Raw genomic sequence first — 60948 nt, 5'->3', positions numbered from 1 at the left:
TCTCCATCACACGAGGATATGTGAGCAGCCTGGCGTCGGCTCGGCTGTAATAAGAGACAAATGTGTTTAGAGTTCAGCATGAGAAAGGCTCTGAGGATGAGTGGGCAAAAGTCTATTTCCCATTTAAAGTTCACTCTTTTGGAGGAATTACAGCGGAATGAGGGGCCGAGGCAGAATGTGCTGAGTCTGTAAATGTGGCCAAACCACAGATTGAAGCACTGCTACACACATACGCACACACACACAGACACACACATCCTATTATTACTTTGAGGAGAAGGGTTTTTTTTTTTCTTTTCTGATTATACAGAGGCTGTCTGTTCATGAAATATAATCATTGAAGCTCAGAGTAAAATCTACAAAATGAAGCATCCTTATATTAGGAGCATACTTTGGAAAAAGTTGTGTTTTTATTCAGTTACCAGACGTCACGGCCTTTTTGTTTTAACCAGTTTAAAGGTTGAAATGTGCTTTTTTTTTTTTTGGAACAAAGTTTATTGATATTTCAAGCTTCACAATCTTCACTCATACACATTCTGTTTCAGTGTAAAAGAAAAAGCTTCAAGAACAGCTTCAATATAGTGCAAATAGTAAAATAAAAACAAATGTAACCAAAAATGAACAGTTCGGCAAAATAGTCATGAAAATGTGTTCACAAATAGCACTTTGATAAAGTAATACACATATGATACCCAGTTCAACCTAAATTCTCCTTACTAGAACTTATAACCCTCATCCTAAATTTAAGTGTTTTATCAGTGGATTCCATCTCTTTTTGAATAATTCAATGTTCAAATTCAACTGTGCAGTAATTTTTTCCATCAAATATACCTTTGTAATCCTCTCTTTCCATTGATTCACTGTAGGGGGAGATGGTTTGCACCACAAAACTGTTATCATTTTTTTTGCCACCAAAACCATTACATTTAGAAGGTAGTTTTCATCCTTATTTAACACCTTTACAGGGAGTACTCCAAACACAAAGATCAGCGGGTCGAACTCGATATAAATTTGAAATAATTTTGAAATTTCCCCCCTGATTCCCTCCCAAAATGTTTTCAGTTTTGGACAGTCCCAAAAAATGTGTGTATGATCCCCAATATGTCCACATTGCCTCCAGCACAAATTTGTTTTTGTCTTGTCAAATTTAGAAATTAAAAAAGGCGTTTTAAAGTATCTCACGTTCACTTTCCAATAAAACTCTTTCCAAGATGGACTGTTGGTTAGTTTGTGACCAATTTCCCAGACTTGTTCCCAATTTTGATCATCAATCAAAACGTTCATCTCTAATTCCCACTTTTCTTTTGCCTCCAGAGCGCTCCCCGAAATAGTAGATTGTAAACACTTATAAAGATATGATACAATCTTATCACTTTTCCTTTCTTTCATAACCTTGATAAAACACCTTTCCAGGTCTGTGGGTTGTGCTTGTAGTTGTGACCATTCTTTATGTGACATTAAGTAGCTTCTCAACTGTAGAAACCGATAGAAATCACTTGAAGTCAGTCCAAATTTCTCCTGTAATTGGTTGAATGATTTTAGAGTGTCCCCTTCAAATAAATCATCTATAAAGATAAGATTATTGTATTTCCATCCTTGAAATCTTAAATCCAGTTGGCCTGGTAAAAAATCTATAATATCGCAAATTTTTGTAGCTCTGGAAATTAATTGGGGTGCTTTTATCTTTTTCTTAATTGTTGCAAGAACTTTTTGAGTACACTTCATCCATGGATTCGAAATTTTGTGTTTATTCCATACTTCTTTAGAATAGAATATAAGAGCTTGCAGTGAGAGTCCAGCGCATGAAGTTTGCTCTAGACTTAACCATGTTGTTTCTTCACTTTGTTTTGCCCACTCCACTGCGCCTTGTAATTGAGCTGCCCAGTAGTATAGTTTTAAATTTGGTAAATTTAAGCCTCCATTTGCTTTACTTCCTGTCAACTGTACAAATTTCACTCTCGGTTTTCTTCGTTGCCAAATAAAAGTTGAAATCATTTTCTCTATCTTTTTGAAATTAACTGCTGGGATCCAAATAGGAAGGGACATAAACAAATAAAGAAATCTGGGGAGTATATTCATTCTAACAGTTTCAATCCGTCCAAAAAAGGAGAGTGGCAGTAATTCCCATCTTTCTAAATCCTTTCGCATTTGATCAATAAGTTTTTCATAATTTAACTTGTACAGTTGCGAAGCATCTTTGGTGATAAAAATTCCAAGATATCGAAAGCCGTTGAGGGGCCAATTAAATTTCACTTTTTCGGATAGTTCTGAGGGCCAGCTACCCTTGATCATCATAGCTTCAGATTTTGATTCATTTACCTTGTATCCTGAGACAATAGTAAAATCCTTTAAACATTTTAAAAGTGCGGGAATAGAGGTTTGAGGATCTCTAATGTACAATATGATATCATCCGCATACAATGATAACTTATGTGTCCTGAATTTATCTGTTATTCCTAATATTAATGGGTCATTTCTAATTAGTTCCGCTAAAGGTTCTATACTAATAGCGAACAAAATTGGTGACAAACAGCATCCTTGACGTGTGCCTCTTTTTAAAGGAAACTTTTCCGACATATGACCGTTAACACGTACTCTAGAGGTGGGTTCTGAGTACAGTACATCAAACCAATCGGTAAAACATTTGTCAAAGCCCATTTTTTCCAATACCTGTTTTAGAAACATCCAATCCACTCGGTCAAATGCCTTCTCAGCGTCCAGACTGAGAAGCATTGATGGGTGGATATCCTCTCGAGCTGTTGAAATTATGTTTAGGGTGCGTCTGATATTATTAATGCCTAGCCTTTTTGGAATGAATCCTGACTGATCGGGGTTAATTAATTTATTTATAACTCTTTGTAGCCTTTTGGCCAGAATGGCACTTAGTATTTTGACATCATTACACAATAAACTTATTGGCCTGTAGGAAGAACAATGTGTAGGGTCTTTTCCATCCTTATGGATCACCGAAATTATAGCTTCAGCCCATGTTTTTGGAGGTTCTTTAGCACTCAAAGCATGGTTAAAAACTCTGTGTAGGACAGGGATGAGTTCTGCTTGGAAGCATTTGTAAAATTCCCCGGGGAACCCATCCGCCCCTGGTGATTTATTATTCTTAAGCTTTCCAATGATTAATTTTATTTCCTCTTCTGAAATAGTTTCCACTAGATTTTTAGCCTCAGATTCATTCAATTTAGTAAGGTTAATTCGTTGAAGAAATTCTTTGATCTTATTCATTTTATCAGGAATGGGTTCTGATTCATATAACTTTTTATAATATTTAGAAAATGCGTTAGCTATAGCTTTGGGATGTAATACCAGCTTTTGGGACGTAGGGCATATAATTTTTTGAACTACTCGACTTGCTTGTGCCTTTCTTAATTGAAATGCTAGTAATCTACTTGCTCTATTTCCTTGTTCATAGTATTTTTGATTAGTGAAGCGTAATGCGCCTTCTGCCTTGTATGTCAACAAGTTGTTCAATTCTTCTCTACATTTTATCAGAGCCTTTAGGACATCCTCATTGTTTGTTCTTTTGTGTTCAGCTTCTAGTTGCTTAATTTGTTTTTCTAATTTGATTAGGTTATTCTCACGCTCTTTTTTAATTTTGGAGGATAATGAAATAATTTTGCCCCTAAGAACTACTTTCGCTGTGTCCCATAGAGTAGAAGGGGAGACAGCATCATTATCATTAGTATCTAGGAAAAATTTTAATTCATCCTTAATGTATTGAATCACCTCAGGATCATTCAGGAGGGAAACATTTAATCTCCAGAGTTTTAAGGGTTTGTGTTGGTCTATATTTATTGAAATTGATACTGGTCCGTGGTCAGACAAAGTTTGGGGTTCAATCTTGGAGTCCTCCACTCTGTGAACATCCTGCTTGGATAGACAAATGAAATCAATTCTAGAGTGGCTTTTGTGAACCCTTGAAAAATGTGTGTAATCTCTAGTTCTTGGGTTTTTCATACGCCATACATCTACGAGCCCCAATTCTCCCAGAATATTTTTCAATATTTTGGATTTGGATGATTGAAATTTGTGTTCAAACGGAAATTTATCCATGTGATTATCTAATACACAATTGAAATCCCCACCAAGTATTATTGTTCCTTTTGAATTCCCAGCCAAAATTTGAGCTATCTCCTTGAAAAAACTCGAATCATCCTCGTTAGGGGCATAAACATTCATAATTGTCAAACTAAGTTTCCCAATAGACCCTGTAACTAGTATCCAGCGTCCATTTTTGTCCTCGAGGACTTTTTCTGAAACAAACGAGAGAGATTTATGGAGAAGTATAGCTACCCCCCTTTTTTTATAATTTTCATATGAAGCGCTAAATACCTGTCCTATCCAATCTCTTTTTAATTTAGCATGCTCTGCCTTATTTAGGTGAGTTTCTTGTAGAAGTCCAATTGAACAATTTAACCTTTTTAGATGAGACAGAACCTTCTTTCTTTTAATTACATGATTCAGCCCATTAATGTTATAACTAACAATATTAAAATTAGTCATCACAATCAGTTAAGTAATTTTCCACTACCATCATGTTTAGGTTTCTTTGTGCTATTCTGGATGAAGCTGATTTCAAGAGTCAGTATGCCGAAGAACAGGGAACATAAAGAACACCAGAAGAACATTTGAAAACTTCCAATAATACAGTGCGTTGCCGTGGCAACCCACTCCCGATGTAAAATGGGCAGGGAGAGCTGACTCCCTGGACAAGGTACACATGTTGTGTTAGCAGCAGTCCACATAGTCTACAACTCTTTGCTGCTTAAAAAGCCCAGTGTAAACAATATTTGAGCTTTTCCTCCAACCAAAAATGAATTAAATGAAATTTACATATTTATAAGCCTATTGCAGTCTCATATCATAGTGTTTTCTCCACAAACCACCATAAATCCTCACCACTTCAATCAGTCCTCCTCTTACTGATCCACTGTGTGAACAAAGGCTCTGATTTCTTCAGGGGTCAGCGACTGTCCGTTCTTCTCCCGTCTTCTCTGGGGCTGCCATCGATCCTGCAGTAGCTCTCTCTCCAAAACATCCCGATCGTCCACCTCAATGTTTACCCCAAGTTCCCTCAAAGTAGGTTGAGCCTCGACCAGGGAAGGAAAAGTCTTGGTACCCGTATCCAAAAACACTTTAAGTTGAGCTGGATATGGAGACTGAGCCTTGATGTTAACATCCTTAAGTTTTTTAATCACCTCCCGCACTTGCTTCCTCTTTCTCTGTACATCAGGGGAGTAGTCCTGGTCAAAGAAAACTTTCTTTCCCCGAAACTGCACGTCTCGCTGCTTCCACGCTTGTTGCAGCACCACTTGCTTCACTCCAAAATCCAGAAAACGAACTATTATGGATCTTGGTGGTGCTGTCGGCTTTGGTTTCGGGACAGTAGCTCTGTGAGCCCTCTCAATGCGAATATCCAAGTCTTCTGGAAGCCTTAGGTTTGATTTGAGAAAGCCACAGAGGAATGGGATCATTTCTCTGCCCTCTGATTCCTCTTCTATGCCGTACAGTCTGATGTTTCTCCTCCGCATTCTGTTTTCCAAGTCGTCTTGTTTTGCTGTTAGCATAGCATCTCTTCTCAGCAGGTAAGCTAACGCTCTTTCTTGCCGTAGACTACGATCTTCGGAGTTGCTCACTCTGGTTTCAGCATCTGTCAGTCTCTCCTCCAGTGTGTCCATTCTTTTCTTAATGTCTCCAATCGAAGCTTCCATGCGCGTTTGAGACTCTATGATGTCTCGTTGTGCGTTTCCACATTCTTCTCGGAACTTTCGGAGCTCGGTTAGCATTAGCATATCGCCCCCGGTGTCTGATTGGGCTAAGCTAGTATCTAGCGTTAGCTGCTTTTGAGTGGACTTCATTTCGTCGTTTTTCCCTGATTTAGGATCTTTTCTGCTCGGCTTGTTATGAGAGCTCATTTTCGTGGTCGTCTCTTCTTCAGCTTTTCTTCTTTGGGTGGAGTTATATCATTAATAGGCCGTTTAAGATGAAAAATAGTCGGAGCGCAGGTATTTAACGAGCTCACTCGGGCATGCCGGAAACGGAAGTCTGAAATGTGCTTTTATAGATGGAAATTTGTTAAAGCTGACTGCCTTATATGAAATATATTTGTGAATCTGCATGCTGAACGGCGTCGATGCAGCTTTCAGAGCCAGTCGGAGCGACTTTGTCATTCCGGGTCAACGCAGCAATCTTCTTCCCACTGTGTAATTTCTGCCTTTGTCCTGATATACGGTAATGGTAGGTAATGTTTGGAAGTCGACGTCCGAAGAACGCCCACGACCACGTGGACGATCTGAAGAGCTCATGAATGTATGGCCTATAGCAGCACGCTGAACCGTGCTCAGAACTCTGGGAAGTGAACATTTCCAGCTCTAATGTTTGAAAAGATCAAATGTTTTTACATGTAAATGAGAAACATTTGATGGGAAACAGTTTATTTTCGTTCTCGCCTCTTTGTCTGCTTCCAACAATATGCTATAAAGTCGCTGGAAATAAAGCTGTCGGGTAGAAACGGGACAATGTTTGACTCCTGAAATGTGACAAATTGAAATTTCATGCCTTCACGAACGGCTGATTTGTTGCTCTGGGACATTTGTATTTGCCTCAGTGAGAGTGGTTCGCTCGTAAAGGTGCAGCAGGAAGTTAAGAAGTGGGCAGGAATTCAGACTTTTGCACCAACCATCTGCTCCGCCTCATAAAACGCGTCAGACGCCGATTGAATTTCCTTTTCTCATGAACTCAACGGCACCATTTTCAATCATCTGAGCAGATTTCCTCGCTGCATTTGTGTGACTGCACGGCGAAGGAGGTTTTCACCGCTTGCTATTTCCTGGGCTCTGTTATTGCGAAGCGCTCCAGGAGAACCATTAGCAGACGATCCCTTTCCCCGCTGCTCTAATTAATCACAGCTCAATCTCCATTTGTTGCCTGGATTGTGGCTTCTTGTGAGCAGTTTTACTGGTCTCTGCTTCTTCACGGTAGACCGCTGGTCACTGGAGCAGGCTGCGCAGCTTTGGCTCCAACGCTTGTATTTGCTGAAGAAAAGACGTTTGTGAGGTTGGAAAAGGAAAGTCTTGCGATTAAATGTTCCCAGATCTCCTCCAGCACCTTGCTCGCCCCCCCTGACCGCAGTCAGAGAACGACTGACGGCTTGTTTTTCATGGATGAACTGAACAGCTCAATGAGACCAATAAACCCACATATTTTTTTTTTATTTGCAGCTCAGCAGATTTCAGATCCCACAAAATAAAGGCAAATAGCAGTTTCTCAGTTTTGCATTGGATATGTAGAAAGTATCTTATTACAGTGTTATTTGGCATTTGAAATCTAATTTTGACAAACCTCAGAGCAGCCATGGCGTCAAGCCCCCCCCCCCCGAATCTCTGCTTCTTTGACCCCAGGTTTCCTTCAACCTCCACAGAGCTGCAGACTGATCGCAGACAGACCCAGTCATTGCTGCAAACAGATGCAAAACTGCTTCAGACATCAAATCGTGGCCACAAAGAGCCATTTTAAGAAGCTGGAGGAGATGCAGCATGACCACAAAGTGACAATAGAGAGAGCCAGGAGTTTATATCCAAGAACCAAGGCTTTGAATCCTTTTAGAAGTTGACATCTAAGACAAAGTACTTTCTGTGGTGGAAGATCAGGACAGATAAACCTCTTTCTGGAACTCTTGATTTGAGAAAACCTACTGGAAAGTTTGTGAAACACTAATAAAACAAAACAAAAGAAGCAAAGGGCGATGAAGCTTTTTCCTCTGGTTATGAGGTTAAAAGACTGTATTTTTTTGCAGGCTTTTCCATTTCTTGCTCAGTAATACCCTGTTAAGGAGGAAGGAGGGAGGGAGGACAGACAGGGAGGGGAGGAAGCTGCAGAGAGAAAAGCCAGAGTGAAGTTAATGCAAAGGATTTTAGAGGAAGCAGCAGCGACTGGAGAGGGACGAGAGAGGACCACAGGACTTTGGATTGTTTGTTTTTCTCAATATTTAAAGGAAAATCAGCTGATTTTGATGCCACGTTGGAGGTGATTGAGGCTGTGATGGGCCGATCGGTCCATGTCCAGCCCTCTTCCTCCTCCTCCTCCTCCTCTGTGGGCTGAGCCAAAAGTTCCTCAACTTGTTTTCTCGGCTGTCGGCCTCAGTCCGAGGCGCGCCCCCCTCCCGGACGGCGCGGTCCGGGCCCCCCCCCCCCCCCCTCCAGCATGCGGGATGGCATCGGCCGTGTTTGAGGGGACCTCCCTGGTCAACATGTTCGTGCGGGACTGCTGGGTGAACGGGATCCGCAGGCTGATCATCAGCCAGCGCGGGGAGGAGGAGGACTTCTTCGAGATCCGGACCGAGTGGTCCGACCGGAACATTCTCTACCTGCACCGGAGCTACTCGGACCTGGGGAGGCTGTTCAAGCGGCTGCTGGAGTCTTTTCCGGAGGACAGGAGGCTCCTGTCCAAGTGTCCCCTCATAGAAGGTTGGTCTGATCGAGAACTGTCATGGATCAATATCTTTATGATACTATTGACAGGTCTTTTAGTGTTGTATTATTAAATTATGGGATTATTATCCAGTTCTTATCATGTCAGTTTCAGTAATCTCACAAAAACCCATAAAATCCGCTTGTTGCTTATGACGTTATTTAGTTTGAGCCAGATGACATGATGAATATTAAAATCAGATGTCTTCCTTGGTTCAGGGCCACGCAGGCAATTTGATCTTCTGTAAAATGACAGCATCTGTTGACACAACCACAGAGCCAGTTATTTCTATTTTAGTGCAAGAAAAATGCATACATAAGGATTTTATTTTAGATCTTTATAAAAAAAAAACCTCAAAATATTTTAGCTTCTACTGCAAAACTTTGACACAATCCCATTTGTAGCAATCCCAAGTCTTTGTTCTGCATGTTTTTTTTGTCATATAAAGATCTTAAATTTCAATCACACCAACTGCCTGAAGCATTCAGGATTTTTTCACCCATGGGTTTGTTGGTGGATTTTTCAATGCAGTTACTTACTATTTAACCCCTGTGAACTTCCAAAGTCACAGATGCTATTTATACTATAGGATAGATTCAGCTGGAAAAGGAAAATTAGCCAAAATGACACATTCACTTGCTTAAAGTTTGAATTTTAGACTTGATCCCAGCTTCAGCATCCTTTGTGCCACAGGTAAATTTGGAGCAAATAATGTCATGAACTCATGATTCATTTTAAAGTAAGATACTATGCTGAAGATACTATTGAGACACTCGCCTGTTAAAGGGATTTATTCTACATTTTAAGGGTTAAATTCAGGCCAGGAACTGTGCTCATTATGCCGCCTCATGCACAGAATAATGTACATCCCCTCTTTCACCTTCTCTTCAACTCTATTTTATCACCTGATCGTGTTTCTAATCATTATTTTCTTGAATTAACAGCTCTGTTTCATAGCTTGTAGTTTCACATTTTACTCAGCAAAGACCTTCAGACATTCACTTTGCAAGTTTATAAAAGACGTTTTCAGTTTTCCCCATGAAGTTCTCCAAACTTTGTGGAACTTTAAGAAGTTCATCCAATTGAAAATCATGTTACTACCAACGATCATCCTTCCAATTTTAAAGTTAAGGTTTATTTTCTTAACTGGAGAAGACATCCAGTTGTGGATTCTCCCCAGAAAAGCTTCTGCCTGCACAGGAAGCCCCCCTCCGCCTCCACAGTGACGATCCTGTTTACATTCTGACTCACTTCACCACAGCTGCTGGTTCGTGGGTTTTTAAGGATTACAGACAGAAGCGAAGAGAACAGCTGTGTACAGTGAAAATATAAATCACCCTGACACAGCGATTTGAACTATTGGGCGTCAGAATTTCAGATATGGATGTTTTGTTCTAGCAGTTTTAATCCAAGGCAGCTCCAACAAAACAATCGATCGCAGTCAGTGTAAATCAGGAATGGTTCTGGACCGGTCTGAACTTTCCCAGCCTCGTGTTTGTTTGGACAGGACAGGTTAATAATGAACAGAATCCTCTTTCGGATGTCACTTCAGCAGACCTATCACGTAGCCTGCAGACCACAAGGCCAGTGTGCTGACAGCATGTTTCTAATCGCCGTCAGTATTTAGGAGCTGGAAGATGCCACATTGATCTGCGAGCTCTGCCCCGGCCTCTGTGTGGAGAGGAGCTGGAGTCCCCATGGGGGGAATAGCTCAAGTACTGACACAGGATTATTCCTGGAAACCTGCTTCACCCGAACAGGGAATAGTGAGTCTTAACGGGATGTTGGGGACATTTTTTATTTTTGGTGTTTGGTAAATAAACTCCACTGATGTAAAATTTACTGGATGAAACTGGGTGAATACGCAACTGACCCTCCTATCTCCATCCCATTTCTCTACTTTGATCATATTTACACCTGCAGTGACAAACTGGCCTCCAAAGTGTGTTTTTAGACTGGAGGAAGCATGAATGTCCTGAGAAAACACCCAGGGGAAATACGCAAAGATCATCATGAAAAGGCTCCTCAACCTCCTTAGATTTGGGGTTTAGAGAGGCTTCCTACATTTTGTTTAAATTACACTTTTCCCCCCTTTTTCTTGAATATTTTCAATATGAAAACTCCAACAATGAATGCTTTAGTTGTAAGAAATGCCAGTGAAGTGGCACCTATTTCAGTATTTTCTGATTTATTCTGACTGTCATCAGTTTAGTGTTAATTTCAGAGAAACAGGAAGTAACGGTTCTACTCACCAAAGATTATTCATGCCTTTGTTTGGTAACTGTCATTTTTCATTTAAAAAACGTAAAACTGAAACATTGCTCATTTATGGAACTGAAATTGACTTGCTTCTTACCAGACTTCCTAAGAAGTCACATGGCCGACTGAAGATTTTTTAGTTGGAAATACATTCCTTCACTAGCTGAAAGGCATTTCTATCACATGATATCAGTCAGTTTGAAGCCGCTGCTGTGAGCCGGCCGGGGTTTTGCCAGGTTGAGCCTATAGTGCTGGAGGTTTGGATCCCACGCCGACGTGCCTTGCCAGCGCCGTCGATCTGGCAGCGCTCCTCGCTCGTTTTGGTGTTTATGCTTTCCCCGCAGCCTCCTTGGCTCTTTCTCCTTTGTCTCTCCCCGCTGAGCCTACACAAATGTTTTGGAAACATCTCCTCGGTGGTAACTGGAAATCTGCGCTCCGGTGAGGACAGCGCTGCTTTTTTTTAGAAGAGATATTTCAGATCTCATGACTACGTTTTCCCTTCCTTATTCCGTCCGTCCCGATGACAGCTAGAGGGTGATATCAGAGCTGCAGCAGACGTCAGGACTTCTAAAGTGACTCCGGCTGCTCTGATGGACGGTGAACCGCAGGGTTAATAACACTCGCCTAATGGCTTTCCCCCTGATTTCTGCCTCTGTTCAATATTTCATTTGCATCCATTCTGATTGCCACTCAGATTGAAAGTCTAGCAGCCCGCAGCTCTGGCCTTTCTCGCTCCGCCCGGCCTCCCTCTCCGGGCTCGGCTCATGTTTTCCTGTTTCTGTGCTGCGTCCAGGCAACCAGCAAGGCGTGCGGGGCTCTGCAGACTGATGTCATGATGAGAGGGAGACGGCGTGGGCGAGAGGAGAGCGCTTCCCTTATTTAGCTCCGTTAAAGCCTCCTCGTAACGCTTACCTTCCACGTGACCCCGCGGCGAACGCAGACAGGAAGCCATTGCTCACATTCCATGCGAACCAGATATCATCGAGGAATGCCGACGCACGCCGCGTCCAAAAATCACTCCTACGTGCACTCCTTCACCCCTCCCTTTATTAAAAAGAGACCGCAGGATAAGTATTGTAAGAGTGTTTCTCATGTCAACATTATGCTTTGTATCTTCTGGAGATTATTCAGTTAAATTTATGGACCTTCCCAGAGCCGTTACTCACTCAGTATAACAAACTTCAGAGTTCAGCCGATGGTAAACACATTACATTTCAAACTCTTACAGATCAGCTTCACTGTTTGCTCGAGGCATTAGGTCTTATACACACAGTGTCTCTTGATCTCTGAATTTGTTCACTTCGTCTGTTTGACTTGACGACAAACTGATTAGATTTTGAAGGCCAAAGTTTAAACTTTGTGTCGGTGTGACCTGGTTTCTTCGTGAAGCCCGGCGGACGGACGAGGCACATCTGGAACAGAGTGGATCCGTTCATACATTCACGCTGAGGCGTGCATTAACCCTCGTCTCTGCACGGATGACACAGCAGTCTCTGCCCTGTGCAACTTAAACGAAAGCCTCTTCTGAACGTCTTCGCTCTCACGTCTGTTAAAGATGATTTCTGGCGTTCTGTGTTGACTGAGGCGTCTGGAAATAACATGCTGACCAGAGCCGGGTGAGTTAGAGGCAGCATGATTCAGTGTTCTGCTGACAAGAGCTTATCAGATCCCTGCAGAAGATAATTGAAATGCGGCGCTTCTTGCAACATCATGTGACTGTTGTAGAAGTGTGTTTGTGGGGGGTGAGGACATTACACAACTCTTGTTGTTGCACTCTGTTATTTAAGATAATACCGTCAGTAAAGTCTTTTGTCAACATGGCATGTTGATGGTGCAGGTAACCACTGAAGTAACCAAAAAAAACCCAAATATTTTCACAGAAGAAGATATTTTCTGCAGTGAGCTAAGATGAGTAAATTAAGTAACTTTTAAGGGAAGCCATCGTTGCATAATTAGTTCTGCACTAGGATTACTGTAGCCAGGAAATCCATGCAGGAAATAAACACTTCAACAGGAGATTTGGAGGAAACAGCCCCCCCTGCCTCCCTCTGCCCCTTCTGGGTCATTTGTTTAGCGGCGCAGTTAGTGTCTGAAGATTGAGGCATTAAGGTGTGGCACGGTAAACCTTATAAAGGCACTTCAAGTTTCTTTTATTCAAGATTCACTGAACGTGGAGATCATTGTGATTAAATCAGATACTGTTAGTGGAAATCGATCGCAGATAACATTTCAGTTGCCGAGAAACAGCAGCTGTACAAATATCGTCTTGTAAGTGTGTTGGAGAGATGTTATTTTTGCTGGACTTGTCTCCATGTGATGCTTCACGATCAATATTTTGAGAAAAATAACCAAATGACAACTGGTCGAGGAGATGACGGTGCTGACAAACAGATCAATGTCTTTTATGATCAGACTCTGTGCAGACTGTGCAAAGCATTATGGGAATGTTCGAATGCTCCACCGACTGTATTTTGATTGATTGAGCAGATTCAGTCAATGGGCCTGATTTTACCCTGTTCATGTGCTGAAGCGTCCTTTGACAAGACACTAAACCCCATGTCACACCCGAAGGAGTATGTGTGTATATGTGTGTGTGTGTGTGTGTGTGTGTGTGTGTGTGTGTTTGTGTGGGCTGTGTGTGTGAATGATGTGACTAACAGCCACTGATGCTTCCGAAGTTGAAAAAGTACATAAAGCGAGTGAATTTTGTTGACTGGTCGTCATTTCAAATCCTCAGAGCGACGCCTCCTGAACACAGTGGAGCCGTTGTTTCTGAGTCCTCTCTGTGTTCTGAGGCTCCCAGACTCCCACCCCGCCTCCACCTTAGGATTGATTCAAATCTTTAATGCACTACATGGTAGGAACTTAATGATGTCGTCCATGGAACAGCTGAGAGGACTGAGAGTGAGGTTAAGTCTCCGTGGTGATGTATTTTCTGTTTGGGTATGTTTACGGTTGCTAAATAGTGTTGAATTTTCATTATCAGATAAATATTATTAATGTTGCATTTTTCATGCAGGTGATAATCGTGATACTAAAACAAAAAGGAAGAGAAAACAGTAATCACATGATCGAAATCAAAAGAAAAAGACAACAACTATTAAAATTAGGTGCATGAATCTAAAAACAGTTCTTTAAGTAAACAAATACACTGACTACGATCATATTTAGGACCAAATGACCCAATAAGCACCTTTAACACGATGTATTTGATTCATATGTTGTTGTTTTTTTTTAATTTTTGTGACCAATGTTGTGTTTTTGGTTTGCTGTGAACTTCTGATATCTTTTAGGTTCTTGTCTGACAATCTCAATGTTTTCATTTGACAATTCATACGGTACTTATTTGTTAAGCATCAACCTTCCTGGAGGCAACAATAAGTATACTGTCACTGGCTTTAAAGAAATTAACCTTTGAACAAGTTAGCGTCATCTGGGTGTGTCCAGGATTTTCTGTTCTTTGTTAAAAAACAGTATGAAGCTTCAAAATGTGTATTTATTCGTCACAAACTGGTCCTTACGGTCCTCTCAGTTAAACAAAAGAAGCTTCTTTGGAGGCTCAGTGAGCTCCCAGAGTCTCCCGGGGAACCTGTGCTGATTTAACTGTCCAATCACCGCTGAGCCCCCTGAGTGTAACGCCCTCATTATGAATGGATGAGGCTGAGAGCGAGCATGGTGGCGCTTCAGGCCGCCTCCCCCTGGTTCCCCCACTTCAGTCTAACCGCCGTGCCACTGCGTTTTACCTGGACCACTCACGCCGGACGGTTCCACTCCCCTCACCACATCCAGGACGGCTGTAAATGATGCTCACTCCGACCCCGTGTGGCGAAATGTAGAGATTTTATACTCCGCCGTCTCTTAAATTCCACTCCCACTTTAACGCAGGATTAGCATGTTATCGCTGACATTCCTCTCTTTGCCTCGCTGTCCACCACTATTAATTTCCCCTGTTATAAACTCCAGTGATAACAAAGGCGGTATAACGGCGTCGGTTTATGCCGTATGTGTGCTGCGTTTTCTCACCTTCCCCTCCGTGAGGTAAATATCGAGAGGCATTGTTAAGAGAAAGGTTATTTTTAAGGACTGCCACAGTCGCTCCTGTGTTTGTATCAACCTTTCTCAAGACGTATTCAAACCTGTCCTGACCGATGTGAGGATAACGGCGTTCTGCCTCCAAAGGTCATCGGACACAAATAGTTACAGTGTGGCATTTTGTGCCATAGTTGTTTTATATATGAGACTCTATAGCTCGTTGTTGACACCATAGATCTTTAGTGATGGACTCAAAATAGTCAAGAGTAATACTGACTGTGCCTCAGCAGTATGGAGGGAGCATAAAATGGGTTTAACTAAAAAGAAAACTGAAAGAAAACAAACATCTTATGTATCCAGGAAAGAAGGATTAACTGCGATCTGCTCTGTGTTCATTTGTTCTGTGCAGGACTGGTGAAAATCAAAGAGGCGAGCGACATCGAGGAGAAGCTGAACGAGGTGGAAAGACTACTGAAGAACGCCATCAACATGCCCTGCAAGGTTGGTGATTAGGTTTAAACAAATGTTAAATTAGATTAAAGAAAACAACTTTTCAACATTTGGGAAAATTGAGCAATATTTAAACGATAAAAACGTTTGCTCTCCAGTATTCCAGGTCGGAGGTGATGCTGACTTTCTTCGAGCGGTCGCCGCTGGACCAGGTGCTGAGGAACGATAAGGTCCACAGAATCCAGCCGTGCTTCCAGAGTCCAATCAAGATCTCAGGTACTGCTGTGGAACGACATCGACGAAGCTCCAGGATGGAACTCGGGCCCTGACGTGGCGTCTCTCTCTCTCTCTCTCTTGTTTCCTGCAGAAATCATGCGGTCGAACGGATTCTGTTTGGCCAACACAGAAACCATCGTGTTCGATCACAGTATCGATGAAGAGAAAGAGAGGCCCTCGTCCACAGACTCAGTCGAGCACACGTGAGTCTTGAAGAAGCCGATACTCTGCATGTCTGGCCTGATTTCATGTTTGAATATCAATTTTTGGGGTATTCTCTGGTTTTCTTGCTACCGCTGTTTGTTTTTGAGTGTATAATAATTAATTTGCTGAGAGAAGAAGTCAAAGAAGTCAAATGTGAACCCCTCCACCCTCTTTGTGCAGCAGAGGAAGTGGGTCTGCGCACCTCTTCCTTCCCTGGGCGTGTGGAGGAAGCAAAAGAGGAACGCATTCCTCACAGCACTTCACACAAAACAACATTATGCATCACTGTTAAATGGAGACGTTGCTACTGCAGAGCTCCAGCACGAGTCGACCCCAGCAGATGTGTGAAACTTGTCAAGTCTTCTGCCTTTCTGCCCGTTGATCAGCGTGTCTTTAATTCGATTTCCAGGTACGAGGACGGGACAGAGTTTTTGCCGATGGACGGGGACGTGTGCGACGAGGAGACGGAGGCGTACGTCACCAACCTGTCCTACTACCATCTGGTTCCATTTGAAACTGACATCCTGGAATGAGGATTCACACAAACTGTCCATTAAAATCCAAAACTGTCACCGAATGGAGCCAAACTGCGCAACGCTGCACACAGTGGCTCCAATTTAAAGCTGCTGAGCTTTTTTTTCTTTTTTTTTGGGCCCATTTTTGGGTTTATATGCAGAATGCAAGCAGATAGCAGATGACGGGAACAGCAGCAGGCGTTCTCTGTGACGCCACCGCCGTGCCTCTTCCGGAGCCGTGATGGAGGTCCTCAGACCTCAGCAGCATTATCAAACATGCTGCTTGGAACTGAAACGTCACACTTCAGCGGAGTGAGGACTTATCAGCAGGAATGTGGGAGCAGATGTAACTTATTGGACCGTTTACTCTTTCTGACCAGCACACTCTCTTTTTTTTATCGACTTGTTTTATCTCTGTCGTCTCTCCTGCGGGCCGCTGATCCGGATTCTGCAGAGATTTGTGATGCATCTGCAAAAGCCGATCATCCTGTCGCGCAAACTCGCTCCCTGAAGCGCTGCCCGGTCAGAGGAACCGACACACACCAGCAACAAGCGTACGGCTCCATCGTAGGAATGATGGCATTCAGTAAACACAAACACAACAAACATGACCGACAGCTCATAAACAATGACTTCAGCAGGTTATTTCAATAAGAATTGTTTTTTTTTTCCACTCAGTTCTTTGTTGAATTAGCGAACACAGGAAAGATACAAATAGTAATTTTAATTTAGTTTGATTCTTTCCTTTCTTAATTATTAACTTAGATGTTAGTGACAGATTTTTTTATGTCGCTTTGTCTGAAAAATGAAGTAAAATGTGAATGTATTACAAGTGTAGCTCGTAATGTTGCTCTTTTTTTTCCCCGCTCACAAAACCGATAATTTGAAGTTTCAGAGCGGAGACTGAGTGTCGTCATTGTGTGGAAAACTAAATCATCTCGCCGCTGTTGTTGCCTTCCAAAGAGTGACAAATGGGGCAAAGAGGGCTTTGTTTAACGGGTCGATCGAGGTCATTTCTGGCCCGTTTCTGTAAGACGACATGAGTGGGTTCAGTTCGGTCAGATGGCTGACTGCAGCCTCAGTCAGAGTGTGGGAGTCTGCAGCTCCGCCTGCCATGGGGCTGAATAAAAACCTCTCTTTATCTGCAGAAGACAAATGACCTTGCTGTCCTGTAACTGTCTGTAAGAGGAGTTGTGTGAAAAAAAAAGGCAAACAGTTGATTGAAATTCATGCTTTGCTGTGTTTTATGGATCCTCCCACTACAAGCAGTGCACTCTGGTTTCTGAAACCCAGACGGTGGCGGAGCGGAGAGCACGGCGGATATTTTAAATTCAAGTGAACAGCTAAAAATGTTTCTTGGTGAGGGATTAGTTGTCATTGTTTTGACAGTTTTCTCCCTCCCCGCAGGAGCCATTGAGGCCTTACAATGTAGGCTAAGAGCTTGTGTCCAGGTTTTTAGCCTCCTAAATACAAAGGCATTCAACCCTTACAAACTTGGCACATGAGCCCTGAGCAGAACAGGCCTCTGCATGAGTCTATTTAGCAACACAGTCATGATCACCATTCACCCCGTGAGAAAGTACAGCTCTTTCACAGGCTACAAAACTGTTTCATGCTCTTTTTCTGCTTTTTGTCCCTTTTTCTCAGTCCCCAACAATGATATGCTGAATATTCTTTGGACACAAAGGTTTCTACTGTACACATCTTTTCTTGCAGTTTGGCTCAAGGGAACAAATATTGAGCTTCATAAGGAAAATAGATTTTTTTTTGTCCTTTAGAATCTTGTGTTACGACCTAATTTTATTTAGAAAAGAAGTTGATTTTGTGTAATGAAGCAAGTTCAAATAACAATATTTGTTTTCTGCAGGATGACAGAGGGAATCCGTTATAGTTTTACCACAGCTTCTAAAAATTATGACTGAAATGGTACTTCGCCAGTTCCAAACATATCACAGCTGACAAGAACCACACGACAGATTCAATAGAAATTTACACGAAACGTTTTATTTATTTAATACTCTTCCACCACACTCTGTGAAGCTAACCATGTTTTGCCTTGCAACATATCGTACGTTTATATGCTACTGTTGTATGAGAGAGGATCCTCCTGCGTGTGCCACTGTTGTGTTCATTCTTGTTGTAAACTCTGACAAAGTGTTTGTGTTAACATGTTTGATACGTTAAAAGCTCATCAAACAGTATTATATATTATATTATATATTGTAATACGAGTCTCTTAAATCTCTTAAATCTTCTCAGAACAAATAAATATGTTTTCAGTAAAACTACTGTTTATGTGTTTCTGTGCATGGTATAGACTCAGTCAAGGTCCTGGAATAACACATCAATGACATTTATGTAACACTTGTGTAAAAGCACAGTTGGACACCATCACTTGCACGATATGTGCATTTCTTTACAAGCGCTGTGTGATGGTGGTTATGCTTAGAGTTGAGTTACACTTTGAATGTGGCAGACAGCTTGTGGTAATTCATTTGATCATATATACACTACATCAGCTTGGAGGAGACAGAGGATTGGGCTGTTGCCTGTGGTCTTACAGGGACACCTTGTGGGGAGTATTGGTAATAATGTTTACTATGTCTTGTTCCATAATTAAAAATGAGATTTTTTTTTCCTTCAAAAACAAGCATTAAAATGAAAAAAAAAAATAAAAAAATTAATTCAGGCGTCCACAAAATGTTATTTGAGTCTATTGAACCCAAAAATAATGTTTAGAAATAGTGATGCAAATAGGAGAGAAAGAAGTCCAAATATGAAGAGATGTCTTTTTTTGAACTGGAAAAAAATCGTGGTAGGTTTTGAATCGTATGTGACACCAAATCTGATCATCAGGTGAGTATTAAAAGCTACTTTAGGAATGTTAAGAAACAAATTTACATTCAATATTATCCCATTACATAATCCAGAGGGTGTCAAGGTGAAGGGAAGTAGACATCACCCACCCCAGGTCTATAAATGCTGGATGCTGGGATATTTTCATATTATAAGAATGAATCGAGGCTGTGCAAATTTCCGACTGGCAGGTGAGTTTGCATTTTCTCCAAGTTCCTCGGTGGTGACTGTTTTCCAAAAGCATATGAGGTGAATCGGTGAGTGTGTGTTTATTAATGTGTGTGACATAGAGAGTTTGTTCTCTCATGAATCATTCTCGCGGCCATAGGAGAGAACCGCGCCCCGCACTTTGATAACCACAGGAACAAAAAAGATGATGAAAAATCAAAAATCAGATTTTTCATTCACATATTAAAAAGTTAGATTTTATTTATAATGAACCTTCTACGGATAATATCACAAAGTGCTGTAAAGAACAACGTAAAAAAATTTAAATTAATAAAAGCATAAAATATAAAATTGTTTTGAAAAACGTCATCGCGTAAAACGTGCCGGAGGCTGCGTGACTCCGCGCATGCGCACAGCGCGCAGATTTAGCCGCTCAGTTTCCTGGTTGTTTGCACTCGAAGCGATGGCTGCAGTGAAAGTGTCCCTGCTTTGTGGAGGTACGTCCACTCTTTCACTCACCCCCGACTACACGCCACTCACGCACACAGACTCACACACTCCGGGGTGTGTTCGGACGAGCCTCCCGGCCGCGGCCGGTGAAACTGAGGCAGAGTTAGCCCCGGAGCCCAGCTTTAGCTGGAGATGCTCCAGTCAGGAGGGAGGGAGAGGAAACACAGTGATGCTGTGGATCTCCCTCAGATAAACATGCACACTCCGATGTCAACGTGCAGTCTGGTTTCTGTGTTTCTCCGCAGTGGTAGCGGCTTTTCTCAGTTCACCAGTGCTTGCATTTGTTGAAGATCTAGACGACACGTAAGTGATGCAGCCCTGCATGCATGCTCTGCTTCAGCTTCCTGATCCTCTGCCGTTAAAATATGACCACGAAATGACACTTCAGAGTGGGAAAACATGCTGTGTGTGGATGGAAAATCTCTCCACTGGTTACTTATCCTCTCATGTGTCCATAAAGTCTGCACAATGTATGCAAATCTGTCGTGATTGCGATACACTGCTTCCAAATGTATCATGCTTTGCAAATTCACAAGGACAGAAAAATATGTAATTGACTTAGCTGAGTAAAAACAAGCAGGTGTATGTGATAGAAAACCAGCTCCACAGTCACATATTTACTCAATAAGGGTCAAGAAAAAGAGGACTGTATAAGTTTGTTTGTTGAATCATTATAAAGATGGAAACATGTTTCAAGCCTTCACCCACCTCTGTTAGGCTGTGTGCACATTGAGATCGGATCAATTTTTTGTACAGTTGGTAGATCTTGACTGTCACCCAAAAGCTTCTGACATCCAGATATGGAATCAGGCATTTTAAAGGCTGCAAGATTTCAAAAGTAAAATGAGTTAGATTAAGAGTTATTATCATTTTTTTTTTAGATCAGGTTTCCATTAACACTGTGGTAGATCCTGGTATTATGTAATGTATTCTTTCAGTTCATTCACCAGCTCTGCCTTCATTTGAGTATTGCAACAGTTCGACCTGTAATACATGTTATACAGTGTAATACAGTGTAATACAGTGTAATGCAATTTAATTGTCAAATAGGTTTTACATATGTTTTCCCTAAGGCTCCATCCATTCAAATTAGGCTGCCCTTAGTTATTTTGCCTTGTTAACTCAAAAAAAAAACAAAACAAAAAAAAAAAACACTTTGTTATGAAAGTATCATAACCTAATAGGTTAAAATAATCAGTAGCACCCACCACTTGAGTCTTTGTAGCTACCACTGTAATACAGCACCGTTTGGTTTTCCAAGATGCCAGTATGCCGTATTGTGATCTTTTCCATGTTATCTTTCCAGCTTGGTCACCACAGCTACGACTTCACTGTGTTTTTTTCCCCTTTGACAGATTCAAAGACACCAGGGTGAATGACGTCTGGCTGGTTGATGTGAGTCTGACGCTATGCGCGCACCCAAACACACAAAAAAGCTAATCTGGGTCCTTTCAGCCGTGGTTTACTCCACATTCAGCTCCCCGCTGTCTGGATCATCCCTTGCGGAAGTGGCAGCAGTCGCGCTGGGATGTGATGACGGAGGGGGTGTGCCGGCTATCTCTTGTGTTTGTGATTAGTGAACGAGAAGTCATGCATGCCGGGCAAAGCCGGGGGGCTCAGAGATGGTTTATATCAGAGTCTGCAGCTCCAGCGCCCAGAGCTGCTTGTTAGAGCAGCAATGGTGAATTCTGACATGATGTTTGAATTTACTGACTCCACTGTTTCTCAAACAGATTTGTTTGAATTTTTATTTTGAAATGTTGATGAAGATAAATGAATAAGCTTCATTAAACTGTAGCTTTACAATGCATTGAGAAATGGACGTTGTTAAAACATTACATGGAACCATCTGTTAGTAGCTGTAGATAAATCTATTATTTGGGTTGGCTCACTGTTCTTTGTTATTATTATCCTCTTTTTTGTTGTGAAGCACTTTGAGCCGCATCTTAGAATCATTATGTATAAAAGATGCTATAAAAATGAAATTATTAACGCTCATAAAGCTTTAAGATCGCGATTTTCAGGAATGTAAACGGCATCTTGTGGCCGTTAGTTGTGTTTTAGTTTCTTTTCGTCGTATTGTTTTGAGATAAAAGATAGCGTGCAACAATTTAATGCTTATTGTCAAAGCATACATGAAAATCTGTCAAGAGTTTCCTGTTTTTCTGAGATTCATTTGTCTGATTATATAGAAGGATGAAATGCTGTCAGATCCTTCTGACTCGGCTCTGTTGGAGTGGAAACACTTCTAATGTCCCAGCTTTGAGAAACGCAGCTGTAGGAGCAGCTGCAAAATATCGCAAATTTTTTTTAGATTCAAAAAGGTCTAATCTACAACGAACCTAATTCATACGGTTTGCTACATTAGTGGGATTCCTTTGTCTCTGTGTGGACACTGTCATTTGGATCTTGATGAGCACTGAAGGAGTCTGCTTCATTCCATCGCTCCTGTTTTTCAGACAGACAGAAAACATGATTCGCTCTAAACATAGCAGATCTTATGTTCCGGTTTGTAGCCTAAACTATAAATTAGATATTAATTCAAGGCATCTACCAGAAGCAACTAATATTATTCAGATCTTACAGTGACGAATAAACCCAAGTCAGCACAAAGCCAACTTTACACAAGTGAGATTTTTTAATTTTATTTCTGAGGAAAAAGCATCATGAACTCTACAGAGAGAAAATGAACTTCTTAAAAAAAGTCATGTGTGCTGAAGCAGGGAGACATTTACAACACACACTACTGGATTGTACTCATATTTATGAATATTCATGAGCTGTTGTACCTGATCATCTCTCCCCTTTCTCTGCCTTCTCCAGTTCTACGCTCCGTGGTGCGGTTACTGTAAAAAGCTCGAGCCGATATGGCACGACGTGGGGGTGGAGCTGAAGAGCTCGGGCTCGCCGGTTCGTGTGGGAAAGATGGATGCCACTGCGTACTCAGGTGAGCAAACCCCCAACATCTCGTAGCTTCTGATTATTTAACATACTGGAGAGAGAAAATTCACTCTAATCAACGGTGTGTTTAAGCAACATGGTGACGCCTGATCGTGTCAGAAAAAAGTCAATGGTGTGGTCAGGTAGTTCTACACTCAGAATGCAAATGAAGCATTTTGTAGCTATGTCTAATTTTAGTTACAGAGGGGGGAGAAAAAAAATCTAATCCAGTAAATAACACGCACGTAACAGGCTAAAACGCTAATCCTTACGCTGTGCTGTTTGTGTGTTTGCTCATAAAATCCAATGTTCATTTAAGGAATCAGACACAACAACAGCTGATATTAGTGGCTCGAAAGCTGACAGTCACATTGTGACCGAGACAGATGGGCGCAGAGCTCACCTGTGATTGGCTAATATTCCCACAATGTCTTTTTTTGCTTGTTCTAGGAGATCTTTCAGAGTGTTGGCAAATTGTATTGAAGTTGAATGTGCTCATATAAAACAGACAAAGGTGGCAAAGTAAGTTTGAACGACTGAAACTGATGGAGCTGAGAGGGTTTAATGTTTCAGGGTAACAGGTTTTATTGTCTTGTAGGTAGACAGTATGTTCAAGGACAGGCTGCAAATTTTGATTTCAATAAAGAAAAAGAAAATGACGGTATCACAAGGTTTGCGAAAAATGTAAATACAATAACATATACTTTTTATTCTATTTATAACCTGGACCGTCATGGTAATAACTAACCTCTCTCCACTTGCTTTGGGCCCAGACACTGACATCTGCTCAGCATCTGGAGCAGCAGGGCACCATCTGATGAGAACTGATAAGATTTCAACAATACTGATTCCGTTTATTGCCATTCTGACAATTTTATCGATTCTCATTTGTAAAAATGCATGAAAGGCATTTATTTAATGTTAACAGTAACAGCAGGTTTTCCAATGAGGCGAATGGCGCCAACATGACAGGCAGTGTTAGTTAGTTTAACACATGTGGTGTGAGTCACAGAAGATTTTGACAGATTGGTTGGTGGCTGTTTATGATCTCTCACCCTGACTGAGACGTGTTTCCTGTGTTGCAGGGATGGCATCTGAGTTCGGCGTTCGCGGTTACCCCACGATAAAACTGTAAGCGCCTCTCTTCAGTTTTCTACCTCTGCGTGTTGATTATACTTTCATTACACAGTTTACAATTTTTTGTCATTTGTTTTGCTGCAAATCTTTGTTAAATAAGAAAATTCATATGTGATTACAAGAGTCATTGAATTTACAGTAAGGTTCTTGTGTGAAAATATATTTTTCATCAAGTATTGTCAGGGTATTCAGCCCTGTGGTGGTTTTCCATCTTTAAGCGTTGTTCGCGACGTTGGGTTGTTTACTCCCGTCTCCCTGAAAGTTTCTCTTCTGGAGCCGTGTTGTGTCATTATCAGGATGCTTCTCCTCGCCGCTGTGTGTTTTCCCCCTCGGGGTCAGGCCTGTGGAGATGCCCTCAGATAACGTTCTCAGCGGGGAATAGAGTGTTGTTGCATTTTTTCCTGAAGGCATAACAAAGTGATAAACTCCTCACACATCGCGGATTAAATTTCATTAGCTGTAGCACTATTTTATGGAGGGAATTATACAGTTTTTAGGAGTTTATTTAGTATCAAATCAATGTTATCCTCATAAATTTGCATGTTCTTAATGGTTAAAGTACTGATTTTTATTTTTTCTTTACTTCTTATCTTTTTTGTCTGTGAAATTAATGAATATCGGTAATTTCCAGCTGCTGAACAGCAGCGCTCACGTTGACATGAGCCGACTAATCACCCCACATTCGACAGCTTCCTCCATGCATTCGAAAGCCCGTCATTTAATCTCTACGCCGCCATAACGCGCTCCCCATTTAGTTTCATCAAGCTCATTTGGGAAACTGCCAAAGGTTCACGGCAGGGTTCATGACGGCGAAACCAAGCGGGTGATGAAACATCCATCGACGAGCCGGGGACGTCTCCCTCGGTGACACCGACTTGATTTAGAGTTCTTCTTCCCCCTGAGTTCATTAAACCCTGTGGGCTGATGCAACCTTAGCAATCCTTAATGCATTCTGCTTCTTGTAGGAGCTCAACTCCAGCAGTTTCCCCGGCTGGAGCTCAATTAGAGGATCTTTTTTTTCTCTTTTTTTTTCTGTGGTAGGAGCAATGATTTAGATTAAATTGACCTTTTGTGGTGATCAAGCTTTTCCAGGTAGTTTACTGTTGGGCAGTGATTCTGTTGACTTATTTTGTTGCAAACTTTGAATCTGCACAAGCTGTCGCTGATGGGTTTTAGTCACTGATGCTTCTGAAAACTTTACTTTCCTCTGACATAGGTTTATCAGTGCTACTGTTGGAGGCTTTTTTAGCATATGTGGTAGAACTTTTCTGTTTAATGTGTTCTGCTGTCAAAAACCGCACCCAGACGTGGTCAAGGCGACACGGAACGAGAGGAGAAACCTGCGCCGAGTGTTTTCTGGCTGCCAGATGGGGGGTTGGAGTGTCTCAGAAACGGCTGAACTCTGAGGATTTCTCAAACAGCGGTCTCAGTCGAGCTGCTTCTGATGTTTCTGGCTCTGCAGCGGGAAGCGTCTTGCGAGCAGCTGTTGTTTTTTTGGTAATGACAGAGGTCAGGATTGCTCAAGCTCACAGTGAGGCATCGCTAACCGGTGTGATTACAGCAGCGCTTCTTCTGGAGTGTACGACTCCAGTCTCACGAGCCGAGGAGGGGATTGAAACCCGTGTTGATATCTGCACTGACATGCAGACGATTCTGGAACCATGAAGCCGTTCTGCTCTCCAGGATGTGGTGTCGGTCGAGGTTAAATAGTGTTGGAATCCTCTTCCTGGCTCACATTACAGTGATTAGAGATCTGTTCAGATGCGACAGCCGAGTTAACCGTCGCCGCTGTCGCTGCCAGCGGGACGAGGCGCCGTTTCCCCAAAACTCACATCTGCAGCTGCTCCCGGCAGCGTGGCAGCGAGTTCACTGCTCCCCGCTTTGGAACCAGGCTCAAAGGGAGAAGTGCGGCGCGATCGTGATCCGCAGCAGCAACGGGAGGCTTTTATGCCACCAGTGGTGCGAAAATCTGTCAGAGAAGTTTTCAGCTTTTTGTTGAATGTGTGTGTGAACGTTTCACGCTGACCTGAGGTCAGGGATGAGTCGGAGGCCATAATGAGCCAGAGGCCACAGCAGCTTCTTCAGTTCTCTGTGGAAAGCTGAGCCAGATGTTCTCTTCAGCGATCGGTGCAATAAGTTGCAAATCCAGCTGCACGATAGACTGAAGGATTAGGTGGAGCTGTAAAGAAATGTATGAAGAAATGGAGCAGTAATAAAATCAAAATATAGCCGACCGATTCTGAAACAACAGCCGTGGTGGAAAAGTTAGGAAGTTCATTCTTTTAAGCAGATCTCAATGGCCCTGAAGATTATTTAAGTGCTTTAAAAAGAATGTGATCTAGGATCTACATCCTGCTCATTAGTGTGTGCAACAAGGAAACTATTAACAGTATTCAACAATATCTACAGTGTTTTTGTCTTCAGATATACTCTGCTCTACATGTGACAGATCTGAGTTTTTCATCCAGTATTCCTTAAATTTACATTGAAACTTCTCCAGACTGTATTTTATATGCTTTAAAAAAAACATAATTATTGCTCGAGCTTTCCATTTATGAGTAAATCTTTGTTGACTACAGATTTTAATGATAGATGTCATCGACTGAAAGGCTTAAAGAAGTAAGACTAAGGTTTAAAAAGAAGGAACTTCTTGTCTTGTATTTTAGCATGAAGGTGAAATAGACAATCATTATTGAAAGGAGAAGAATGTTGTTTAAAACCAAAAAAACTGAACAACCAGTGAAAGGTTTCTCCTTGTTTGAAATGTTACATACACTTAAACACTAATATTTAACTTTTTCATAATCAGTTTCATACAGACAGGTTTTAATACGTCGATAGAAATCCCTCCTGAAGTGTTTATGTTGACGCTGAACCTTTCTCTTCTCTTCTAACAGGTTAAAGGGCGACCTTGCCTACAATTACAAGGGACCAAGAACAAAAGACGACATCGTGGAGTTTGCTAACCGGGTGGCGGGGTGAGTCCCATCGTCCGGCTTCTAACACAGGATGGCGTGAAGCCAGGAGCCCAGCCGAACTTCCCGTGTCTCACATGAAAGCGTGCTTCGCTAATGACAAGCGGCCAGCGCCGGCTTATCAATGCCGGCCACATTTGTTTCACAGCTCAATGAATTTCAGCCTCAGATGCTCCAATTTAAGCCACTGTATCAACCAGTGCCTGACAGATTTCCTCCTCCTTGAGGGAAATCAGTCCAGATCCGTGACAGAGAGGTTGATCAAACGCTTGGCTCCGTTTGCTTTAGGGCTGCAAGTGAATCGTCGGCCACTGGGTGGCGCCTCCAGCACACCGGATAAAAAAAAAAGGAGCTCTATGACCACCCTGTGATGCATGTTTTCGGTATAGCGCGGGTCAGAATGAAGCAATCTCTGCTGCTTTGGCTCCTGCAGGCCGGCCGTCCGGGCGCTTCCCAGCAAGCAGATGTTCGAACACATGATGAAACGACACGACGTGCTCTTCCTCTACATCGGAGGGGAGTCTCCTCTCAAAGTAAGCCCCATAACAGACGCCACGCTCTGCAGCTTCTTCAGAATCAGCCGCTGATTTAACAGTCGCCCAGTGTAACGCCGGTTATTGACTCGGCCTTCACAGCCCAGATTTATTGACGCCTATTGTGTAAATGCTAAAAGGCTTCTTTTCTTTTTTTTCCTTTTGCAGGAGAAGTATAATGATGTGGCCTCCGAACTCATTGTCTATACTTACTTCTTCTCTGCTTCAGAGGAGGTCTTACCAGAGGTAATGCCTTTGCAGTATGCATCCTTTTCTTTCTGTTTTGAACGCATGAGCTGATGAACGCTGATAGATTTCAGACGTCTGTTGCCGTGCCATCGATACTCTCGAGGATTGTGCGCACCGACTGATGCCGCTTTGCCCTTGTCGGATTTCAAGTTTAAAGTCATTTAAATAATTAGATTCTTTCAGCGTTTTTATCTTCCCGCTCATACATAAAGGCGAGACTTGGCTTTTATGCTGTTCTTTTGCAATTATGCAAAGGCAGTTTAAGCCGTTTTGCTCCATATTTTCCAGGTGCACATAAATACATAAAGAAAAAAGGATTCAGTGCAACTGCTTTAACTTTATTTGTGCCTTCAACAGTCGGTGTCCTTGCCGGAGCTTCCTGCGGTTGTAGTTTTTAAGGATGGAGCCTACTTCACCTATGATGGTGAGTGTTTAGTTTGTCTTTTCTATCTTTCCGCCGTGTTGTTTTTCTGAGGTAGCTCCGGGGTGCGTCGGCCTCCTCCTCCTCTCTCCTCCTCCCCCTCCTCCTCTCATTTGAGCCGTCTTCCTGGAGTTCTCCTGTTCCTCGTCGCTCATCTTTTCATCTCCCTCGCCACGCTGACTTACGGCGCGCCCGGCCCGTCATCAGGCTCCCGGGGTTCTGCCCACCATTGTGCGTGTGGCGAGGCCAGCGATGTTGTGGCGGTTTGTCTCCAGGCGGACGTTACATAGCAGGGCAGGGTGGAAGGACTGGCCCGAGTGGGCGTGAGAGACCGCAGCTCCGGCCAAAAACACACAGCGCGGGCTCCTGATTGCATATACGGTCGGAGGAAACCCAATAATTGAGTCGCTGGAGTCGTCATTTCAGAGCAGAAAATCATCCTCGACACAGGAGGGTTAGAGGAGCTCCGTTCCGCTGCCGCCCGGGTTCGGAGCTTCTCACCGCAGCAGCAGGAGTTCACCGCGGTCATCTACGGCGTCTCGTGTGTCGCCACTGCTCCGGACCCCGGGCGGCAGCCGGAACAGGAACAGGCCCCAGTAGGGGGCGCTGGGGAGTCCTGCTTCAGTCTGCTCCACCTGATCGGCACAGAACGCCGGTTTCCTATCGCCAGAATCGCGCCAGGAGAGGCTCGCCGCTCAGGACGTCAACCACAAAGAGCCCGCTCTCCACAGAGCCTTCCACCGCCCTGACACTCAGGAGGTCACGACCTGTAGAACCGGCCATGGTGTGTAGCGATACGGAGCTCTCTGCTTGCTTTGCACGATACTCTGTCAGGAACTCTAGATCAAGTGTCATTTGGCTGAATATCTGAGGCACATCTGCGTCGAGAGCGAGTGACAAACCTTTATGCCTGTGTGTGTGTGTGTGTGTGTGTGTGTGTGTGTGTGTGTGTGTGTGTGTGTAACTGCATGTTATATAAGTATATATACACAGTCATTGTGATTTGCCTTGTTTTTATTTTCTAGCTTTACCGACTGTCAATTTCCGACCCGATTATGCAAAACGCCACCAACGCTCACACACACACACACACACACACACACACACACACACACACACACACACACACACACACGCACACACACCTCGCTGCTTGTTTTTGTGTACTTTGTGTAGATACAGATTTAAAACACTTATTAGGAATTCATTGCACACTCCCCCGTTGTTCCTCTCGTTGCAAGCCTGTGTTTTTCCAGAATAGGTCCCAGCGAGCGGAGCCACACTGTCCAAATACAGCCTCTCCAGTTTTTTATAATGATATTTGACATATTGTTGTTTTGTTTGGATTGTCTTGTTTTTTTTTTTTTTAGCGCACAGCATAAACATTGGCATCGCTTTTGAAGATCGCTGTTAAAATATAGAGCAACACAGAGGCTCATGCATATTTAATTAGTCAAATCCTTGGTTGCGTTCCGTCACACAGGCCCAGGCTGCTCCCGCGGTTTTGATCGTACGTCTGCACTCAGATATACTGGCTGACATGTTGGTTTTCAAAGGAAACAGAGGACGATCGTTAGCATGTATCTCCTGCACACGCTGGGTGTGATTCGTTGCCGCGTAACTCGCCCAAATCTTCAAGTGTGTTGAGCGTGTGGACTCCATTCTGCTGCTCCTTGTGTTGAAGGGCAGCAAGCGATGTTGCGTAGGTTTATTAGCTGCGTTCAAATGACCCACTGATGAGTATAATGACAAGATGCGATCGCACCGAACCAGGATATTGCGCCGGGGTGACAGTTTGTTGTGGCAGCAGTCCTCTCGACTGGTTATTTGAGGAGACAGCGACGGCGTGGCAAGGTCAGCGTGAGTGACGTGTCCGTGAGAAGTTCAGTCCTGCGTTGACTGGATGGCGGGCGGTGCGGAGGGTTTGACGTCCTGCTTCTAATTATTGAACATAGATTCCTCAAAGAAATTAGCTTCAGCTGCAAGAATGAACAGTTATCAGTTGGCGTGAGAAATTGTGGACTTGCCAACATTTCATATTATGTAGTGTCTAACCGTGATATAGAGGAGGTTTCTTCGGCTGGTTTCTTGGTTTCCTCACCCGCTCTACGCTGTGCTCACTCACACCCGTGGTGCAGAAGCTAAATCTGGATTAAAGCAGAAAATAATGACGTTTTAATACGGTCCTTCCCTCCTTCTTTGTCGGAGCCGGTCTGACCTAATGAATCATTTCAGTTGGTCTCGGAGCTCAGGCTTCCTAATTTAGAGTGACATCTTTTCCTCGGAAAAACCTAGAGTTGTAGCTCTCTGGTCTAGCCACGTCCATTACAGCTGATCTCGCGTCCGTGCTGTCTGAGTATAAACAAAGAGTTACAGCAGAGTAACTTGATAGTGAAAGGCAGAAATGTTGGAGCAGCCCAGTTTTGACACAGCGTGCGACAAGGGTGAACGCCCCAGGCTCATTACCGGAATATCACAGAGCTCACACCTACAGGCAATTAGGACCATCCGTTATCCTTAATAACGCGCCGTCAGATTGTGGGAGGAAACTGGAGAACGTGAGGGAAACCGGGAAGGACATGCAATCCTTCTCATGGTGAACTTAGAATAACTAACCACTAAAAACAAAGAAAACAAACACACTTCTGCATGTATGCATGCAGCTTAATTGCCGTTTTCTACAGCAATTCCTGCTTTGAGCCTTGGAGAATTATCTTGGCGTTTTTGTTGCTAAAAGCTTAGAATTCCTCCTAAAATGTTTAAAAGAGCAGCAGAAACACTTTAACTTGCACAAACCTGCAGCAAGGAGAAGGCAAGAGCCGCTCCTGACACATCCTGCGTTGAGTTTCCATCCGAAGGTTTTGGTCAGTGCTGCGTTCATACTTTAATTAAACCGCACTGTAAACTCTGCTCTTAACAAGGTTTTCTCTGCTCGTTCGGTTCACACCGCAGCTGAAGTGGCACCAGCGAGCCGAGCCGTCGTGCCGCCGGTTTCGTCAGAACGAGGCTGTTTTCACGCCCGTCAGTGGGGACAAGTGGAGACGTTTGCTTTGGACCGGAATGTAAATAAGACCGTTGCGTAGTTTGCGAAGTTTGCGTTGAGACTTAACTTCTGCAGCTCCAGTCCAAGCCATGCACGGACTGGCTGGGTGTCTTGTTTCCATGGCTACCGAGCGCCATCTTTACACGGTTTCAAATTGGAGTTTTCTTTCTTCTGTTTTGTTTTTTTTTTGAGCAGCGTGTCAAACCCACATTTTCCATCTTCCTGTGGTTGTTGTTGACGCTCTCCTCCGCCATGTTTGATTTTTCCGTGTCGCGGCTCGTGGAGCAGGCAGAGAACAGCAGCTCGGTCTTGTTGCATTCACGCCACACTCGCAGCGCACCAGAGTGCGACCGGAGACGCGTTTCGATTATATTTACACGCGCTTCAACCAGCAGCTTGTAGAATGGCGTTCTCTAGCGGACCCTGCTGTCTTGTTTTAAATGTCTCCATCGTCCGTGTTTTACTCTGAGCTGGCTCTGACGGTGAAACCTCCTCCTCCAGATCGCTCCCTCTGGTCCCGTTTGCATTGTCATGGAGGCCCTCTGTGCCATTAACCTCCCTCCCTGAAATGTGTCGGCGCTGCCTCCCAACTCTGACGCCGGCTCGTCCCTCCTCCCACCGCCTGCCTTCGCTCCACGTCTCGCTCCTCATCGCTCTCTCCCGCTGCGTGAACTCTGGGCCGACGGGCTCCTGTAGGGCGGTATGGAGATTGCGAGGCGGCGGGCGCCCAGGAAGATAGCAGCTCTAATTTGTTTCAAGGTTGAAGCAGGTTCAGTCAGTGTGGCGGTTCATCAGGCTGTATAATCCCAGCATGGGGCCTCCGGCTCCCGCTCGCCTGCTTCTGGGGGGGGAAAGTTGGGCAGCTGCGCGCGTCGTCTATAAAAGCCAGAACATCTGTGGGAAGAACTCTCCGGAATGTCTCTGAATCGACTGAGTCAGCAGTCCTCTCAGGAAGTCTCCTCTGCCTTCACATCGCTGAGAAATGGATTTCATATTTCTACTGTAAGCTGTGACCTTGGGGTTTTAAAAACCGTGTTCCCGGCTCCTATTGTCATGTTCGGTACAGTAGTCCTGACTCCTCCGGGGCTCGGCGCCGTAAGAATCATGTTGAGAGTCATCAGCGTTCTTGTAATTACTACAATGGTGGCGGAAAGGTCGGGATAACTTATTAACATGTCATAATGAGGTCTGAGCTACATTTGACATCAATTATGAGCATCCTGCAGCCCGTCTCAGCAGGAGGAAGCGCTGTTGTTCCAGCAGCTCCGCTTCACCTTATTTACGCCTCCAGGGACCGAGCGAGTCTGGCGCTTGTTTGCGTGTTGCTTCCAGATGTTAGGGGAGCAACAACATGTGGTTCACATTCAGGAAGTAATCCTGTATTTCGCTTCACTTTATTCTTTATTTATCTACTGCACTTTTGCTCCCCTCCCCCTCTTCTTACTCCTGATGCAGCAGTTAATTATGCATTTGTTCCAAACAAGTGAAAAAAAATCTGAAAAGAATCTTTTTCAAACCAAATGTGATGTTTTGTTCATTATTGATGAAAGAAATGCTTAAAAACTGAAGGTAGACGAAGATGAGCCTGCATCTCTGAGAAAAAGGATAAAGAAGCATTGGTTTTAAATCTAAATGACACCTATTTCAATGAATCTGGACATGTTGCTGTGGACAGTTCAGCTCGAACAACACGTCCACCTGTTGACATCTTGACCATCTGGTCCTTTACATCGACCTTGAATTGTAATCCTCCCACTCTGAGCTGTGGTTTTCCACATTCCTGCTGTCAGGGGTTACACTCCACTTTGTTGTGTCGTTTTTACTTCCAGGTATATCACATTTTTATCCGATTGCTTTTTTTTTTTTTTTTCATCTTCCATTTTATGAGATATTTTTTTATATTTAGATAGTCTACTGAAGCATAATGCTGCCAGAACAGAAAGGTCCAGTAAAAAAAAAAAAAAAAAGTGGATTGGTGTCGCATAAACGTGGCAGCGGAGCAGTTTTGAGATAAAACTAGAGCGGCCAGGTTGGTTTAGACATGTGCTGAGGGGAGATAGTGGCTTTATTGCACAAAAAAAAAAAAGGATGCTGGAAGTGAGAAGAGGATGAAGACTTCAGAAAAGATTCATGGGCGTAGTGAAGGTGGACGGAGAGCAGAGTGATCGGAGGCAGACGGTCCGCTGTGGTGACCCCTGTAGGGAGGGAGCAACCCAAACACTTCACCACACTGCCACAACATCGGCTGTTTGCATGCTTCCTGAACATTATGGTACTTTCACAGTATTTATTTGTCGGATCTGCTTGCAGAGGTCGCAGTAGTCAGTGATCAGAGATTTCACTTTTAATGATGCTCTCATTTCAGTTCAGAGGTCACCGACAGCCCAGTTTGATATGAAATGGAGCGGTCCAGTGATAGGATTGCAAAAATAGCCACAACTTCAGAATTTTAATCTGTGTGTTGGTGCAAAAATTAGACGTTGTCTTGGAAGATGTTCAATTTTGAACATGAAATTTCTTGAGGAAAAAAGAGGCAGTTTTAATATTCTGCTTGGGTTTGTTTCAGCAGACTTCCAGAATTCCTGCAGTGGTCTGTAAGCTCGCCCTCACTGTTCTCGCACCATCTTACGAGTCATAAAATAGCTAACTGGCTTTCCCTGCTACATCCCTGATCTCTCCTTGATGAGCGTTTTGTTGCAACCTGCTGTCCAGTTTCGGGTCTCTGTTGCATCCAGACTTCTACTCTTACTGAACATCCGATGGACAAATTAGAAACAGAACTCTGTTTTATTGCTGTTTTGATGCTTTGCAGGCCAGATTGAACCCTTTTTATTGGCCGGTTTTGGCCCGCGGACTCTGAACTAGTCATTTTGGGCTCCTCTAACTTCCATTTGTCACAAATGTGTGAGCCTTGCATTCAGTCTCAACCGTCCAACCATTCATATAAGCACAATAATAAGTAGCCTTTCTTTCAGCTGTGAACACAATTGGAGAGAAAAAGAAGTTGTAGTATGCTGGGAGGCACATTCGTCCTTGCCCTCGCTGAGCCTCAGGCTGATGGTTCGGCTCTCTTTGGTGCCGACCAAAAGCTGAAATAAAGCGTCACATTTTAGTCCGGCTCGCTTTGTATTCACGCTGACATTTTTATCATCGGGCTGCGAAAGACGTAAACATCAGCACATTGGCGGGTTTAAAGATGGCTGCTATGCACCCGGCCTCGCAAGCCTCCCACAACAATGCCTGTTTGCAGGGCTAAATGCAGCCGCGGCATTATTGTGGCGGGTTTACCAGAAAGCTCTCCGTCGCCCATAAAATGGGTGGAAAATAGTGAAAAGAATTCCTCCGCTGCGCACCACCAGCAGGGAGATGCTGCAGGGCCGGCGGCTCCGGCTCCTGTCGCATCCTGTGTTCAGGTCGTCTGGAAGCCTTTGGGCCGCGATGCATTCATGCTTCAATCAGACCGCAGCACAGTTCATGTGGAAGAGAGAGAGAGGGAGAGAGAGAGAGAGAGAGAGAGTCACGATTGCTCTCTTAGATCCTACACAAGGTAAATTTAACCAAACCAGACAAATATGAGCTTGAATTACACCCCTCAGCCCTTCCTTGCCAAGTAAGACAACAGAAATAATCACCTGTAAACTCGATCGTCGTCGATCTGACCGCTTGTCAATGCATGCTCAGCCTGTATTCTCCGCTTCATTTCTCACAGAGTGAACAGGCAGTAAACAGTCCAGGCGTCCTTACAGATACGGTGCGCCTCCTTTGCTTTTAATATCGACGGTTCTGTGCACTGAATGCTGATCGGCTCCCCCGTGGCTCTCCCCGCGTTGCAGAGTACGAGGACGGGAGCTTGTCGTCGTGGGTGAACAAGGAGCGCTTCCAGGGATACCTTCAGATCGACGGCTTCACGTTGTACGAGCTCGGAGAAACAGGTAACCTCCGCAGCATGTTGATGGTTGTTTCACCAATTCAGAAATATAGTTTACCATGTATGTACTTCCAGTTTGCTTCTTCCTCATGTTGTGGTAGTTCACTATATCTTCATTATTGATTTATTTAAAGTTTTTTAGCTAAGCTCAAACTAATCATGTAAAATGTGTCTTTATAACAAACAAACATTGGACAGTTGTTTTTTAGAAGTAGAGAATTAATAGTATGTGCGACATTTTCAATAACACAACAACAAACTTGTAATTGTAGGACGAATTTTAATGTTTTTTCTTCTTTCCAAAGTCAAAAAAATCCTGAAAGTGTCGCAGTAATCGGCTCCCAGTGACTGAGGAGCTTAAACTATTTGGGAGCACGAAGTTGCAGAAAACAACACCAGGCTTGTGTAGTCACAGTTCATGCGTGGGTCAGAAACAACACCTAAACTCCGGGAGAGAGAGACTTGATGCCAGAGGGAACCAGACTGAGACTCCTAATGAGACTTCACTGCGATGTGCTCCAGTCTGTCCGCCTGTTAAAGCAAAGGAAAGGAGGAGAAAAGCTTGTGACAAAACTGCAAAGACTGCGGGGAAATAAATATGGACCTTAAAGCCGAAAACGTTCTAGAAGGGGATTAACAACTTGGAATCAACACATAAATAAAAGTTTTAATCGATTGTTTGACAAATTTTGAAGTGTCCAGCAAGATTAGCTCCCATCAGACACTTTGTCATTCGTCGTTTTTCACGCTTCAGTCCGTCATCTTCGCCCTGATCTTCTTTCAGAGTGCTCTGAGCTTCTCAGCCCAAAACTATTTATTCACAGCTTCTTTCCTCTTTCCGTCTGCACACTTGATAAACGCGTCGGTATGGCTCATTAGGGACGTGAGTGATTGCGCTTCACGTAATTACCAAGTTTTGCTGTCACCTCCATAGAAAGTAAGAAGCCTGCAAGACCTCTCTAAATGATTTGCATGCATGTTTATTAGGTTTCATTAGCAGCGACAGCCACGCAGAGGAGATTATAAAGCAATCGAATGGATTTTTAACACCTTTACAAACCAGATGTTTGGCTTTGGAATTGCTTATAAGATATTTCCAAATTAGCCCATTTGTAAATAGTTGTGCGTTTCGATGTGAAGCCCTTTCTGTAAGCCGTGGCGTATAATGCAGACTTGGAAGACATTCTAAACAAGACGTTGCGTTGTGCTCAACAGCCCCGTAGCTGTAAAAAGAAAAATCCCATCTCTCTCCTCCTGACGGCGGACTGATGAGTGGTGTTGCTGTGCTGATTATTTCAGCGCCGTGGCAGATTCAGCGTCTACAGCAGTGGATTGTGTGAACCTTGTTAGATGCTCAGAGAGTTAATTATGCACACTTCCGCAGGTGGGATTCCCATGAAGCAGTAATAGAGAGAAAAAAAGAAAAGAAAAAAAAATCAGGAAAATGCTAATTTCTACAACAGCTGCAGAAATGCGCAGTAAAATTTGAGTGTTTTGGGTTGAATTGGACTGAATCCCATCAATACTCACATTTAGACATCTATGTATGTAAATTATTATTTTAAATCCTGATGTTAACCTGTCCACCATCTTTGGTTAACCCTTGCTGTATGAGCACCATTAGTGACCAGCAGGGGGCAGTCTGACACTCTCGCCCATAAAAACCAGGTTCTCTGTCCTCAGACCACGGGCGTCGGAATAACAGACCTTTTAAGTTGTGTAACAGTTTTTTTTTAAGTGGGCCTATTTGTCATGTTGTGGGTTTGGCTTTTGAATGGCACTGAAATAACTCTTCTACCAGAAAGTGACCACTTGTTTCCCCGTCCGACCGAGCAGAAAGCCCGGCTTAATGCTGGAGTGATGAATGAGTAAAGCGCTCCCTGTGCCTCTTTCTTTCTTTCTGGTTTTTTTTTCTGCGCCCGTTGAGAGGTGATGGATCTCCCCCTGAGCCCCCTCACCCGACCGTCTTTGTCTTCTCAAGCTGTTATTTTGTGTGTCTGTCCGATTGCGCTTTGTAATCCACCCCCCCCCCACCGTCTGCCTCCCGCAGGCAAACTGGTGGCAATCGCAGTCATCGATGAGAAGGACCCCACAGAGGAGAGCTCCAGGTACAGCGAGCAGCGGAATTAAAAAGCATAAACTCAGACACTTAAGTCTTTCAGTCAAAGATCAGACTGTCTGTCATTGTTTGCATATTTCCACCAAATTGCAGATTGTGTGATTTCTCTCTCTCCTCGATTGCTTTTAGATTAAAGACCTTGATTCAGAGGGTGGCGAAGGAATACAGAGAGCATTTTAACAGGTGAGCCACTTCTGCACGATGAGGTCAAAGATGGAAATCCAATTTCTGCATTGATTGTGTTTGTGCGCTCAATGGGGGAACGCCGCCCGTCTGCTCGCAGGCAAGTTTACGCCTTTGTCAGGGGCACGTCTCTCTTTGAGGCTCGGTAGAAAGGTAATTATGCGAAATGTCAGCTTCCAAATATAGGTGTTCTTTTCAGCTGTCAGTCAGGAACTCAGCTCGCCTTGTATTAATGCATAATGTTCTGTTTTTCTCCAGCTCCAATTGTGCAATAACAACTGTAGACGAGGGTATTTATGTTGCTCGCTGAGCTGCTCAACCTGTTCTTTCACTGGAGAGGAACCGCTGCAACACGACAAATAAGAAGGGTTAGGGACCCGTAATTGCCTCATCTCACAATATTATTGCTGTTTTTTTCTTCTCCGAGCTTGGAAAAGAAAAAAAAAAAAATGGAAAGGCTAATATGATGCATCCAGTAAACTGCTGCTTATATGCAGCCAGATAGTGTCGACGGTGTATCTTGAAGCTCGGGCGCCCACGGTGAAAGACACGCGCTTCATCCAAGTGTCTGGAAATGAGCCGTTTAATAGTTGACCCTTATCTCTAATCACGCCCGCCACGCCGTCGGGTGACAAAAGGGGTCTCCGCGGGGATTCAGGAAAAAGAAATCCGTCACATTTCCATACATCGGGATTGTCCTCGTTGCTCCTTTTTAGCCAGATTCGTGCTCTTCGGTGAAGTGTTGCATCTCAAACCGCCGTGATCACGGCGCGCCTTCCTCTCCAGGTATTCCCATTAGAGCTGATTAAATTACACAGATTTTTATCGTCAATTATACTATCAGCCGCACTACCCGGTGCTCTTTTTGAAGACCCGAGTTTCGCGATCCCCACTGAGATCAGAGCGGCCTGCGGAGTTCTGACACACCTAAACGGTACTCGGAGTCGCGCCTCGCCGAGTGGAGTGTCGCCCCGCGGGTGGATGGGAGCGCCGCACGGAGGCAACAGATAACGCTTAACGATAGGATGACGGCGTTTGATGCAGGTCGTTGTGTGTGTGTGTGTGTGTGTGGCGTGTCAGGACGTGCATGTCTTGCACATTCTCCCAAATACGTGCGTCAGTCGCGCCTGCCGGGAGGGTGTGTGCCTCGGGCTGAAATGCTGCACCAGTCATTATTGTCTTGGCTTTTATAGGCCAGTCGCTGCCTGTAAAACCGGACAAGAGGCCGTGTCACAAACTTAGACTTTTGACCCACAGCTTCTGTCCACAAATGGCTTTTGGGCTGCTTGGTTTCCTCGTTCGGAGGCAGTTTGCGTTGAGGTCGGCTTCAGTGACATTTCGGGCCACCTTGTGGCTGCACCCTTCCGCAGTTCCTCAATTCTCACATCTGGGATTATTTTTAGCTCATTGTTTTGGTTTAATTACCTTAAATTCACTATTCTGACTCACTGGGCTGGCTCCAGCTGTGAAATCCCTCTTAAAAGCCATAAATATATTATTTATCAAGCTACAAACGCCTGGAAAATTGGCCAATAATGGGGTAAATCTTGTCTTTATTTCTGGAAAAATGTTCTATAGGAGTTGCCCGAAACTTTTCCTGGGAATTGAATTTGTACTAGTATATTTATTTGCTTCTTCTTATCTGCTTAATGTATACTTATATGCGAATGTTTACTATATCACTAAATAAAAGTGCAAGAAACACCAAACGTATGGACACAGCGGTGTAAGAGAGCTTCCCTTGTATTAAAGCAGGAGATGGAGAACCTGAGGCTCCGAGCCACTGAAAAAAAACTGGCTTAAAAAATAGCAAAAAATGTTGTTGAAATGTAATGACTGATGATAATACTTAAACAGGGCTGAATCTCATGAAAATTTGGTGTAATAGATGATAGTAATCACCTCCTTGAGGATAGAGACTCCGCAGCACTCTCAACCACTGGCGAATTATTCTGTTTGTTTTGTAAATGGCCAAAGAGGAAAAATAGAGGCAGAATGGATAAAAGCAGCATAAACTACCACAATGGGTTAAATTGCAAAAATTGCTTAAACCGCGAGAAAAGATTTAAAGAAAAAAAAAAAGTTAAGCTGAAAAGCTAAAGATGGTAAATCACACAATGAAATGTTTGCCGCTGTAAGCTGTAGTATGAAACTTCCTGGATGTAACAAGATAAAGTTTTTGTGTGGGTGACAAAATTACATATCCGAGTCTGATCTGTGCTATCTTCATTTTAAGACGAATTATATTCGCCGCAAAGCAGCAGAAAGGTCTCTTTCAGTCACGAAGGTTGCAGACCCGTGTCCTGAACTCTGACCTGAACAGCAGACGGCGAGGAAAATGGGAGCTGAAACCGAAAAAGACTGCACGCAAAAGTATAATCACGTGAAAAAATTATGCAAATGAATGCTTTATGGCTGGCAGTTTTAAAGTTTAATGTGCTGTTTGAGTTAATTCACGCGGAGAATAAATGTTTCAGCCTTGGGCTGAGTGTTTCTTACAGCTCCTGCCTCGTCTTTGTTTTGCCGCTGGTCGCTGCTTTTCTCCAAAACACCTTGTGTTTAAAATACTTCTGACAGCAGAAAGGCTGCTGATCACGAAGGTCGCATGTTTTCTCGGAGAATTATTCCTCTATTATATACAGGCCAACCATACAGCGCTTTACCACATAGTTTAGTTTCCAGGGTGAAAATACTCCCACTCTCCTTGGAATATTAAAGTTGTTGGTGTGTGGCTTCTAAAAACAGTTTTTTTCCAATAAATATCTACCTATAGTTAAAAAAAAATTAATAAATCACAAGTTAATTTACAAACTAGGTCAGGTCTTTACCTTTTTTCCAGAGTGAATCAAACTGTTCTTCCTGCACGTTTGTTGCCTCGTCTTCTTTCTCCGAGTCTCCTCCATCAGCTCCCCACCCGATTCGGCCGAGCTGCTAATTGCCGCGGCCGGTCCGTGTCAGCGGGAAGACGGACGGACGGACTCCTGAACAGCCCTGTAAATATTTAAGTCTCTTGAGTGAGCGGGAAGAGATGGAATATGGGAGGAAGTTAATGTGACATTAAGCGCGCCTCGGCCTCGGATCCCCGCGCTCCCGCCGTCAATCTCCAGATGTGGATCATTTTCCAACTACTTCTGATCCGCGACTCGTCTCGTCTCGTCTCGTCTCGTCTCGTCTCGTCGTGCCGTTTCCAGAGCAGAAAGCTACAAGATGACTTTTTGATGAGCTTTATTCCCAGTCTGGCCCGGCATTGTCAGCCAGATTATCTCTAACCCTCGCTGATTCCGTATCGCGTCCCCTGCATTTATTATATAGTTCATAATCGCGTCATTCATAACGGCGCAGGCGGCGTTATTTAGCGCCGGGGGACAAACGTCCTAGATGTAGCCATGATTCACTATGAATTTGATATATATGTAGAGGCCCCTGTAATCAGTCATTCAGTGGGAGTCTCTGGCTTTCCCGGACTCGTGCAGCCCCCGTTTTTTTTTTTTTTTCCCGTAGTCTACCCACAATGCGCTCCACTCAGACATAGTGCAGCACAATGAGATACAAATTGAATTCCTCCTCCTGCCTTATCGTTTAGATAAATCACCTGAGTCTTTTCTCTAGCGGAAAAAAAGAGGAGAGGAGAAGACGGCAGAGGAAAGGGGGCTTTAGGGAGAGGTTTTTTTTTCTTCTTCTTCTTCTTGTAACGCAGTGACAAAAGTGATCTCCAGTTTTTCTGCAGCGAGAACATGCGACTCTGTTCAATGAGGTTTTCATATTTGTGAGCTATTATGCATTGAAGCTTGTGTCCCAGTTTGTGCCGGTGTTGCACAGTCCGCCGAGACAGGAAAAAGAGTCGATTCTTCTCTATTTTTTCTGCTATTTTCAAACCTTTTTTTTTGTTTTGTTTTTATTTTTTTTTCCCTTGCTTGTCTCATGCCACTTATTTGTCTTGCGTCTCCAGAGACTTCCAGTTTGGCCACATGGACGGGAACGACTACATTAACAGCCTCATTATGGGGTGAGTGTCTGCCTCCCTCTCTCCTCCGCTGTCATCCTCCGCTCTCTCAGCCTCATGTTACCTTCTGTCAGCTACTTATCCAGGTCTGCACATACTTGTAATGCCAGCCTCCGCCATTAAGGATGCTCTCTTGTGGAGAAGTCAATTACACAGACAGACTGTCATCTCTTTTTTAGTGCTCTCGGCAATTTTAACCCCCTCTAACATCACGCAGGGAGAAGACTCTCAAGCACCCCCCCCCCCTCCCCCCCCTCCACCATCAGATGTGTTTTGCAGAGGAATATATGAGGAATGCACATATAAGGCTGCGCGTGGATTAAATGCATAGCGGCGGTGTGGTTTAATAGCACGCCAAAGAGCAGCTCTAATGATGCGGCGAGGCCCCGCCGCAGCTGCTTCGCGTCCAATCCGAGGCCAACTGTTAGCGTGTCACGCTCACGGAGGCCCTCGACTGACATCCCACACTTTTAATTAGACAGAACCCCGCTCGCGTTGCAGGCCAGCAGGGCCCCGGCAGTCGGCGTGTCTGTTTTGTGTCTACTCACTGTTGTGTAATCATGTGCCTGCGTAATTTTGTTCCCTGTGTGTCTGAAAGCGCAGTAGACCGCTGCAGGATGTTGTTTTAATTTGAGCATGTTATTGTTTGTACGAGGGAGATTATTGCAGACATGGTCTCATAAGTCCTGTGTAATCAAGTCATTGTGTTTCGGTGAGTATCAGTACAAGTCTGGTTTGAAACACGACTACGCTCAACTAGCGGGCTCGCGCTGCTCGGCCGATATTAGACGGGCAGCGTTTATATTTAAGGATAAAAGAGGTGATTAGCTCTCATAATTTTGTGGGAGTGCATACAATATGTATTTTGCAGGGTTTTACAGGGCTGAGTTTGGCGGCTGTAGCGCTGGATTAATTGCCCTCCTTTGAGGAATGAAATCCTGGCCTGTCAATGTCCACTAATCCTTCCCCCCTAGGAGAGCCATGGAAATAAATCTGATGGCTTTTTATCCCTCTTTCTGTCATCACAGCGATTACTGTGTTCTGGCAGCAGTGTGTCTGGCGTGAGGCTGGTCCTGCTTCCACCAGGCGCTCATAAACACACTCGAGAACACACACACACACACAGAAGACGAACAGGTTCTCCTTTGCTTCTGGTTGAACAACAGATCCTCATAAACGCCTCTGGTTATTATGCACACGTGGAACTAAATCTCAGAAATGTTCTCGCCCCTCGTCCTCCTCCTCCTCTCTTCCTCCACCATTAATTTATTTATTTTGCACACAGCAAGGTAACAGATCGATTTTCATCTAGGTTAATGTTCGCTTGCACCCAAAATGTATTTTCCCGGGCACACAGCGGTAATGATTATCACAGTTTACAGTTTTTAATTAGGCTCTCCCGCAGTAATTAAGGCCGAGAAAAATGCTCCTGATAACTGAAAGTGAAGAGAAAACTTGGGGAAAATAAACTAATGAGGTGCCGATGAGTCAGACAAACACACAAAACACTAAATGCAAAAATAAATAAATAAATAAATAAACGCTTAGAAATGACAAACTATATGTATTATTTGCTAATGCAAATTGAGCCTTTTAAAAAACGAGTTTTCACCATAATTTTTAGACTTTTCTTACAAAAAACTGTTAAATAAAGTGCATCTTGTTGCAGCTTAGATTCACATGTTTGCTGAAGACAATTCAGCATAAAAATGTCACATTCAGTTCATAAATGGATTTTTTTAAGACGTCATGAGGCGTCGTATAAAGCAGCCAACGCTCACACACACACACGTGCACACATTTATATAAAGGGTATACAATGCATTAATTACATTAATTTGAGCAACACAATAGATTCTTCCTCCAACATTGATCCTGCTGTAAAGACTGAAGAGCTGAATGAGCCCGATGATTGGCCGCTGACGTTACATAAACCACCTCTGGAAACACTTCGCCCCATTTAATCAAGAGAAAACTCATTTGGGTTCACACCGAGTGTTTTCTGTTTTTCATGAACTGGAACCATTTGAACGGAGGGTTAGCTTTGGTCGATGTTGAGGTGACTGTTATTTAACCTGGTTGCTCATCGACTTCAGAAACATTGTTGCTTTGTAACGCTCACTCACTCAGCCAATCACATGCAGTGCTGACTGGCTCCGCCCTTTTACTGCAGAGTCCACCCCACGAACACGCAGCGCTCCCGTCCCTGCTGGCCGTTCTGCATTAATTAGCTTTCACCTGCTGTTTACCAAAAGTTAAAGCGGAGGAGGTAACGATCGCGGCTTTTGTGAGTTATTAAAATGAGAAACTTCTGCCTCTAATCACATGCTGGCAATTTCTCGTGCGCTGAAAGGAGCTGACTTTAATGTGCGCGTATCGTACAGTGTGTGACCCTTTATTATCGTGGCAAACCCCCAGTAGTCCCACTCACGGAGGCGAATAGGCTAATCCATATTTATTTTAAATGAGTGCCATCTGTTGGAGCAGGCAGGATGTCAGATGGAAATACGCATTCTTAATATGTGTGTGTGTGTGTGTGTGTGTGTGCGCGCGCGTGTGTGTGTGAGAGTGCAGCTCTCAGCTGGACAGAGTGGCGAGGCGCTGATGACTCCGCCGCACGGGCGTGTATGTTTGCTCTCCCGATCTCGGCTGGGTGGCGGACGAGGACAGTGATGGATATGTGCGCGCACGTGTGCAATTTGTAGCTGGGTTGAGTAACACCGCGGGGATGTGAGGTGGCAGCGGCGTGATGGACTGTTGGCGCGCCTCTGTTCTGTCTCTGTGTGTGTGTGTGTGTGTGTGTGTGTGTGTGTGCGCGCGCGTGCGCCGGGATACCTTATTTAAGCCGGGCTTTGCTGTTGTGCGGGGCGCGTGGAAGAGGGATTGCTTGCTTATATGACCTTATTCCTTTATCTCACACGGTTTTGTAATTCCTCTGGTGATTTGTGGGAATGAGCAGGTCCGGGGTTGCAGTGTGTTTCTGTGTTTTCTGCTCAGCAGAAGCGTCTGCCTGCGCCGGACCTCCGGGCCTCCTAATCCACTGTACGTTTTGTGTGGATCTCGGCGGCCGCAGTTGGTGAAAGTGTGACCGGGCGAGCATCCGTAACGGCCCAGAGTCGTCCGCTGTTTGCATTGACGAGAGGAGAAATGCAAGTTCCCTCTCCTCTCTGCTGTTGGAGGGGGAAAACTAATCCTCTTTGAAATGAAGCCCATGGGAAGCGTTAGGTTGCTCCGAGTACAAAGGGGTTTGTTTATTTCTCTATTGTATTCTCTGTGTTGCAATTTGTTCTCCCAGGAAGCTGCGATTTGTTCCCGTCTAATGATGCTCTTTGATAATGGCAGAGGGGTTAAAAGTCACGTTTCTTCCTCTCCCCCCCCCCTCAGTGAGGTGGCTGTGCCCTCCGTTATCATCCTCAACACGTCCAATGAGCAGTACTTCCTGCCCGGCGAGCCGATCCAGAGCATGGAGCAGCTGGTCCAATTCATCACCGGCGTTCTGAACGGTTCTGCACAGGTCTGTTTCTTCTCCTCCTTTTAATACATTCACAGTCCCCCCCCCCTCTCCTCCTCCCCTCCCTTCCCCCCCTCCACTCCCCCCAGTGTTGTACCATTGTAATCAGACCAGTAGTCTCCATTAATCAAGCTTGCCGTCTTGCATTTTAAGTCCCTCCCCAGCAAATATTTCCACCAAATGAAGTCTCTCCCAATCTCCTTTTGCATGTTTGCATGTGACACGGCCGCCGCATTTGTGTTTGTAATACGCAGCGATTCTGTCCCGTAAGTCAAACACACTGAGATTACTACACCGCTCTGCACCGCGGTGCTCACACACACTAATCTGGAAAAGAAATGTCATCGTTTTCCCCGCCGCAGCACAACACTGAAGTCGCCAGATGTATGAAACCATAACCCAGCAGCCGGAGGTTCTCCCTTTTCTTTCTTTCTTTTTTTTTTTTTTTTTTCCCAGAAAGGTCTGGACTATTTTTTACTTGGCAAAACAAACCACCTCTTACCAAATAAACAGCAACATGAAACCTCATGTTTCAGCCAGTCCAGCTGAAGCCAAAGCCCCAGAAAATGTCTGCCGGGAGGCAACGAAGGGCAGTTTTTCTCTTAGAAACTGAAATATTCAAAAGGTGTTTTTGAGTAATCCAAATTAGTTTAATTTTTTTCAGTTTTTATCAGTTTTGCCTGAAGTGAAGCGCGAATGAGCCGCTCGAGAGTTGTTACTGGTTTACGGTCGCGATGTTTCCTGGATGATGGATTCCGTCGACAAAGCTAAAAGTTTAATTAAGACAACAGTCTAAATTTAGCACCGTGTGTTCCGGCTTTACGTCTTCCATTATCTTGAAGCTTTGACCTCCTATGAAGCAGATCGGAGGCAGATCTTCAAGGTCAATTTCAAGGTTAATTTGTCAGACTGGGTGGGATTCCAGTGTCTCTGGGTAAATGATATCTTAATGGGCCGAGTGTGGCGACCAGCAGCGACCGGCAGCAGCCGGGGATCGCTGTCTGACGGCTCTGCAGGGCGGACGGCCGCGTGACGGCGCCGCGCTCACCTTCAGCCCGCTCGCCAGAGGTGTGCTTCGTCAGAGCCGGCTAATCAGCCGTCCTGATGAATTAGCGTCAGGGCGGCTCGCTCGCCGGCTGCCCAGATGCTTTTGCTTATAAATGAGCGCAGGTGGAGCAGAACTGCTGGACAGTGAACAAACTCGAGTCGAGCACATCAGATAATTTTGTGCAGGGAAGCGGTTAATGAAACAATTTTTTAAAATGCCAGGAATGCAGCGAGGCTGTGGCCTGCTACCTGAAAGTCACAGTGTCCACAGTCTGCCTCTCAGGTTGTTTTGGAAAGTTGTTTGACCTTCTCATTTCCACAATAGATCTGTTCAGTAATCGTATCGAACTGTTGAAACCAGACTGATGTTATTAGTACCGTGTGCGTTGAGTATAAAAGCTACAAGCACCGGACTGTCTCTTGTCTTCCTGCAGGCCTACGGAGGCGACGGCATCGTTCAGAGGATCAAACGTGTTGCCTTTGATGCCAGGTCGACCATCATGGTGAGTCTGAGACAGTTCAGCTGCAGAAAACGCCTGTGATGCAGAACAGAAATGAAAAACATCCATGTAGCAATCAAAATCATCACCTGCTGACAGATGGGTGTGTGGCATTGGCATGTGTGTGTTCGAAGCAACATATATCAAAAACCTTCACTAACGCCATGTTTGACTGGAAAAGTAGCTCGATATAAGCTGTGAAATATTTAAACAATAACTGCAGCAGAAAAAGGAAAGTTTTATTTTATTTTTTTATTTTTTGATGGATGTGAGTTGTTGTTATGGACACCAACATGCACAACACACACACACACACACACACACACACACACACACACACACATCACAAACAACTGACTGACCTAAATGTTTCCATGAAGCACTGTGCTTTGCATGCAATCGACTTTTATTTTAAATATAGAAGGAAAATGTCGTCACTCGCAGCAAACTGACAGGAAACCGCTGCCGTTACGCCGAAGAACAAAGACACATTATCTACTTGACTTTGCGTTTGTGTGTCAGACGCTGGGTTTTGCAGCGACGTGAGCGCGCTAATTGTTCGTATCTAAGTAACATGCAGCACCGATAATAAATTAAAGTACCTCTTCCTCTCTACAGTTAACGCATGAATGAAGTCATGCCGAACGTGTAACGCTCCCAGCATGCCTGACCTTGGCTGTGCGAGTCAGGCTAGGGTTAAAGCCGTGCGTCTGGAGCTGCTCTGGTCGTGTGATGCCCTTCTGTGTCTGTGAGGAAAAACAACATGTAGAGGACAGGACTGGGCGAAACAACTGAGAATATGCAACTCACGCCATGAATACAGGAGGAGGAGGAGGAGGAGGAGGAGGAGTGAGGCAGGAGAGGGTCAGGAGGCTGAGCTGGCTTCTTCTCCTACTATTACTCAATGCAGTTTGGTGTTTATTTAACTCAGGGCGTGAGAGGAATGTAAATACAGCTGCGTTGTAATGCTTTTTAAGGAAAAGTTGTACTTTGACCACAAGTAAAGCTGGATCCTGTCCTTCAGGGAGAAGCATGGAAAGGTTCTGGATGAGAGCGAAGCACAGTGACATTTAAAATTTGACGTGAAAGCGCAAAGAAAGGACTTTTTGAGAGTTTTTAATTAAAGATTTAATTCTTTCACTGTCAGATCAGATTTGGAAAGAAAAAAAAAAAAACCTGTCAAAGTAAGAAAAGGTCTAAATGTGAAAAAAAGTGCGATTGTATGACTTGAGGCTGTGTCAGAGCATAATGCGTCGGCTCATTGTTTGGCTTTTATTAAAATCCGAGCATCTCGGGCTTGGCTTACACCTGTCAGAGAAACGAAATGCGACTCCTCCACCTTCCCTTAAGTTCACTGAGCGTATCGCATTGACAGGCTTTGCACACACTGACACGATACGATGCAAAAGAGATGAGCGAGAGCCGTCACCTCGCCCCCGGAGAGCCCATCCAAACGCACGGAAACGAGCGCATTATCCCCTCTGAGTCACAGCCAGCTGTGTTAGCATAGCATCCACATCTTTACCTCATGTAGCTTCCTCCTTCCTCTGGCGGTGACTAGAGGCTGCGTGAATATTCCTCCTCTTGTCTCGTCGGTAGTGACGGATGTTGTGGCTGAATGCTCCTTTGAGCTGCTTTTTTTTTTTTTTTTTTGGGCCAAATGACTCTTTTGTCAGTCAGGTCATTGAAAGAATGCCTTCAAAATTAGCGTTTGAGTTATTCCCTGCATTGTTGTGCCCGCAGGAAATAGAAAATTAATGGAAGTGGAATGGTAAATATGAGGAAAATCAATGTGAAACATAAAATTAGAGGCGTCGGAGCCGATATCCACAGTGGGAGAGAAATTAATGCAAACAGCGAAGGGGTGCCGAAGTGATTTTGTTGGTCTCAGTGGTGTGTTATGTAACTATATTCAAAACTTTGTGGCTCCAGTGAGGACAGATTAAGGATGGGAAATGTCTTCTTTGTCATTTTTCCTCTACACAAGGTCATTCTGGGTGAGGAGGTGACTCCCTGATGTGCCGGTGTTGATTCGGCGTTCTGACATATTAACTGGATGTTTCAAAATCCTCAGTGACTTTAAAGAATCTGATCGTTCCATCACCTGCAATTTATAGGTGCTACTCGGGGAAAAACAGATTTGGCAAAGGAAAACTTTGACTTTTACACCGTACATGTTTTTTTTTAATGCTCGTCTGACTCATGCATTGTGATTTTCTTTAGTGTCTCCTGGCGGTATTGTCAAACACAAGTCCAAGCAGCTGTTTGTGGCATCCGCCTGTTTCGCCCTGCAGAGACATTAACATTCAACGTTTAGTTGCAGGGATCCTGTGTGTGTGTGTGAGAGCGTGCTGTTGCACAAAATAGCTTCAGACAAACTTCTCAAGGCAGAACTTAGTGGTTGAAGATTAATGAGAAAGTCCATAAAAGCTGTAAGAGTGCAGATTAAAGGTTAATACTCTTCAATCTGATCATCAGGGAAGAAGCCGACTGCCAGGAGATGCAGAGGATGCACCATAACTCAGACAGAAACATAATTAATACTAAAATATTAAACTCTGCGCCAGTTTCTGCAGATGATTTGTGAGCGGACTTCTAAACACAAAGCTAAATGGCGGCATGCAAATGAGCGAATAAATGAATAAATAAAAATGCGTCTCAGCCCGAAAGATGAGAGAGCCTCTGTGATTTTTTTTTCTATTTCCCCCAGAAAATATTTTTTGATCTACCCTCTGATTCCTCATTCAGAGGCTAATCGGAGGCTCTTTGCTCCTGAAAACACTGTGAATAAAGGCTTCGTATTGTTTTCTGCAGCCAGTGAGTCACTGCAGAACGATGAGCCGGCTTCACATTCAACAGGAGAGGTAGAAATGAAATACTGAGGGTGCTTTTTTTGTTTTTGTGGCTGAGAGATGAGGGCCCATATTCCACAATATAAATTAAACTTCTGCCCATTGAATCGGGCCTGATCCGTTCGGAATGAGTCGGGGCAGACGCTAGCATCAGCATGCAGATGAAAATATGACGAACACGAGAAGTGACGCTTCAGCTTCAAGCGGTTCGAGCCATCTCGGCTCCATCTTTGATTGGAGCTGGAAACCTGTGATCTCGTGCCACGCTGGTCAATATCTCATGCCGTCTGTGGTCACATGACCGTCTCTTGAAAGTGTCAAATCTTCACAACACAGCGTGACCGCGGGAAACGAGGAGCAGATCAGAGCGACGTCGGAGCTGCAGCAAAAGAGGAGTTTTGATCTAAAAAAACTGGATGTTGTTCACATTGTGGCGTCTTATACTCCACCAGACGCGAGTTCAGCTCGATGATTTACCTTAATGGTGATGAAGAGTGAGTCTGTTCTCAGGAATAACAGCAGATTTATTAGCAGAGATAAAGCACAAGTCAGTCTTTTCGGTAGAAACGCGGTTCAGTCAGTCAGATCACCTCCGAGACTGGAGGTGTTTGCAGTGTGTTTGACTGGTGTGTGTTTTCTGCCTTCACCCGGCGGTTAATGAGAGGAACGCTGAACTTCGTCTTCTGCCTTCTCATCTCTTCTGTCTTCTTCCATTACTTCTGTTTTCCCCCCCAAACTCCTGGCATGTTTTTCAAACCCGTCCTCTCTTCCTCTCCCCCTCCGCCAGTCGGTGTTCCGCAGCTCCCCCCTGCTGGGCTGCTTCCTGTTCGGCCTGCCGCTGGGCGTGATCAGCCTCATGTGCTACGGCATCTGCACGGCCGAGTCGGACGACGCCTCGGACGACATCGACGCGCTGAAGAGAGACGGCCTCACCGACGAGGAGGAGGAGGAGGAGGAGGAGGAGGAGGAGGAGGAGGAGCGGCAACGCGCCGGCGAGCTGGAAGCCGCCGAGGACGAGGACGAGGACGCCGGAGAGAAGGATCCCGAGGAGAAGAAGACAGATTAACGCAGGGGCCGCCTGGCGGTCGGAGGAGGACGGGCCCGGTCCAGCGCGGTGACATGAAACTCAAAGGCATATCGATGTGTTGCTGTCCAGCTTCTTTGTCTTTCATCTCACTCGCCCCGAAGCCCCCCGGGCCCAGACCGGCCTCCCCTCCGTGAGCTCCGTGTGTCCGTGTGTGCGCGGGGGGCTTCTCCGCCACCGAAATGAAACTAACAGCATTTTTAATGACAGACGCAAAGGTCAGGAGAAGAAGGGACCGCTGCAAACCAAACATACCACCTGTTGTTGTTTTTTTTTTAATTTTATTTATTCTCCTTCAACCAGCCAGTGGTTTGTTCCATGTGACTCTCTGACGTAGTTAGATCGTCGTGTTAAAACCACTTGAACGCCCTCATTATAAGGTCATATCCCAGGTTTGAGTCTTAATATCCTTCCGCGTTAAAAACACGACTTTTGCCTTCAAACTGAATTGAAAATAACACCGTGAGATATTTTTGTTTACCTTCACCCCGACCCAAAGTAAAGGAAGTGCCCTGGAAGGAAAATCCGCCATAAATGAAATGTGCTTTTTTTTTTTTTTCTATTGTACGTTATTGCCTGAAAATATTTCTTCCTCCTCTCCTTCTCGTAGGGGTGCAAAGTGCCGAGACAGCCGTGCATTCCGGCCCTTTCTCTCTTGTCAGCCGGCTGTTTGTGTCTCTTCCCGTTGAAAGACGATGAAAAGAGCCGGCACGGTAATTGGTATCACTCCCCCAACGCGATGCCAAAATACGGCCGGCCGTTTTCCCCCTCCGACATGACCGACCTGCTCAGAATTCCGCGTGTAGCCGTGTCGTACCTGTCTAGCGAAAGCCATAACATGCGTCAGTAGCCCCGGCGGCTCGCCTCGGATCGACGGCCTCCGTCTGCCTCCATATTTCAATCTCTCCTCCATCACTCGTTTGGATATTGAATTCACGAGGCGGTCTGAAGTTTACATCCCAAGGCAGTGAGACGCAAGCTGAGCACTCAGATTATTAGAACTGAATTCCCTCATTCCCTCTGCTGAGCTGTGACTCCCACCTTTTCTCTTTTTCTATAGGTTTAGAAATCATGCCCCATTATATTTTAATATCCCGGCGACTTAAGTGTTGGTTATAGCGGAAATCAGGCGAGGCTGCCGGCTTCCTCTTCAGCTCTCAGAGGTTGAGCCTGTGAGATGAAAAGAGCGAGTGATCCTAAAACCTGTGATACCGCCCTGATGAGAAATGCGGAGCGCGATCAGAGTCCAGGTCCAGCCAGAGAAGCTGAGCGTAGCGAGTTACAGCCTCTCGTCTTTTGTTTGTAAAGCAAATAAGGAGTCGGCGTGAGCGGCTGCTCACCTTCACCTCGCCGCCTCCACACAGAGGTAACAGAATCCTCCTCCGTAGCTCGGCGATCGCCACCGACCGGTGGTTTCAGCGCCGCCGTGGCGCAGCGGCCGGGTCGGCTTCCCGTTGTTTTTGAACCCGCTTCACCGTGAACCGCGCCCTCGCCTTGCCTTCTGCTCTCTGTAGTTGCCTGCCTGCCATCCGCTGCCAAACTTCCTCTTCGGGTTTGGAGACTGTCACACTTTATTACAGGTTTGAACGATTGAAATAAAGATTGTCCTCTTTTTTTCTCTCTCTCTCTTCTTGGTTTTTTTTTTTTCATCTGATGTGCAAATTTGTTTTTTTTTTCCTCCTGAAAATCTCCAGCCTGTCTTCTATTTAGACATCTATTTCTTCATCAAGCTTCAATTATCACACATAAATCTGTTTTTTTTTTTTTTTTCCCTCCCCCCTCCCTCCACCAGTTTGATCCGAGGTGGAGGTGTCGACTCAATTACAGCAGATATAATCAAATTTCTGGAGATCCCGGTTTAACCACGGCTGATTGCATTACTTGATGCGAAACTCATTTATTTCGTCTCTTTTGGGAGCGGCGGCGATCACAAGTCAAACTCCAAGACGTGACTTCACATAATGAAGCAGGTGTACTTTCTGGAGCCTGACCCCCTCGCACTCGGAGGGGGGTGTCGGCAGCGGCGGCGGCGTTACTCCCGAAAACTTCGGACGCTTGTTTTCAGAGCTGATCGCCGAGGAGACTGTTCATTTTTCCAGCGGATCGCCATTTTGGGGAGAAATTGCCTCAAAGGGGGAGATAATATATTACTACATCAGAATCGGTGTCATTGAGTGGTGCTGATGCAAAAAGTAATTCATCGCTCAATTACCCCGCTATATATTCTGAGAATGAGCTTCATCGTGTGGCAAATGAAGGAGGCCTGCTGTCTCTTTTTCTTTCCAAGTACCAACAATCCCGCTCAGTAGACAAGGGCAATTACACTCCGCTGATCATTCTGACGTTTGTCTTATGGCGAGATGGCAAATTAAGCCCAGAGACGGTAATCATCTGATTTCTGTCTCAGCGGGGAGGCGTTTAATGGTCTGGGTTCGCGCGTCGGGTCAAGGTAAAGGGGAGGGATGGTCGTTTCAGTCGATGCTTGAAGCCGACATGTTGGAGGGCGGCGGGGAGCTCGGTCCGTGTCGCTCGGCGGCCGATTAGCTTCACTCGCCGTGGAGACCAGCCCACACCTGTGAGCCATGCAGTCTTTTAGCATTGTATCTGATGGAAAAGCTGCAGAAATCCATCTCCTTTAAAAAAAACAGACTGGTTAGTTATGCAAACGGTGATCTGGCCTCCTCCCGGTGAACGACTTTGAGCCGGGTTTTGTTTCCATCATTGCATGTTAGATCGTCTCTCGCGGCGCCGTCAGGCTATTTGTGCTGCAGCTTCACCTCGCCGGTTCAAACCGGGGCTTAATAGCTGCTTGTCAGCTTGTCAGTCGATAGATGGTGCTTGTTGTTTTCTTCCGAGCGGCCTGACATTTGGGCAAAAAATCATTTTTTTTTTTTTTTACTTTTTTTTTGTTATGAAGGGGAAATGACTGTGCGGTGACGGCTGCTGCCCATCAACGCTGCTGCAACTTCTCCGGCATCAAGAATCATCAAACGGGCTCCCTCCTGCAGGGGACGGCGCGCTGGAGAGGAAACAAAGAGAAGAGCAACACGTTTGAGTCACAAATGCACCCTGACAGACGGATATCACAAAACTGATGCAACGCACACTTTATTTAGATGATTCAAAGAGCAACACTGGAAAAAATAGAACTCATCAACTGGATTATAGACGTTTCAGTCTGATTTGTGTCTGATTTAGAGTTTAGATACTTAGAGATTCTGACAAAAACCCTAAAGGTGTTGCTAAAAATACAGATAAAGCTAGAAAACATGCACTGTTTGGCACATTTTGAGGCTGAAACCTGTTGATGATCCGATCAGTCCATTGAAATGAGTGTTTGTATACGTTGGTGGGATGTAAGCTCACCATGTGACGCTTTAATACCGATGGGCTTCTGGGAAAAGCTGATTGCACGTCACAGTCAATGACAGTGCGAATGTTACACCCTCGGAAAGGGATTAAATGATGGTATAGGGTCTGAGTGTGGTGTTGCGGCTCTCATTTGTGAGAATGCCATCAACTTTTCCTCTAATCAGATCAGGCAGTGGTATAGATCACAGAATAGTTCAACAAATATCTCATCACAGAGCATTCTTGTTTTTTATTTATATTTGTGTATTTACCACATTTTTCATATGTGACATTTTACTGTCAGGAAGAGGTTTTATATTGACATATACTCTGACATTTATAGCTGGTTTCTTGCTGTTTTTGTGTTCTTAAATGATTTAGAACTTCCTGGAGGCACATGTATCCTTCAGTGCAAACATGTCTGCAGCTTGTTAAACGGTTAACGCCGTGCAGTTCCCTCTTTAACCCGGTTTACAGGAGGCAGTCGATAGAAACTCATAAACCTGCGGCTAACCAGCTCGCCTGGACTCCGCTCTCTTTATTTATAGCAGAAAGCGGGCAAATGATGCTCGGCTCTGCTGAGAATAACGAGTGCGCGGCCGGCATTATCCCTGCCACCTCCGAGCGCCCGGTAAGCGTCTCCCAGCGGAGTGTTTCTGCTTATCGCTCTGCCGGGGAGCCGTTGCCACACAGCAGTGGCCTAATGATGCTGCCAGGGCCGTGATCATTTACGGAGGGGGAGGGAGGGAGGGGGAGGGAGGGGGCCTGCCTGTCCCCCCGGGGTGGCCGGGGTGACTTACAGTACCTGAGACGCGGCAGTTTCTGGGGGAGGTGACGGCGTGTCCCGCCGCCGCCGCCGCCGGCTCCTTCCTGCCGCCAACCTGATTATCCAAAGAGCTTAAAAATCCAACAGGTTCCTCCACTCGTGGATGAGTGCTACCACTGAGCGTGTGTGTGTGTGTGTGTGTGTGTGTGTGTGTGTGTGTGTGTCTGTGTGTGTGTGTCACAGCCTCTGTGGCTCGTGTCTAATCCGAGCCGCAGCCCCTTCACACAGATGTTCAGGGATGTTACGTGACTTGCCTGCTGGGTCCAGAGCTTACTTCCAGACCCCCCCCCCCCCCCCCCCCCCCCCCGGTAGTGGCTGCAGCCAGCTGGGTGTTAATGGTGGCACAGTCAACAACACTTCACTAATGTGCACACACACATGATTTATGTGGGACCTTTTTGCAGCTCAGAGGAGAAAAAATAAAAAAAAGTTGAGAAATGGGCGAGCTTGTGGGAACAGTTCTTGAAACGCTTTAACCCCTAAGAACCAGATATCTGAGGAAATACTGCTGGGGCATGAGGTGCTGAGTGCTAAATTCTGAGGAGAAAGTCGGATTTATTGAAGTTAAGAGCTTTTGCACAATAATCCCGTCACGGGCGTGCCAAGAACATCCAGGATGGGCGGAGTCTGGAGCCGAGGGGAGACGGCGAAGTGAGCACACCTTAATTCACTGTGTTTTACATTTATTCCACAATGTAGAACCGGAGAAGATTTAAATATTCATTTTCAAAGCTTGGCTCGATGCAGCTCAGCAAATGTATTTTTTTTTTTTTTCCTACATGAAACAAACTGCAGGTGATCTTGAAATATTCACGGCCTGGTCCATTTAAGATAACCCAGACGGAGCTGAAAGCCTGCACTGGACTGGTGTCCAGGCTTTAATTACTGTGTATTCAATTATTAACTGCTCGTGTTTGATCATTTGTAGGAATCGATATCGGCTCACGAGTGAAGGATTCGGATTCAGCGCGGCTGGATTCGGGTAGTCGAGGAGTTCTGGTTTGTAATCTGTGTTTCCTGAGCCGACCTTGGCTTCATGCAGGTAAACAGTGTGTTCGGAGAGCAGAACCTAGAACTCGCTCAGTGCAGATAATTCAGATTTAAAGATACAGTTTGCATAAATCTCCAATCTTATCAAGAATTTTTTTTTTTTTCTTTTTGCCCGAAAAACCGATTGTAGTCTTAAAAGCAGTGATCCGTGCTCAGTTACAGTCTGGATCATCCTCATCTTCAATTATTTACTGCTTCATTGAATCAATCGATGCTTGCTTCACAAATGCAGCATCTGGAAAAAAAAGTCTTTTCTATAAATCCTCACTGGTATCAACAGAAGTCAACAAAAACCAACAGCGTCTCCTCAGAGCCTCAACAACCGTGGTCCATACACAGATGATACAAATATAACGCAACGACAGATGCAGAAGTCATCATTTTAATATTGATATTCATTAACTCATTTATTTATTCATTATACCTGGAAGAGAATCCCTGAGGGGCGTGCACGGTCTCACAATGACCTGCACAGATAACAAGGCCACGAGACGATTATATATGATCAAAAACACAGCTAGCTATTGTGTGTGTGTATGTGTGTGTGTGTGTGTGTGTGTGTGTGTGTGTGAGCGTTCTTCTATTTCTATCCTTGTCGGGGCCAAATGTCCCCACAAGGATAGCAAAACGTGGAACGACGTGCCTTGTGGGGACCTTTTTCCGGTCCTAAGTAGGAGAAACAGTGTTTTCTTGACCATGTTGTTGTTACTGAAAAAAGTAAAAGTGCAAAAACATTTCTTTAGGGTTAGGCTTTGTTGTGGTGTGGGTTAGGGTTAGGGTAAGGGTTAGGGTTAGGGGCTAGACATGAATGGGAGTCAATGGACGGTCCCCACAAGGATAGAAATACAAGACTGAGCGTGTGTGTGTGTGTGTGTGTGTGTGTGTGTGTGTGTGTGTGTGTGTGTGTATGATCATCTGGATGAATCTGTTCAAGGCCGTTTCAGGAGCTGGATGGAAAAGGCTTTCTGTTATTGTTCTGATTTGAAGTCCCGGCAGTGAACCGATCTCGTCTCTGACAAACAGTTTTCACTCATTCGCTGGATGTAGATACTTTCTGACTTATTTATTAGTTAATTTTGGGAAAGTTACGGCCTTAATCTGCATGTCAGATCGGAAATCTGATGGAATTTGTCACATCTGATCATCTCTTTAGTTTATTTTCATCATCTGCATGTGTGTTCACTGATAAAAAGTTCCTCTTTGGGTGATGGCAGGGTGATCGGGTGATTCACGTGAGCATTGACGAGGCCTCTCCTGACGTGCGGCTCTGTTAAAAGAGCAGCACAAAGTGCGCCGGCGGCCATTACGGGAGGCCACTCCGGTGTCCAACGCCACGGAGGAATAACAACACACCACCTGCGGAGACTAATAACATCTCAGTGCTCCTGCGGCCGCGAGCGGCTCGGCGGTTAACTTTACAATCTGAGAGGAAACGTTTCCGTTCGAGCTCCTCTGATAGCTTTTTAATTGCTTCCAGTGACACTGTCACCTCTCTTCCTCAACAGCCCGGAGACCGTGTTGTGTTCATCAGGGCGAGGGAGCCCCGTAATGTAATCACAAAATAATCAGAGTCACAGAAACATAATTGTTTGCAGTTGTTTGGTTTTAAAACGACCCGGAGGGGCTCGGTAATCTCTTCATACGTCCGCCGCTGTTGATGGTGGACGGCTGAAGCCGCAGGACAGCCCGCTGTTTGTTTGTAAAGAGGAAACAACAGGCAGGTCCGCAGGACTCCTCAAGGCCTGTCCGTCGTAATGAAATGAAGGATTTTCACTGCAGAAGACGACGCTGAGGGGCGTGTTCAATATTTGTAGAAGAAGAAGTGCTAAAGAATGAAGACTTTGAAATAAAAGTGTGAATTTACAACCGCCAGTGTGAAAAACTTACAGATGAACATGTTTAAAATTCATCCAGATTTAAAAATGCTGGAGTGAAAAAGGGAATCTCAAAACGAGGACAAAAGCAGCAGTTTATGAAACATTAATGCCAACAGACAACAATAAGACATTCACTGAGACAGTTAAATGTCGTTTTCCTGTTTTCGCCATCTGCTGCCGATACAGCGACGCAGACTCGACGTTCAAGCTGCTGCTGTACTGATGTGCTTTGGACAGTCAGATAAACACAAAAATCCTCATGAATACGTTATAATTTTCCTTTATAAATATCCAACATATGACCAAGATGGGCAACATCGGCGGATGAACCGCTTCAATGCCGTCATATTAAGATGTATGATGAAAGTGAATCAACGTTTCAAATACATGTGGGCTAAAAATAGACGTCGATCAATTTAAATTACACTCAACTAAACAGTGAAGAGGAAACAGAATACACACACCAGTGAAGAGGAAGTGTGTACAGTATGAGCAAAGTGTAAATATGAGATGAACGACAGAAATAAAACACTGTAGCTGTAGAAACTAAAGGGTTTGAAGCCAGACTGATCCAGAGTGTTTGACACTAAATGACAAAACACACCAAACACTCTAAAAAAACCCCAAAAGCTTGATCAAACCAGGAGCTTGTGTCAGCAGCGCTGCAGCGCAGCGGCTCTCCTCTGTGGATTTAGGCCGTCTCAGGGACTCGTGTCTCTCCGTCTAATCCCAGGATGAGTCGGCGAGGTTGAGATCAGGGCTGTGTGTGGGTCACACCATCTGCTGCAGGACTCCTCCATCCTCTCGGTGAACCTCTAAGGTCGGCGCCACGCTGAGGAGGACTGAGAGATGAAAGCCCTTTTTTACCAAACATCAGCTGAAGAAGACAGAGAAGCCGCTGCAATCCCATCACTCATTTCATTACTTGAGGTTTCTCCAACCCCATAACCCCCCCCCAACACACACACACACACACACACACACACACTTCAGCGCCGATGCTCCAGCTAACACTTCCAACAGAAGTCAATACGTGTGTCTCTTCAATGTTGCCGTGAAACTCCCTCACAGAAAGGCTGCTCGCTCGTGGGAGTCAAAATAAAAAAATATGCACCGGAGTTTCAAAGAGCAAATCTACATCTTGATGGAGGAAAGAATATCCTCCCCAAAAAACAAAAAGTGCACTTCCTCCAAGTGAGAAGCAGATGAAACGGTGTCATTGTCTCGCGGCTCTGCTTTTAAGTCGGTGACACGTGCTCTCTTCGGGGACGCAGGCAGCCCGGATAAGTGGTGCACAGGTTGTCAACCATCCAGATGAATCTTCTCAGAGCTCCACGCTGCCTCCGCCGCCCGGGAGGATCCAGCCGGAGGCCCGTCAAGGACGGACGGACGGCCCAAGGCGCGCTTCAGAACCGGCCCTGAGAACCTTGCCTTTTGTCTTCTGCGGCTTCGGCTCCGTGCATTTCCCCGTGTGCGTGCCCGTGCGGCGCCGCGGCTGTCCGTCATGAGTTTCCGCCTTCCTGGACTCGCTTTAAACAGAGCGGAAAGTGAAATCGCTGCTCGGCTCCGGCCCGAGATGACAGAGGGGGAAACGATGGGCTGGAACACCTGGAGTTAATGAAAAAAATTTCACGCTCATACACAACGTGAAGGGTCCTGCAGGATCGCGGCCTGCCACAGACACTTAGAGGAAACATTCGTCAACAGCAAGGAGCGCGGAGCTGGCAGCCGGCAGTGTCTCTTTCCACGGCGCTCTGCTGCAACAGTTTTCTAGTAATCAATCAGCTTTTTCTGACAGCATCCAGAGACTGAAGAACAAAGGAGGAAAAATCCACCAATGAAGACGTTATCAGACATCATTAAAGACACGGACAGTTTGCAGACGGGCTTTATTTCCTGTTGCATCTCAAACTTCCTGTTTGGGGATTTAATATTACTGTCAGAAGCATTCCAGCTCTTTGTGGACTTTATTAGATATAAAGATATGTTCTGTGTTGTACCACTTCTTAGGTCTCATCAACTTCTTCTGAATCTCACCTTTTAGTCTTGTTTTTTTCCCCCTACGTCTTTGACTTTGTGACAATTGACTTTTTTCTCACAAAAAGGAAAAATCTACCACCAAAAAAAAAAACAACAAAGAAATCCATCATTGGTGCTTGAGAGGTCTCAGCACCCCATCAAATCACTCCACGGCAAAAATCAAGAAAAAGACACAGAAGTGGGACAGTTTCCAGACAGTTTCCAGCAGCTTGTCTTCATGGAAGCAGAATCTGAATCCTCCTTTCAGCTGTTTGAAACTAAACGGCAATTGATTGCGATTTCGACCTAACGACTGTGTTTTTTTTTTTTTTTTTTGCAACAGCAGCAGCAGTAAGGACTGCAAGCTGCTGCATGTCCAAAAAACACAAATGTTCACGAATGCACCACTTTGCAAAAACTGAGGAACGGATTGCTGGCGCCGATCGCAAAGATCGGGAGTGAATTCTCTGCATGCCGAGAATAGCAAGCATCTGAAATCGTATAAGCCCATGCAGACAACCGCGTGGCGGACCGTCCACCATCGGGACTGTTCGCACAGCTTCCCAAATTTTGGACAAAAGTCGATTGCAGTGTGGTCGTAATCCCATTGTGAAAGGAGTTTAACACACATAATCTCAGTAAATCACTCCCAAAGTTCACAACTGAGTCAACTGTTACTCGCAGTAATCCATTCCTAGAAATGTGCGTTTATTTAATGAAGGATAAACAAATGTAATAAAACTTGACAGTTTTATTCTTTACTCTTTACAAAATATAATTAAATTCACAGGAACAAATGCCTCTGGATCACAATGTTTTTCATTTGTAATAGAATTAATCACACACACACACACACAGATAGATATAATGTGATAACTTCTTTGAATCTGAACATTATCTTGATATTTTTATTCATTTTCGGAAGACGGATGTGAAAACATGCAGAGGCTGGCACTGCCGAGCGGCGCATCTCTTCTCCGTACAGAATAAAGCATAACACAATTAAGTGGACAATCTTCCAGGCATGATGAATGTTGTTGCTATTGTGCGGTTCCTTTATCCATTTATCTTTCTTTGTAAATTCCATATTTTCTTTGGGACGACCCTCCTCCTTCCGCCAGTGCAGATGCAGGAGCTGTTTGTCGGCCAGAGGTCATTCTTCATGCTGATGAATGACCTCTGGATAACCTGAGGATTTCACGTCCAATGACACAATTATGTACGGTGCATTTTACTGAGACACAGACTTGATCACATGATGCTTTCCAACGCAGATGTTTTCAGAACCGACCTGAAACCCCCTCTGTGCTCTGATAAGCATAAAGAGCAACAAGTTAACATCTTCACCTCGGGCTGAGGTGAGCAGACGCTGTGAAGAGCAGGAGTGTGAGTTCGCTGAAGTATTAATAGTACAGTATCATGGAAAAGAAACTCATTCTAAATGTATGTAACCCTGAGCTTGTAGAGGCTCCTTTTGGGAAAATCTAGCACAAACAAATGCCAACAGATCAAAACAAATTCTTGATTGAGAGTAGCTCCTAATTAAATC

The 60948-nt window shown here is 44.6% G+C and overlaps 2 protein-coding genes across 2 annotated transcripts; both read left to right on the top strand.

Moving 5' to 3' along the window:
• Positions 1-8137: 8137 nt before the first annotated feature.
• Positions 8138-17857, top strand: pxdc1b (PX domain containing 1b). The gene is made up of 5 exons (XM_030099929.1): positions 8138-8477; positions 15182-15273; positions 15381-15498; positions 15590-15701; positions 16112-17857. Exons 1-5 carry the CDS (start codon positions 8222-8224, stop codon positions 16233-16235), a joined length of 702 nt encoding a protein of 233 aa, XP_029955789.1. The 5' UTR covers positions 8138-8221; the 3' UTR covers positions 16236-17857.
• Positions 17858-19647: 1790 nt separating this feature from the next.
• On the top strand, positions 19648-51900 carry tmx3b (thioredoxin related transmembrane protein 3b). The gene is made up of 16 exons (XM_030099891.1): positions 19648-19738; positions 19997-20054; positions 21107-21146; positions 22575-22698; positions 23777-23822; positions 26726-26806; positions 27237-27336; positions 27505-27582; positions 27943-28009; positions 34883-34981; positions 37028-37085; positions 37226-37279; positions 41229-41285; positions 44667-44796; positions 46275-46343; positions 49980-51900. Exons 1-16 carry the CDS (start codon positions 19648-19650, stop codon positions 50256-50258), a joined length of 1431 nt encoding a protein of 476 aa, XP_029955751.1. The 3' UTR covers positions 50259-51900.
• Positions 51901-60948: the final 9048 nt, after the last annotated feature.

This window comes from Salarias fasciatus, chromosome 9, assembly GCF_902148845.1.
Source record: "Salarias fasciatus chromosome 9, fSalaFa1.1, whole genome shotgun sequence".
Lineage (NCBI taxonomy): Eukaryota > Metazoa > Chordata > Actinopteri > Blenniiformes > Blenniidae > Salarias > Salarias fasciatus.
Note: the sequence above shows the minus strand (reverse complement) of the source record. Positions and strands in the feature narration are given on the sequence as shown.

Bases quoted from the DNA above. Each gene is read 5' to 3' on its own strand.
- pxdc1b (XM_030099929.1), top strand. From the start codon at position 8,222: ATGGCATCGGCCGTGTTTGAGGGGACCTCCCTGGTCAACATGTTCGTG. The intron at 8,478-15,181 runs GTTGGTCTGATC...TGTTCTGTGCAG, and splicing joins CAAGTGTCCCCTCATAGAAG to GACTGGTGAAAATCAAAGAG. The intron at 15,702-16,111 runs GTGAGTCTTGAA...TTCGATTTCCAG, and splicing joins ACAGACTCAGTCGAGCACAC to GTACGAGGACGGGACAGAGT.
- tmx3b (XM_030099891.1), top strand. From the start codon at position 19,648: ATGCGCACAGCGCGCAGATTTAGCCGCTCAGTTTCCTGGTTGTTTGCA. The intron at 27,337-27,504 runs GTAAGCCCCATA...TTCCTTTTGCAG, and splicing joins GAGGGGAGTCTCCTCTCAAA to GAGAAGTATAATGATGTGGC. The intron at 28,010-34,882 runs GTGAGTGTTTAG...CCCGCGTTGCAG, and splicing joins AGCCTACTTCACCTATGATG to AGTACGAGGACGGGAGCTTG.